At 38.7% G+C, this 64,969-nt stretch overlaps 1 protein-coding gene across 5 annotated transcripts; it reads right to left on the bottom strand.

The window, feature by feature from the left end:
- Window positions 1–8,698: 8,698 nt before the first annotated feature.
- ATF1 (activating transcription factor 1) lies at window positions 8,699–63,192 on the bottom strand. Of its 5 annotated transcripts, XR_014297388.1 has the most exons (9): window positions 62,967–63,192; window positions 55,868–55,966; window positions 30,031–30,150; window positions 27,663–27,763; window positions 18,063–18,193; window positions 15,078–15,260; window positions 14,833–14,992; window positions 12,092–12,211; window positions 10,069–10,187 (listed from the first exon to the last, which is right to left on the bottom strand). XR_014297388.1 is itself a non-coding variant. In XM_082664976.1 (8 exons), exons 2-8 carry the CDS (start codon window positions 55,958–55,960, stop codon window positions 10,043–10,045), a joined length of 933 nt encoding a protein of 310 aa, XP_082521102.1. In that variant the 5' UTR covers window positions 55,961–55,966; window positions 62,967–63,192; the 3' UTR covers window positions 8,699–10,042. The 5 variants fall into 5 exon arrangements, 4 of the variants coding, with proteins under 4 accessions (XP_082521102.1, XP_082521104.1, XP_082521103.1 ...); XM_082664976.1 differs by lacking the exon at window positions 12,092–12,211 and having other exon boundaries at window positions 8,699–10,187; XM_082664978.1 differs by lacking the exons at window positions 12,092–12,211; window positions 62,967–63,192 and adding an exon at window positions 62,613–62,749 and having other exon boundaries at window positions 8,699–10,187.
- Window positions 63,193–64,969: the final 1,777 nt, after the last annotated feature.

Raw genomic sequence — 64,969 nt, 5'->3', positions numbered from 1 at the left:
TTAGGTTTATATCTGAGATCCCTAGTTATTAATACTCATATAACTTTAGGTAAGTACCAATCTCACAGGATGACATTAATATCCAAGTTCCACAAGAGATATAACTCTGCCTTGTCACTCCTCCTAGTAATGCTTGGCATATAAAAGGCCTTCGATAAATATTTGCTGAATGAATGAATGTCATTACTTTTACAGTTTCTTATGCATAGTAGATACTCAATAAATAGTAGATATTAAGGAAACAGTAAGGCTGTGTATGTTATGTACATAGATAACCCTAGATTTTTCTTTTTCTGGCTGCACTGGGTCTTCATTGCTGAGTGCGGGCTTTCTCTAGTTGTGGTGAACAGGGGCTACTCTTCGTTGCGGTGCATGGACTTCTCATTGCAGTGGCTTCTCTTGTTGCGGAGCACAGGCTCTAAGCTTGTGGGCTTCAGTAGTTGCAGCACGCGGGCTCAGTAGTTGCGGCACGTGAGCCCTAGAGCGCGTGGGCTTCAGTAGTTGCAGAACGTGGGCTTAGTAGTTGTGGCTCGCAGGCTCTAGAGCGCAGGCTTAGTAGCTGTGGCACACAGGCTTAGTTGCTCTGTGGCATGTGGAATGTTCCTGGACCAGGGCTCGAACCCATGTCCCCTGTATTGGCAGGTAGATTCTTAAACACTGTGCCACAAGGGAAGTCCAACCCTAGATTTTATAATAAATTAAATTGACAAATATTTACCTAAGTTAAAAACATATATACTTATTGAAGGCAGCAAACTATTAAATATATCCAGTCAATTTTGAGGAAAAGGATTTCAACCATGAAAGGGCAAAGACTTGGCCTCTAATGCCTATCTATGTTTGCTATAAAGAAATTTACACTGATAAAAGGGGATTGAGTTATCAGAATCTCTCTTAAAAAAAAAAAAAGTTAAATGGCCTAAACCTCCTCCAACTGACTCCCTCAAAGACTTCTGCCAGGGACTTCCCTGGCGGTCCAATGGTTAAGACTCCACCCTTCCACTGCAAGGGATGAGGGTTTGATTAAAAAAAAAAAAAAAGACTTGCCAAACACTCCCTAGAGTGGCCTCCTGAATTCTACAACCTTGATATAAGTGTTCCTTTACTTTGTTTTATAGCAAAAAAACAAGCAGTATTTAGTAAAAATAAAAACCTACTTTGTATAACAGAGTAAATAATGTTATATGATTACTGCAATTAGATTGTGGTATACTTTGACATTATTTCATTTCACTATAACCTGTGACTTTTCCTTTAACTTAGCTATCAAGTCCCTGGTCAAATTCACTCACTTTATATCATTTCAGCATCTTTTCTGGGAATTTGAACTGCATTTACGACAACTTTATATTCCAAAGCATAATACATTTTTTAAAATATCTGTTGTTACTTTATTTAATTATTTAATTTTTTTTTTTTTTGGTGGTACTCGGGCCTCTCACTGTTGCGGTCCCTCCCACTGCGGAGCACAGGCTCTGGACGCGCAGGCCCAGCGGCCATGGCTCATGGACACAGCCGCTCCGCGGCACGTGGGATCTTCCCGGACCAGGGCACGAATCCGTGTCCCCTGCATCAGCAGGCGGACTCTCAACCACTGCGCCACCAGGGAAGCCCTATAATACATATTTTTTTATTGGAGTATAATTACTTTACAATGTTGGGTTAGTTTCTGCTGTACAACAAAGTGAATCAGCTATATGGATACAATATCCCCTCCCTCTTGAGCCTCCCTCTCACCTCCTGCATCCCACCGCTCTAGGTCATCACAGAGCACCGAGCTGAGCTCCCTGTGCTATATATAGCACCTTCCCACTAGCTATTTTACACACAGTAGTGTATATATGTCACTGCTGCTCTCTCAGTTTGTCCCACCCTCCCCTTCCCCACACTCCCATGTCTGCAAGTCCATTCTCTACATCTGTGTCTCTTTTCCAGCCCTGCAAATAGGTTCATCAGTACCATTTTTCTAGATTCCATATATATGCGTTAATATACAGTATTTGTTTTTCTCTTTCTGACTTACTTCACTCCGTATGACTGATTCTAGGTTCATCCACATCACTACAAATGACCCAATTTTGTTACTTTTTATGGCTTAGTAATATTCCATTGTATATATGTACCACATCTTCTTCATCCATTCATCTGTTGATGGACATTTATGTTGTTTGCATGTCCTGAGCTGCAGTGAACATTGGGGTACATGTATCTTTTTGAATAATGGTTTTCTCAGGGTATATGCCCAGTAGTGGGATTGCTGGGTCATATGGTAGTTCTGTTTTTAGTTTTTTAAGGAAGGAACCTCCATACTGTTCTCCATAGTGGCTGTATCAATTTACATTCCCACAAACGGTGCCAGAGGGTTCCCTTTTCTCCACACCCTCTCCAGCATTTATTGTTTTCTTTTTAAATTTTTATTTATTTATTTATGGCTGCATTGGGTCTTTGTTGCTGCCTACAGGCTTTCTCTAGTTGGCTCCAGCGGGGGCTACTCTTGGTTGTGGTGTGTGGGCTTCTCATTGAGGTGGCTTCTCTTGTTGCAGAGCATGGGCTCTAGGCACACAGGCTTCAGTAGTTGTGGCACGGGGGCTCAGTAGTGTGGCTCGTGGGCTCTAGAGTGCAGGCTCAGTAGTTGTGACACACGGGCTTAGTTGCTCCGCAGCATGTGGGATCTTCCTGGACCAGGGGCCGAACCCATGTCCCCTGCATTGGCAGGTGAATTCTTAACCACTGCGCCACCAGGGAAGTGCCCTCTCCAGCGTTTATTGTTTGTAGATTTTTTGATGATGGCCATTCTGACCGGTGTGAGGTGATACCTCATCGTGGTTCTGTTTTTTGTTTTTAATTGGGGTATAGTTGTTTTACAATGTTGTGTTAGTTTTTATTGTACAGCGAAGTGGAGTTCCCTATGCTATACAGCAGGTTCTCATTAGTTATCTATTTTATACATATCAGTGCATCAGTCCCCAACCTTTCTGGCACCAGGGACCGATTTCGTGGAAGACAATTTTTCCACAGGGCAGGGGGGATGGTTCAGGCAGTAATGTGCACAGTGGGGAGCGGCAGATGAAGGTTTGCTCGCTCACCGACTGCTCACCTCCTGCTGTGTGGCCCAGTTCCTAACAGGCTGCAGATCGGTACTGGTCCATGACCCAGGGGTTGGGGACCCCTGTATTAGTGTATAAATGTTAATCCCAATCTCCCAATTCACCACCCCCTTCCCCCCTTGGTGTCCATACATTTGTTCTCTACATCTGTGTCTCTATTTCTGCCTTGCAAACTGGTTCATCTGTACCATTTTTCTACATTCCAAATATATGCATTAATATACGATATTTGTTTTTCTCTCTCTGACTTACTTCACTCTGTATGACAGTCTCTAGGTCTGTCCATGTCTCTGCAAATGACCCAATTTCATTCCTTCTTATGGCCGAGTAATATTCCATTGTATGTATGTACCACTTTTTTTTAATCTATTCGTCTTTCGATGGACATTTAGGTTATTTCCATGTCCTGGCTATTGTAAATAGAGCTGCAATGAACATTGGGGTGCATGTGTCTTTTTGAATTTTGGTTTTCTCAGGGTATATGCCCTGAGGGATTGCTGGGTCATATGGTAATTGTTTTTAGATTTTTAAGCACCCTCTATACTGTTCTCCATAGTGGCTGTATCAATTTACATTCCCATCTACAGGGCCAGAGGATTCCCTTTTCTCCACACCCACTCCAGCATTTATTGTTTGTAGACTTACTGATGATGTGAGGTGATACCTAATTGTAGTTTTGTTTTGCATTTTTTTTAATAATCAGTGATGTTGAGCATCTTTTCATGTGCCTCTTGGCCATCTATGTGTCTTCTTTGGAGAAATGTCTATTTAGGTCTTCTGCCCATCTTTCGATTGGGTTGTTTGAGTTTTTGGTATTGAGCTGCATGAGCTGCTTGTATATTTTAGAGATTAATCCTTTGTCGTTTGATTCATTTGCAAATATTTTCGCCCTTTCTGAGAGTTGTCTTTTCATCTTGTTTATGGTTTCCTTTGCTGTGCAAAAGCTTTTAAGTTTAATTAGGTCCCATTTATTTATTTTTGTTTTTATTTTCATTACTCTAGGTGGTGGGTCAAAAAGGATCTTGCTGCAATTTATGTCAAATAGTGTTCTATGTTTTCTTCTTTTTAAAAAAAAATAATTTATTTATTTTTGGCTGTGTTGGGTCTTCACTGCTGCGCGCAGGCTTTCTCTAGTTGTAGTGAGCAGGGGCTACTCTTTGCGGTGTTTGGCCTTCTCATTGCAGTGGCTTCTCTTGTTGTGGAGCACGGGCTTTATGCGTGTGGGCTTCAGCAGTTGTGGCTTGTGGGCTCTAGAGCAGAGGCTCTGTAGTTTTGGCACATGGGCTTAGTTTCTCTGCAGCATGTGGGATCTTCCCGGACCAGGGCTCAAACCCGTGTCCCTTGCATTGGCAGGCGGATTCTTAACCACTGTGCCACCAAGGAAGTCCTCATGTTTTCTTCTAAGAGTTTTATCGTGTCTGGCCTTACATTTAGGTCTTTTAATCCATTTTGAGTTTATTTTTGTGTATGGTGTTAGGGAGCGTTCTAATTTCATTCTTTTACATGTAGCTGTCCAGTTTTCCCAGCACCACTTATTGAAGAGATTGTCTTTTCTCCATTGTATATTCTTGCCTCCTTTTTCATATATTAGGTCACCGTAGATGCTTGGGTTTATCTCTCAGCTTTTCTATCCAGTTCCATTGATCTATATTTCTGTTTTTGTGCCAGTACCATACTGTCTTGATCACTGTAGCTTTGCAGTATAGTCTGAAGTCAGAGAGCCTGATTCCTTCAGCTCCATTTTTCTTTCTCAAGATTGCTTTGGCTATTCAGGGTCTTCTGTGTTTCCATACAAATTGTAAAAATTTTTGTTCTAGTTCTGTGAAAAATGCCATTGGTAATTCGATAGGGATTGCATTGAATCTGTAGATTGCTTTGGGTAGTATAGTCATTTTCACAGTGTTGATTCTTCCACTCCAAGAACATGATATATCTCTCCATCTGTTTGTGTCATCTTTGATATTTTTCATCAGTGTCTTACAGTTTTCTGCATACAGGTCCTTTGCCTCATTAGTTAGGTTTATTCCTATGTATTTTATTCTTTTTGTTGCAATGGTAAATGGGATTGTTTCCTTAATTTCTCTTTCTGATTTTTTTTGTTGTTAGTGTATAGGAATTCAAGAGATTTCTGTGTATTAATTTTGTATCCTGTGACTTTACTAAATTCATTGATTAGCTGTAGTAGTTTTCTGGTGGCATCTTTAGGATTTTCTGTGTATAGTATCATGTCATCTGCAAACAGTGACAGTTTTACTTCTTCTTTTCCAATTTGGATTCCTTTTATTTCTTCTTCTTCTGATTTCTGTGGCTAGGAGTTCCAAAACTATGTTGAATAATAGCAGTGAGAGTGGACATCCTTGTCCTCTTCCTGATCTTAGATGACTTGCTTTCAGTTTTTTTACCATTGAGAATAAGGTTTGCTGTCGGTTTGTCATATATGGCCTTTATTATGTTGAGGTAGGTTCCCTCTATGCCTATTTTCTGGAGTTTTTATCATAAATGCGTGTTGAATTTTGTTGAAAGCTTTTTCTGCATCTTTTGAGATTATCATATGGTTTTTCTCCTTCAATTTGTTAATATGGTGTATCACATTAATTGATTTGCATATATTGAAGAATCCTTACATCCCTGGGATAAATCCCACTTGATCATGGTGTATGATCCTTTTACTGTGTTGTTGGATTCTGTTTGCTAGTATTTTGTTGAGGATTTTTGCATCTGTGTTCATCAGTGATATTGGTCTGTAATTTTCTTTTTTTGTAGTATCTTTGTCTGGTTTTGGTATCAAGGTGATGGTGACCTCGTAGAATGAGTTTGGGAGTTTTCCTGTCTGCAGTTTTTTGGAAGAGTTTGAGAAGCATCGGTGTTAGCTCTTCTCTAAATGTTTAACAGACTTCTCCTGTGAAGCCATCTGGCCCTGGGCTTTTGTTTGTTGGAAGATTTTTTTTTTTTTTTTGCGGTATGTGGGCATCTCACTGTTGTGGCCTCTCCCGTTGCAGAGCACAGGGTCCGGATGCGCAGGCTTAGTGGTCATGGCTCATGGGCCTAGCTGCTCCGCGGCATGTGGGATCTTCCTGGACCGGGGCACGAACCCGTGTCCCCTGCATCGGCAGGTGGACTCTCAACCACTGCGCCACCAGGGAAGCCCCCTGTTGGAAAATTTTTAATTTTTTTTTTGCGGTACGCGGGCCTCTCACTGTTGTGGCCTCTCCCGTTGCGGAGCACAGGCTCCAGACGCGCAGGCTCAGTGGCCATGGCTCACGGGTGCAGCTGCTCCGTGGCATGTGGGATCTTCCCGGACCGGAGCACGAACCCATGTCCCCTGCATCGGCAGGCGGACTCCCAACCACTGCGCCACCAGGGAAGCCCACGTTGGAAGATTTTTAATCACAGTTTCAGTTTCAGTGCTTGCGGTTGGTCTGTTCATATTTTCTCTTTCTTTCTGGTTCAGTCTTGGAAGGTTGTACTTTTCTAAGAATTTGTCCATTTCTTCCATGTTGTCCATTTTATTGGCATATAGTTGCTTCTAGCAGTCTCTTATGATCCTTTGTATTTCTGTGATGTCCATTGTAACTTCTCATTTTTTTTTTTGCGGTACACGGGCCTCTCACTGCTGTGGCCTCTCCTGTTGCGGAGCACAGGCTCCAGACGCACAGGCTCAGCGGCCATGGCTCATGGGCCCAGCTGCTCCGTGGCATGTGGGATCTTCCTGGACCGGGGCACGAACCCGTGTCCCCTGCATCGGCAGGTGGACTCTCAACCACTGCGCCACCAGGGAAGCCCTGTAACTTCTCCTTTTTCATTTCTAATTTTATTGATTTGAGTCTTCTCCCTTTTTTTCTTGATGATTCTGGCTAATGGTTTATCAACTTAGTTTATCTTCTCAAAGAATGAGCTTTTAGTTTTACTGATCTTTGCCGTTGTTTTCTACATTTCTTTTTCACTTATTTCTGCTCTCATCTTTTGGATTCCTTTCCTGCTATACTAACTGTGTGGGGTTTTTTTTGTTTTGTTTTGGGGGTGTTTTTTTTTTTTTGCTTTGTTTTTTGTTCTTTCTCTAATTGCTTTAGGTGTCAGGTTAGGTTGAGATTTTTCTTGTTTCTTGAGGTAGGATTGAATTGCTATAAACTTCCCTCTTAGAACTGCTTTTGCTGCATCCTGTAGGTTTTGGGTCGTGTGTTTTCGTTGTCATTTGTTTCTAGGTATTTTTCGATTTCCTCTTCGATTTCTTCAGTGATCTCTTGGTTACTTAGTAGCGTATTGCTTAGCCTCTATGTGTTTGTGTTTTTTCACTTTATTTTCCTGTAGTTGATATCTAATCTCATAGTGTTGTGGTTGGAAACAATGCTTGATATTTCAATTTTCTTAAATTTACCAAGGCTTGATTTGTGACCCAAGATGTGATCTATCCTAGAGAATGTTCCGTGTGCACTTGAGAAGAAAATGTATTCTGCTACTTTTGGATATAATGTCCTGAAGATACCAGTTAAGTCCATCTGGTCTAGTGTGTCATTGAAGGCTGTGTTTCCTTATTAATTTTCTGTCTGGATGATCTGCCCATTGGTGTAAGTGGGCTGTTAAAGTCCCCCACTGTTATTGTGTTACTGTTGATTTCCCCTTTTATGGCTGTTAGCATTTCCCTTATGTATTGATGTGCTCCTATGTTGGGTGCATAAATATCTACAATTGTTATGTCTTAATCATTATGTAGTGTCCAAGGCATAATACATTTTAATTGGAGAAAAACACAGGTTTAACTAGTAACTTCAATATAATAACTGCTGAATGACTAAATGTATATGGTAAGATTTCCAAAGCTCTAAAACATGCCCATTCTTTATGCTCTATTCCAGTGGTCCCCAACCTTTCTGGCCTCAGGGACTGGTTTCGTGGAAGACAATTTTTCCACAGACCCTGGGGGGGATGGTTTTGGGATGATTCAAGCACATTACATTTATTGTGCACTGTATTTCTATTATTAATACATTGTAATACATGAAATAATTATACAACTCACCATAATGCAGAATCAGTGGGAGCCCTGAGCTTGTTTTCATTTGCCACTCACTGATACCGTTTTGATATGAGTCTGCAAGCAATTGATCATGGTCTGTGTGCAGTCAAACCTCTCTGCTAATGATAATCTGTATTTGCAGCCACTCCCCAGCGCTAGTATCTCCGCTTCAGCTCCACCTTAGGCTACTGGAGCCAAACACAACACGTACCCAATATATTATCTTTTAAAACACTCTGGATATAATCCACTGACCCCATACCTCCTAATATTCTTTAGCCTAATGGCTAAATATTAGCCTAAAGGCTAATATTCTTTAGCCTTTAGCCACTTGTAGAACAAAATATTTAGCTATCTTCAGTTTGTTATAATTGGTTCTGACTGAATCAAAACATATAAACATATCCCCTTCTTAAAATAGGTAGTGTAGCCCAGATTTTTAAATTTATCCTCATTTTAAAACTAGAAATGCACTATAGTTAGTATAATTAACACAATGGCTATCAGGAAGCTTGTCATTCGTATATCAAGCAATATATTTTACATTCGGCAAACTTAATTTTTATCAAATGTCCTTTAATTTCATAGACAACAATATGATACATATTGTATAAGAAGCACACAATAGTTTTGCAGTACAATTTCAAAGTGTATACAAATTGGAATACAGAGGTTAAACACTGGTGTGCTGACAGCATTTTTGAACTCTGGATAAACTGCATACAAAACTTACAATTCAAATATTAGCCAACCTGGAAACTTTACTTCCTATAATATAAAAATGATACTTTGAGATGCAAAATATTTTTTACTAACAAACTATATAAACATTTAAAATAATCATTAAAAACTCAACTTTAGAATTTATAAAGATTAGCTATAAAAATATATTGGCAGTCACATTTCTTATAAATGTACCATTCACTACATTACAAAATAGTCTCTCACATAAAATTGCCTTAGTAACTGTACTATTTTAGAATCTGATAAACCTTACATTAAACCAATTATAAAATCCTCTTGGAAAACTTTGGTATGCATCTTCAGAAGGTTTTTAAAATACTCTAACATCTCAAGGGCCTGTAAACATTCCATTCTATTAAAGCACAACAGAATAAGTAATGTATATTTAACTGCATACAGAATATAGAATCAAAAAACAATTTATTAAATATTTGTAGAAAATCACCATTCCCAGAGTAACCAAAAAACAAACGATTTAAAAGTATCAAACTTTTAAACAATTCTCTTTCCATTCTGATAAAAAAAATGTTACAAAAATCACCACACTCCATTCATGTACCTTAGATGCCTTTTAGGACAAGGCCTCAAAAATAGTTAACCCAGTCTCAAAAATCCTCTCAAGTTCAATAAACAAACTTTTAAACACCCATTTAAGACCTGATGATAGAGCAAGTATACATAATCAGAACACATAGTTTATATATTTAGTTGTATATTAGCTTTTTTCTATTTGTAATTTAGAATTTATTGGCAGAAGTTGCACACACACACAATTGAAAAAGGTAAATTTTAGGAAATGGTAAGAAATGCAAACCTATAGGGTAAATTGATTTATTTTTAAAAATCTGATTTATCAAATTTCATCTTATCTGCCATTTTTGGAATATGACAACTATTGTTATTTAGAAAATTCGAATTTGTGAAAGTTTATTTCTTGTTTCTTGAGTATGTTTAATTTTTACAGAGTTTCCAGTTGTGCCAGTAACCTCCTTGAGGTCTTTTTCCACTTTATCCTCTGTCACCAGATCTCTTGCATAAGATATTTATCTTTAAGTTGCAAAAGCCTAAATAAAAAGCTTCATTTTTGACCTTTTAATTCATAAAACTCCACTAAAAAAGAAAAGAAATTCCGTCTAATTTTTAGGCAAGTCCACAAAAATATTTTCTTTCTTAAGCATCAAACACTTTTATTAGAATAAAGATCCTTCAAAGTTTTCAACTCTTCTATTAGAGTTTTATTTTGATTTTCCAGGACTGCAACTCGATTTTCCAGACATTTCACATATTCTTTCTTCTTTCTGCGACATTCTCGAGCAGCTTCTCTAAATGTAAGCATTAAAAAAACCAATGTTAGAAAAAAGTTCACATTCCTTAAATGGTAAATGCACTTCAGTAATCTTCCCTGGTCATTTTCCTCATTAAAAAAAATTAAGGTATAATCTATATACAGTGAAACACAATGATCTTCAGTGCAGAATTCAATCAGTTTTGGCAAATGCATATACCTGTATAACCCACCCACTCATCAAGACATACATTTTTATTGCCCCAGAAAGTTCCCTCATGCCCGTTCATCTCCCCAAGCAACTACTGGTTTGATTTTTATCACCACAGATGAAATTTTTCCTATTCTAGAACTTCAGATACCAGAGTCATACAGAATGTACTCTTGTGTCTCATCTCCTTTCACTCAGTATATTTTTGAGGTTTATCTGTGTTACTGTGCAGTGGTTTGCTCCTTTATATTGTTGGGCATATTCCACTGTATGAACATCATTACAATTTGCTGATCCATTCTCTTGGGCTGTTTTCTAGTTTTAGCTGCTATGCATGTTCTTGTGCCAGTCTCTTTGTAAACATATGTCCCATTTCTCTTGGATAAATACCAAGAAATGAAATTTATGGGTCCTCTTATTAACTTTTGGCACATAGACTCTCTAATTTTTATTTATTGAGTTTTAATTACAAACAGTGATTTCATTCTCAGTTTTGTACATGTCCTGTTAGAATATTTCTATGGATTTACATTCAAGTTTTACATACATATAGAAGTAAAAAGTATTACTTTGAGTATTTTTTATACTACGGACTGTAGATATTATCTGCAACTTGCTTTTTTTACACATACTATTTTAATGATGTTTCTATTGATATACTGGTACACAGTTCTTTGCACGTGGACATTTCATTGTTAATTTTCACTTCCCTAACTACTAGTGTGATTGAGCATATTCTCAAAAATTTAACGGTCTTTCAGATCTGCTCTTACATAATTTGCCTATTCATACCCTTTTCCATTCATACATTTTGCCCATTTTACAATTAGAAATTATTTGAAAGATGAACAACCTAAGAACTCTCAGTGCATTATACACAGTAACCCTTTATCTGTTTCTACATTATTTTCTAATCTACCACTTGATTTCTGATATTTTTATTTCTTAATGCAATAAATGCTCTTTTTTAAACTCTTTCTTGGCTTAAATTAAAATGTGATACACTATGTATTTCTCTCTAAATTTTATGTTAAAGATTTTATTGCTTAATTTTCACAGTTAAGTCTTTAATCCATCTGCAATTACTTCTGTATATGGTATAAAATAGGGGTCCAATTTAATTTTCCTCCAGATGTGGAGTTGTGTCAGTATCATTTCAAAAATATATTCAACATTTTTTCAGTTGGGTTGTACTTCTGATTAATTCAGAAGATCTTTATATTTTTTCAAACAAATCTGTTGTTTTTGGTTAGACATGTTGCAAATATCTTCTATAGGTTTGAAGCTTATATTTTCATTCACTTTGTCTTTTGATGAAAAGTTACTCATTTTAATGAGGATTCATCAATTTTTCATGTTAATTATTGTGTGTTTATGTGTGTTGTTTTAAGGAATCTTCCTTATACTTGAAACCATGAGGTTATACATTTTCACCTAAAAGTTTTTAAAATTTCACCTTTCACATATATGTTTTTAATCCATTTAGTATGATTTTTGTGTATGGTGTGAGGAAGAAATCCAATATATTTTTTCACATATAAATAACTATCTTAGCACCATTTATTGGAGTCCCTCCTTCCCCCAATAATCTGCCCTACCAGGGTTTCATGTATTCACAGATCTGTTTCTGAGCTCCCTACTCTATTTCACTGGTGATTTTGTTTATCTCAATGCCAATATAACATGATTTGAATTACCACAGCTTTAAACAAAACTTGATATCTCCTCACCTTATTCTTGTCTGGAATATTTTGGCTGCTCTTGGCCCTTTACTCTTCTACAAATTTTAGTATCAACTTGTCAAGTTCTTCAAACAACCTGTTTGGGTTTTGATTGGAACTGCATTGAATCTATGGATCAATTGGGGGGAAAAATAGTCATCTTTATAATACTGAGTTTCCATATCTATGGACATAGTATATTTCTCCATTTATTTAGATCTTCCTTAATGTCTTTCAAAAACATTTTACAATGTTTTCTGTAAATGTCCTGGACAGCTTTTGTTAGATTTATTCTCACATATTTTATTTATTGATAATATAAATGATATCTTTTAAATAATTATTTACCAAACTCTTTATTGATGATGTGAAGAAATACAGTTGATTTTTTTTTTTGCGGTATGCGGGCCTCTCACTGTTGTGGCCTCTCCTGCCGCGGAGCACAGGCTCCGGACGCGCAGGCTCAGCAGCCGTGGCTCACGGGCCCAGCCGCTCCACAGCATGTGGGATCTTCCCAGACTGGGGCATGAACCCGCGTCCCCTGCATCGGCAGGCAGACTCTCAACCACTGCACCACCAGGGAAGCCCTACAGTTGATTTTTGAAAACTGATTTTGTATCTAGTAAACTCATTACTTACAATAATTTTTCTCTAAACTGATTTTACATCTAGTAAACTCATTACTTACAATAATTTTTCTCTAAGTCCATTTGGTTTGTTTTTTTTTTAAATCAAGCAATCGTATAAAAGATAGTAATAGTTTCTATTTTTTTCATTTAAATCCTTGTAATTTCCCCTCCCTTTTCCTGTTTTACTAAACTGGCAAGGGCTTCTGGTACAAATGTTGATTTTCAATTTCAAATAGTTTGCAGACAGATCTTCCTGGATATTCTAAGCAGATGAATATATCTTTGCTAATAATAATAGTTTTATTTTTCCTCTCCAATTTTTATCATTTTTATAGTCTCTTGAGCTTTGATGATTTACAATGACATCCTTTTTTTTAAATACAAAAGACATACTTCTTTCCCTCTCTCCACTCGATTACTAAGACTTCACAAAACTCATTCTGTCGTCTGCTCTTTCTGCTGACTCTTGCTCCTGAAAGGCAGTGTGGGATTCCCTAAGACTTTGGACTCTAAAACTTGGACCCATGAATTTAAACCCTACCTCTATCAGTTACTAAGCAGTGTAACCTTGGTCAAGTAACTTAACTTCTCTAGGCCTCAGTTTCCTCATCTCAAAAAAATGGAAATAATTTTTTGTGACAGTTGCCTAAGGGGTTGGCACATATAATGGAAGCCTAATTCCTTGGGTAGTCTGATTTTTCAACTTATATTTGTTAGAACTCAATGTATGGGAATTCATTAGAGCCTGTGTTGAAGTTGCTTTCTCCAACTGGGGGCACTAATTTTTAAAATTACAATTCTCAGCTTATGGATGTAGTACTTCTTGGGTCTTGACCTCATGAAAAATAATCTGTGATCCAGTTCTCCAGCCTGCAAAGGCCCCAGGCTCTGTCCCGAGTCCCCTCTGCATACCAAAGCTATACCAATCACAAAGATCTGAATTTATCCCTAGGATATACAGGGGCTGCTTAAGTGCTTATTTAACATCATGGTCCTGGGCTTCTGGTTCGCACATCTAACCTCAATAGATTTCTCTTACTTTCTGCATGCTCATCCAGTCATTTAAAAGGATGGTTTTTATATTTCATCAAGCTTTTATTATGTAGCTGACGTTACATTGTCAGAAAGAGAAGTCACACTCTAGTAATTTTTAACAAGTCTTTTGGGTTTCCTAGGTACACAGTCATATCATCAGCAACAAGATACAATTCTTTTCTAATAATTTACATAACTTACTTCATTTACTTGTATTTGTTGGAACCTCCAAAACAACAGATGGTCCCTGCCTTGTTACCAAGTCATTTACAGTGATGCTTCCTCTTGTTTTTAGTAAAGAAACATTTTATCTTGAAGTAATTAAATGTATCCATCTGGTCCTTTTATGGTAATTTTTATTGCTCTAGAAAATTATCCTTTATTCTAATTTTCTAACTTACTGGAGAGGACCTGAAAATAGAACCTTATTATAATTTTAAAAATTTGTTGTATCTGTGGCTATTTACCCTTTTTTGTTTCTAATATAGTTTACTGGTGTCTTTTCTTTTCCCTTGAACACACTGCAGAAGGCTACCCATCATATTCTTTTTCTCAAAGAACTAGTGATTTTTAATGCCTGATGTATATGTAGTGCATATAGCAATGTTTAAAATACATTTAAAACAAACAAATGTTTCTGGGGGTTAAATGACTACTATATTTCATGATCAAAATTCATTTTTAAGAGCAATTCTGTATCCAGAAGTATATTAGGTATTATGCAGAATCCTACTAATTCTTGCCTATTCTTACTCTGGTCAACAGCAAGCAGCAAATTATTATTTTCACTTAACTTTGTCATCTGAATAAGAACAAAATATATTGTTTGAAAAGTTTTGCTTAACAGTGCTATTCAAAGGACACAATAAAAATAGAAGAACTCTAGGTTATATATTAAATAAAGAAACTATGCAAAGGGACTCACTGATCCACTGGAAATGTACTAGACATAATCTAAAACTCTTAAAATAATGTTGATATAATCCCCTCTCCTTGTTTCTAATATACAATCTCAGTTAATATCTGGTTATATTTTGAGGTTTATAAAAACATTACCCATTCTGATAGTATAATTTTACTACCTACCTATTTTTCATCAACCTTATTTCTCTTTTCAGTTGGGGGTCATCTGTCTTAGTTGTCTGAGATGTAAGGGTTACGGGAGATGTCATCACCACGGTTTGTGGTAGCGAAGTAGCTGAAGGTGTGGTACGGATCTGATATGTCTGCATATCTCCTGATGCAGCTGTGTGGTCAAAAGAATTAGTTAATTTGTAAGTGTCTTTGAAAGTACTTTGTGATGCTTTCCATAGATACTTAAGCAAACTTACTTTGTACAACCACCTGGTTGCTGGGCACAAGTATTTGCTGTCCATCAGAGGTCTGTGCATACTGGAGAATTGTTGTACCTTGTTGAGTACTGCCTGAATTTGTCATGGTTAATGTCTGAAGCCCCTGTACTCCATCTGTGCCTGGACTGGCCAGCTGTAAGGCTCCATTTGGGGCAATGGCAACTTAAACCAAAGAGAGAACATAGCTAATATAAGGCTGTACAACACACTAATGACAAAGGATTGGCAAAAAAAAAAAATTTGCTATTTATTAAAACAGGTTTAAATGCAATTCCACTTGATAACTGTTGACTACTTTGGGTGAGCTATATGTAAAACAAGTAAAACAGCATTTCTTCAGAAAATATTGTATTTCAGATGCACTAATCTTAAATTTAGTCTCAAACTGTACAATAACTGACTGGTCAAAACCCATTTGGGGCTCTATAGAGCATTCCATGCTGTTAATGTTGTCACAGCAATTTTGGGCCATTAGAAGAGGGTACCACCGATGACAAACTTTTAAAGGAAAAATAAGTAGTAGGAAATATTAACATAGTTTGTAATTTTTATTTAAAAGCATTAAAAAGATTGTATTTTAAAGTATTTTTGAATAGATAAGTGTGCCTATGGAAGAAAATTCAAAAAGGATAAAAGGTTACATAATGAAAAAGTAAATCCTCATACTCTTTCTTAGCTCCACTCTCTAGTGGTGACCACTGTTTCTGATTACCCTTATCCTTTCCCTACTACCACACAACAAATATTCCCATATACTTTAATTTATAAAATGACTTTAGAAGTAAAGACATTAAAATTTTTTAGGGGCTTCCCTGGTGGCGCAGTGGTTGAGAGTCTGCCTGCCAATGCAGGGGACACGGGTTTGTGCCCCGGTCTGGGAAGATCCCACATGCCGCGGTGCGGCTGGGCCCGTGAGCCATGGCCGCTGAGCCTGCGCATCCGGAGCCTGTGCTCCACAACGGGAGAGGCCACAGCAGTGAGAGGCCCGTGTACCGCAAAAAAAAAAAACAAAACATTTTTTAGATTCAGAGATTCGTTTTAAACTTATACTAGGAATTACTTTCAATCTCCTTCCCTGCAACACACATTACATACATATATAAATATATATATAAAAAGTCCCATTATCCCTATTTATTCCACTGTCCACTCCCCACCCCCCTCCTGAGGTAAACATTATTTTGGTGCACAACCTTCCTAATCTTTTCCTATGCTCACACAGATTGATATATAAATATCGAAATAGGTTTATTTACACACATTATAGATACACATCTTTTGATGTTAAATATATATGTTAATACAGAATATTTTCATTTTTGCAACATATCTTCCTGTACTTGCTTAACAAATGTATATTTACCTGGTTGAATTTACTTCTTTGAAGAACTCAACTGTACTGTTCAATACAGTAGCCATGAGCCATGCGTGGCTATTTAAGTTAACTAAAATTAAAATAAAAAATTCAGTTCCTCAGTCTCACCAGCCACATGTCACGTGCTCAGTATTCAGATAGTTTAGCAGCTACTGTACTAGACAATGCAAATACAGAACGTTTGCATCATCAAGTTCTACTGGATCATGCTGCCCTAAATATGACTTGTACTGTACTTACTTCAGTTGTAACATATGAAATATTAGCCCAAGTTTCTTTGTAGTTTTCATAATTCTAATTTTTAATGGGTTTAGAATAATAAACCATTTAATATATCATAACTTTTAACTTGCTAATATGCTGCCTTAAAAAAATTTTTTTGGAAATAGCAATACATGTATATGATTAAAAAAAAAATTCAGTTTTGTTTAAAATGAAAAGTGAACCTCCCAATTGCCTCTGATCTCTGCTCCTAAGTTTCCTTCCTTGCAACTGCTATTCCCAGTTTCTTATGTGTCCTCACAGAAATATTCTACATATATTCTTAAAATCATATATTCATAACACATTTTAATGAAAGCCTACATGCGCCAGGCCCTGTATGCCAAGGTCATAGTTGTGAACTTACATTCCTTGAGAACAGATCATAAATAAGCTAATCTATAATTATATACATTCTGTAATTAAGCTACTATATTTTATGGCATTTATACGTAATTATAAAAAGTGAGGATGTAAGGCATGTGAGGATCTGATGAAGAACGCGCAGGTAGTAGGGATGACACCTCCAAAGATCCTGAGGTAGAAACAAGCTTCATGTGTTAAGGAACAGCAAGAAAGTCTGTGTGGCCAGAATGGCATCAAGTGGTAGGAGATGAGATCAGAGTGGCAGGCAAAGCCAGATCCTGAATGTAATGCTTTGTGGGACCTATTCTAAAGTCACTGGAAGATTCTGAGCAAGAATGGTGTGATCTAATTGACATTTTAAATAAACTGCTTTGGCTGAGATACGGAAAAGTATTAGAGCAAGAATGGAAGCAAGATGACCAATCGGATACTGCAGTAATTCAGATGAGAGTGTAGACTGAGGTGGTGGAGAGGATGACTGGAGATGGTGACAGGTGGTCAGATGGGACGCCAATAAAACTTGAAGAACAGGGGTTAGGAGAGGAGGGAGAGATTATCTACAAACGGACACAGCACAAGTGAATTTCTTGGGGTGATGGAGTGTCTTGATTGTGGTGGTGCTTAAGACAGCTCCATGCATTTGTCAAAACTCACAGACTTATACCCTAAAGTAAGTATATCATTTACAAGCCATGTATCACTTACAGGCTGTATGACTTCAGGGATATTATCTGACTCTCTAAGCCTCGGTTCCCTCATAAATTGATAACTGCCCACCTCACAACAAAGTTGTAAGGAATAAATGAGATAATACTGAAAAAGAACTTTGCATTATTTCTGGCTCAAAATGTTATCCTTTAATAATCATCACTATAAAGTATGACAGTTTACACACCACTTCTTCAAACAGAAAGGTTAGTTTTTGTGTGTCTATCGGGTGGGAAATTTATTCCTATACGTACTGTACTGTCCGGTGCTAGTCTGATAGATGGGAGTTGGAACAGACATAGAAGTGACAGCAGAAACTCCAGGATTTTCTCCGTCTCCTTTTCTGCCCCGTGTATCTTCAGAAGATAGGTCTTTCAAAATTTTTCTGTGAAAAATAGAACTCTATTATTACTGTTGGTGATGAGGACAGCTTTACAAAGAAATTACTAAACCTTTTAAATCTCAGTAATCTGGTAGACACCTAAACTCTTATGTCAAGGAATCCTTTGTTTAGCACATACTGTGTTTTAGCACAAACTAGACTTTGTTTATTAGCAGGCTGGTTATATTTTAGTTTATGACGACATGAAAAGAGACACTGAGCAAATACCCATACAGAGTGCCTTTCAATATACAAGGCCCTTGTAGAGGTATAAAATGTCTCCTTCCCCTACAGGAGAGATGGCTCCATTGTGAGGTATTTCATTAATTAACAAAGTACTATTCATTTTCTAAATAGTGTCAGTGACCTTTATTAAAAAGATTAAATTTTGGACTTCCCTGGCGGGTCCAGTAGTTCCAGTAGAACAATCCGCGCTTCCACTACAGAGGGCACAGTTCGATCCCTGGTTGGGGAACTAAGATCCTGCATGCCACGTGGTGTGGCCAAAAAATTAAAATGAAAATAAAAAAAAATACTACTATAAAGACTGGTGGTTGTCAAGGGGGAGTGAGGTGGGAGAGGGATGGATTGGGAGTTTGGGGTTAGCAGATGCAAACTGGTATATATGGAATGGATAAACAACAAGGTCCTACTGTATAGCACAGGAAACTATATTCAATATCCTGTGATAGACCATAATGGAAAAGAATATGAAAAAGAAGGTATATATGTATGTATAACTGGGGGGAAAACCCCATTTTCCTAACTTTGATGGAAAGTACAAAAAAAAAACTACTATAAAAATGCAGTTATCAGTGATAAATAAAATTGCTTATTTTAACGAGAAGTACATTTGATTCCACAGGCATCCCTCAGACTTGGTTAAAAAAAAAAAGGGACTCATGGCAAGAATAAGGGGATGGAAAAAGATGCCTTGCTGAAAAGAAAGGTCTTCCAAAACACAGCTGGGGATGGAAGGAGCATAATTTTGTTTCTGGGGAAAAAAAGAAAAGGAAAAAAATGTTTACTCAAGAATTCTGTGTTTATTGTAGAAAAATCAGAAAACCTAAACTACCTGTGTGGAAACAATAATAAAAAAGAATCACAAAGGAAAAAAAAAACCCCTCAGCATTAAAAGGGATCTTTCATGTTATCTATGCTAACCCTCCAGCCAGTGGAGGAATTCTCTAGCATTGCTAACAGCCTCTATTTCCAGGAATAATTCATCTACAACTTCCAAAAAGCAAACTATTCAATTTTTGGATGGTTAGAGCTCATCCTTATTTAGACTCAAAGCTAATTCCACCCAATGAAGCTAGAGAAAGTTAAGCTTTACCCTAATTGGCTTGGCCAAAAAGTTCATTCGGGTTTTTCCATAACATCTCACAGGAAAACCCGAATGAACTTTTTGGCCGACCCAATATATCCATGTCCTTCTTTGCAATATTTGACAACTGCTACAGGTCTTCTTTATTGGAGGCCAAATAATTTTAGATCCTTCAGCTGTTCTCTTACCACACATTGAAGATCCTTCTCCAGCTTGGTCTCTTTACTCTGGACAGTCTTCCCACAAAGACCTGCAAGTGTAGACTGTACTAACAGAAGTCCCACACAGAGAGCAAGAGAGGTGGCAGTCCTATAGGACTCTGTGTTAGCCATCTGTAGAATTGTCACAGTGGTTCCTAAACCTGCTTATGTACCAGAATCAGCTGGAGAGGTTTACTGAATTCAGATTCCCAACTGGTAACCCTAATGATTGAGTGGACAGAGCTCCAGAATCCATTTAACAAGCTGCCTGCATGGTCTTAAGTAGCCAGCCTCGCATGAGACTGTGGAACGCTGTGGCCATTTCTTTTTCAATTTTAAGTTACGAAACATTTTGAGCATAAAGAGAAGTACAGAAAATAAAACACCAATGCACCATGTACCAAGAACCATTAGATGGTATTTTGCCATGTTTGCTTTAGATATCTCATTTTTAATAGGAATTAACTTACAGATACACCAAAATGTCACTACCAATTCCTTTCCCTGCTCTTCTCCCCCCTTAAAGAGTACCATTATCTAAATTGTTGTTTACCATTCCCATATATATTACTTTATTTTTACTATATTTTGAGATATTATTTGCCACTGTTTTGCATTCTTCCTCATCCTCCTGCCTCATTCTTGGAGAACCTTAGTCTTTTGGACTTCTCTTTATCTGTATTCTTTCTAATGAGCTCATCTGTCCCATAGGCTTGAATACCTTGTGTATACTGATGACCCCTCAAATGATATTTCCTCAACTTCTCTCCTTAACTCGAAACTCCTATATCCAATTGTGTATTGAATACTTCCACTCAATAGCACCTCAAACTTAATACATCCAAATCTAATGTCAGATATCCTTCCACCACTTGCAGTCTTACCCACGTCAGTAAATATCGACTGTTTTTCAAAAATTTTGGAGTCATTCTCTCTTTCTCACAACCTTTATCCAATTCATAAACAAATCCCATTGTCCGTATCTTGAAAATATATCCAGAATCTTACCCACCCTCATCACCTCCACTGCTACACCCCAGTCCATGCCACCGCCCTCTTGACTGAATAGTAGTAGCCTCTAACAGGTCCTCCTTTAGTCTACCCTTCTCTTGCTACATTCCATTCTCCACACCAATCATCAACAACCAGTCATCTTTTTAAAATGTCAGTCAGATCAAGTCACTCATCTGCAGTGGCTCCCTATCAGAATAAATGACACAGTCTACAAGGCCATAACTTGTCCCTGTGACCTCCCCAACCTCATCTCTGACCACTCTCCCCTTTATAGTCACCATTCCCCCCATCTTGCTACCGGATTATCAATTTTACTAATTCTTTTTCCCCCAAAGAACCACCTTTCAGTTATATTATCTCTATTAGTTTTCTCTTTTCAAGTTCATTGACTTCTGCTCTATTTTTCTCCCCTGGCCGTGCCATGCATCTTGCAGGATCTTAGTTCCCCCGCCAGGGATCAAACCCGGGCCCCTGGCAATGGAAGTGCAGAGTCGTAACCACTGGACCACCAGGGAATTCCCTGATTTCTGCGCTTAATCTCTATAATTTCATTTCTCCTGCTTGCTTTGACCTTATTTTGTTTTTCCCCTAGTTTCTTAAAGTGGAAACTTGTTGATTTGAGACTTTCCTTCTTTTATAAGTTTTTATTTAATAAGGTAAATTTTCCTCTAATTATTTCCCACTGGTTACAGCTCCAGATTTTGATATTTTCATTTTTCATTAAGTTCACAGTGCTTTCTAATTTCCCTTAAGATTTTCTGTTTGGTCCATGGATTATTTCTAAGTGTGTTAATTTCTGTATGTTTGGAGATTTTCCTGTTATCTTTCTTTTACTGGCTTCTAGTCTAATTCAAATATAAAAGAACTTTGCACAATTTCAATTCTTCTAAATTTGTTAAGGTTTGTTATGATCCAGGATGTGGTGTTTCTTGGTGAATGTTCTTTGTGCACGTGGGTAAAGTGTTCTAAAAATGTCAATTAGATACGACTGATTGATTGCATTGTTCAGTTGTTCTATAATCTTGCTGAATTTCTGGCTACAAGTTCTGTCGGATACTGAGGTAGGTGTACTCAAATTTTCAGCTATAACTGTGGATTTATTTTGCTTTCCAGTTCTGTAAGTTTTTGATACATGTATTATGAAGCTCTGTTGTTAGATGCGTACCTATTTAGGATTGTTATGTCTTCTTGGTGAACTGACTCCCTCTTTATCTCTGATAATCATCTTTGCTCTTAAGTCTTATTTTGTTTGCTTTCTTTTCCTTTTCTTTTCTTTTTTTTTTTTTCAGTACACGCGCTTCTCACTGTCGTGGCCTCTCCCGTTGTGGAGCACAGGCTCCAGACGCGCAGGCCCAGCGGCCATGGCTCACCGGCCTAGCCGCTCCGCGGCATGTGGGATCTTCCTGGACCGGGGCACGAACCTGTGTCTCCTGCATCTGCAGGCGGACTCTCAACCACTGCGCCACCAGGGAAGCCCTTAAGTCTTGTTTTGTATGATATTAATATAGCCAATTTTCTTTTGATTATGTTTTTATTTCTCTTGCTTATATATATAGCAATAGTAGTAATGGCTTATAAGGTATGTATGTTCAGTATTTTGAAGAACTGCCAGATTGTTTCCACAGCCACTGCCCCCCTTACCAACACCTGTTATGGGTTTTTTGTTTGTTTTTTAGGCATCCTACTAGGTTTGAAGTCATATCTCATTATTTTGATTTGCATTAACCTAATGACAAATGATGTTGATCAGTTTTTCACATACTTATTGACCATTTGTATATCTTCTTTGGAGAAATGTTTATTCAAATCTTTTCTTCATTGTTTAACTGGGTTATTTGTCTTAACAATATTTAGTCTTCCAACTGATGAACATGTGATGTCTTTTTGTTTAGATTTTTAAAAAATGTCTCTCAACAAGGTTTTGTAGTTTTCAATACACAAGTATTATACTTCTGTTTTATATAATTTGAATTTATAAATTTAATTTCAAGTATTAAAGTATTTTATACATTTTATGTTATTTTAAGTAGGACTGTTTTCTTAATTTTATTTTTGGATTGTTTATTGCTAGTGTGTAGAAAACCAGTTGATTTTGTATCCCACAACCCTGCTGAACTTATTTATTAGTTCTATTTTAGTGGATCCTTTGGGATTTTCTATATATGAGATCATTGTTATCTGCTAACTTTTATTTCTTCTTTTCCAATATGCCTTTCATTTCATTTTCTTACCTGATTTCCTGAGTAAAACGTTAAGTAAAAATAGTGAGAGCAGACATCCACAGCCTTGTCTTGTGCCTGACCTTAGGGGGGAAAACATTCAGTCTTCCACCATTAAATATGATGTTAGCTCTGGGCTTTTGTAGATGCACTTTATCAGGCTGAGGAAACTCCCATCAATTTGTTTGATGAGAATTTTTATCATTAAAGGGTACTGGATTTCATCAAATGCTTTTTTGTGTCTCTGTCCAGATGACTATAAGTTTTTTGTTTTTATTCTATAAATACGATGTATTACATTAATTGATTTTCAGATGTTAAACCAATTTTGCACTCTGGGATAAATCTTACTCAATTATGGTGTATAATACCATCTATATGTTGTTGTACTTGGTTTACTAATATTTTCTTGAGGATTTTTGTGTCTATTTATAATCTTTTAGTGAGTTTAAGTCATGCTGTCTTAATATAACTACTGATATTGGTTGATCTACCATTTTATTATTTGCTATCTTTTAAAAAAATTCTGCATTCTTTTGGGTTAAGATTTTTCAAAACTCTAATATATCTATTGTGTATTTGACTAAATCTCTTTGTAGTTTCTTTAGTAGTTGTTCTAGGTGTTACAGTATAGATGCCTAGTCTACTTATAGTCACTATTTTATCCCTTCAAGTGAACGTTAGAAACTTTACCACCATATTAAATCTCTTTATCCTCCCCCATTTATGTTGTAGTTGTCTTACATATTAAAACTGCCTACACTGGAAACCCCATCAGACAGTGTCATTTTTTTCAACCATCAAACATATTTTAAAGAATTTAATAGGAGAGTAGTCCATTATATTTGCCCAGATCTTGCTGTTGCCTTTATTCATTCCTAACCTTCCAAGTTTCTTTTGGTCTTAACTTTCTTAGCAGTTATTTTAGAGCAAGTCTGCTGTCAATGATTTCTCTTAGTTTTCCTTTATCTGAGAATACTTAGTTCACCTCCATTTCTGAGGTTATTTTCACTAGATAGAGAATTCTGGATTAACAGTTTTCTTTAGCACTTTAAAAATGCTATTTCATTTCTTCTAGCTTGCACAGTTTTTGATGAGAAATCTATAATCATTCACATCATGCCCTTATAAGTAGTGTCATTTTTCTCTGGCTGCTCACAATATTTATGCATTTTTCAGCAGTTTGATTATGATATATGTCTGGGCAGGGATTTCTTTGCATTTTATCTATTTTAAGATTTGCTAAGCTTTTTCAATTTGTAGGTTTCACCGAATTTGGGAACATTTCAGCTATTATTTCTACAAGTATTTTTTCTGCAACATTTTTCTGTTCTGTAACTCAAATGACACAGTTTAGATCTTTGGATATTGTCTCACAAGTCCCTGAGAACTAGTTAATTTTTCCAATCTCTATTCTTCAGATTGGATAATCTCCAATGAACTATCTTTGAAGCTGACTAACTCTTTATCTCTGTTCTCCTATTGAATCCGTCCAGTGAGGTTTTGTTTCTGTTAGTGTATTCAGCTCTTAAATTTCTATTTTGTTCTCTTTATATCTTCTGTATTTTGCTAAGAGTTCCTATCTTTCCATTCATTTCAAGAGAATTCACCCTTACTTGTTAGTTAGAACATTTCAGTAATAGCTCTTTTAAAGTTTTTGTCATATAATTCCAACATCTGGGTCATGTAGGAGATGGCATTTGCTTATAATCTTTTCCCTTACAAGTTAAGATTCTTCCAAGTTCTTTGTATGCCATGTAATGGTAGACATTTTCAATATTATATTAGACTCCTGTTTAAATCCTATGGAGAATTCTTGATATTCTTGTTTTAGCAGGCTATCAGCCTGGTTGTGTCCAAGCTGCAAGTTCTGACCAGCCTTCTGTGGGTCGTGGTTCCATCAATTTAGTTTTCAAAGACTATGCAGTGCTATTCAGATTTGGTCCACGTGTGTACCATGTTTGGAACTTGAGCTATGATCTGTCCTATGTATAGTTCAGTTCTCAAAGTCTGTATATGCTAGGAAAGTCCATTTTTATTCCTATTTGCTAAAAATTTGAGTGGGTGCTGAATTTTATCAAATACTTTTCTGCATTTATTGAGTTCATTGTATATTGTTTCTGCTGATTCTCACTTATAATGGTTTATTTCTTTGTATGCTTGATGATTTGTGACTGTAAATTCATATTTGGTTGATCCTATCTTTGGTAATTCGGAAAGCTTAACTTGGGGAAACTTTGTTTCAGGTGCTCTAGCCTGCTGTAGGGATCTCAGCTTAACACAAAAATCTCAGGTTCGTAGTCCCTTCCTGCAGTAGACCTAAAGTAATGGGTGTACCTTGGTCTTCATGCTTGCTTCTGCTTCCCATTCTAGTTTCAGCTCATGTATTTGTATGTATATGGTTTTATGTTTATTAGAGTAGGCTGATAAGACATTTCTGTTATTTCCTATAAATGCACAATTCATTAACAAGTATTTATCTAGGAGCTAAATAACTGTTTTGTGCCAAAAGAGCCCCACTATTTGGAAATTAAACTTTTTATCTGTATTCTTTTGCCAGTTACCTCTAACAGTCTAAGGTAAGTCTAAAGGTAGTCGATGTAAGACTATAGTAGACCATTCCTGTCTTATATATTTCTGCCTGATATATTTCTTTCCATTTGTTTTTAAACTACCCAAATTAATCAATCATTATTAGTATTATTCTAAAAAGTCAATGGTAACTTAAATGAATGTCTTGGTTCACCATTCTTTCTTATATTCACGTTCCTTTTGTTTGGTTTCATTTTCTTCTTCCTGACATGTACCCTTTAGTAATTTCTTAAATCAGTTTGAAATGATTTTAACTTCACCATTATTTATGAGTGATTGTTCAGGTGGGTATATAATTCCAAGGCCAACTGTTACTTTCTCTTGGCATTTAAAGATTTTAGTCCATTGTCTTCTAATATTACCATTCAAAAATCTGTTGTCAGCCTAATGGTCACTCCTTTCTAGGTAATTTGTCTTTTCTCTGTGGAAGCTTTTAAGATCTTATTTTTATCTTTGGTGCCCTCCAATTTTGCTTCATAAGATATATCTAGATGTAGGTTTAGATTAACTTACATGGTTGGAACCTTGCTTTCTAAGGCTGAGAAATTCATAATGGATTACTTTTTTTTTTGGCCACACCGCGTGGTATGTGGGATCTTAGTTCCCTGACCAGGGATTGAACCCATGCTCCCTGCAGTGGAAGGACGGAGTTTTAACCACTGGACAGCCAGGTAAGTCCCTGGATTATTTTTTTATAGTTTCAAATTGAACTCATTTTAGTAGGCTTATTTTTCACTCCCCCAAAAATTCACAGACAAAATTTTTTGTGTATTCAGTAGAGTCCCAATTCCTTAACATGGTAACAAGGTTCTAAGTAATGTGGCTCCTGTTTACCTTTTCTTGCTAAACCACCCCTTCTTCCTTGTACCTTAAAATTGCCAATTCCCAGAACAGGCCAACCTCTTTGATATCATACAATCTACCTTTCATTACACACTGTTCCCTCAGCCTAAGAAGCTCTCTTCCTGCCTTACAAAACCCCTCCCTGCTTCCAGAATTTATCAGATTGATGATGAACTAAATTACATCTTTTTTTTTTTTTTTGCGGTACGCGGGCCTCTCACTGTTGTGGCCTCTCCCGTTGCGGAGTACAGGCTCCGGCCGCGCAGGCTCAGCGGCCATGGCTCACGGGCCCAGCCACTCCGCGGCATGTGGGATCTTCCCAGACCGGGGCATGAACCCGTGGTCCCCTGCATCGGCAGGCGGACTCTCAACCACTGCGCCACCAGGGAAGCCCTAAATTACATCTTTTATGAAGTCTTTCCTACTTCTTCCGTCAGGCAGGAATGAATACACCCTATAAAAAGTTCTCTCGTAACATCGAAAACCTTACTGCATTTGTCTATGTGTTTCAAAAGAGCATTTCATCCTTTTCTGTCTCCCTTTCCTCCTACCATCTAGTCATCAGGTTTGGTCAGTTCTACCACAGAAGTGTCTCAGATCCAGCCATGCCAAAGATACCACACTACCTATATGAAATCACCCAGATTATTTCAAAAGCTTTCTGTCAGTTAGTTGTACTACTTCAGCTTTCTCTTCATTCAACAAGTAATTATTAAGCATCTACTCTCATCTGGTCATTCTGCTAGGCCCTGAGGTGACAAAAAATAATAAAGCACTGGCCATGCCCATAAATAAACTGGAATTCCAGTAGCATGAGGTAAGTACTATAATAGGGGTTAGTAAAAAGATGCCACAGAAGAAAGACCTAACCTGGTCTTGGGAGGCTGAAGAAAAAGTAAACAGAGAAGGTTTCCAGGAGGAAATGAGGCCTAAAGTATGTGCAGAATGTAGAAGAATGTGTTTTAGCAAAGGGACACACACACAAGGGAAAGACAAAGGCTCAGAGCTAGGAAGCTAAGAAAGGGAACACAAAGTAGTTTAATTCTTTCATATTACTATTAAAGTTAGTAAATATGGATATCTAATACTTTGCCAGAAGATGAGTCTAAATTCCTCTTCAGCACAGCAACTTGGGCCCTTCAAAATCTTGCCCTGTCTCTCTTAACACTTCCCTTCCTATACAAACACATGCTCCTTCTTGATATAATTTGCTTTGCCAGCACCATTCCAACTCATATGGTAATATAACACATGCAGGGTTTGACACGAGTAGTCACCTGTAAGATGGGCGCCGTGCTAGGATCCCGTGGGTTTTCTGTGAGGAGCCTATGCTGTCAGATGAGTCCTGAGACTCTTCACTTTCTGATAAAGATGATACCTGAAAAACAGAACTGGTTTTACTATGATGAACAAAGCAGGTAGAAAAAGAATTAAATTTAATTTTTACTTTCAGAAAAAATGATCTGTCTTCTGCCACCCAAATTCCTTTGTCATTAAATCTAAGGTCGAAAAGAAAGAAATAAAAGGAAAAGAGAAAGTTTATTTCAGGAGCCCAAACTAAAGGAACATACAACACAGCAGGCTTAGAACTAAGAAGAAAGTCTATCCCCCAAATAAAGCACTACTACTTCACTAGAGTTGTAAAGATCAGTCTCTACACTGATGCACATTATTCAAAGTTTTTTTTTAATCATTAATGCTGTCTGATTTGGACTTTGGACATGCTAACTTTGAAATGTTATCAGATATCCAACCAATATCTAATTATTAGATAATGAAATTGAGGAGACTGCTGAATATACAAGCCTGTGAGTCAGGGAAGGGGTCTGGGTGAGACATATATTGGAAGTCACAGTTCTTTAGATAGTCCTGAAAGCCACAAGACTCAGTGAGCTCAATAAGGGGATAATTATAGGACAAAACCCAGGGACACTCTAGCAGTAAGAGGTTGGAAAGAATGGGAGGAACCAGCAAATGAGACCAAGAACAAGCCACCATGAGGAATAACTAAATGAGCAAAGTGTCCTTGGAAAACTAGCGAAGACAGTGTATTGAGGAAAAAAGAATAATCAACCATGTCAAATTCTGCTAGCAGGTGAAGTAAAACAAGGACTGAGAACAAGCATTAGATTTGGCAAAGTGGAGGTCACTGGCAAGGGCAGGTACAAACACATGCAACTTAAATATCTGTAATAATTAGCTGTATCTCACTTCACAGTTGAATGAGTTAATACATGTAAAGCACTTAGTGCACGGCACAGCGCAAGCACACAGTAAATGTTAACTCTTATTAATAATAAACCTATTAAAACTAGTTACTACAATAACCATATGCAAGTTTTAAGTTATGATATCTTACAATTGAGGAAACGACTTATTTTCAATTTTTAAAATGTATTAAATTTCTCAGCATTTTTCTGAAGTTGCATTGTGACACCTGACTTCATCTTCATTAAAAAAAATAAACAAAACAGGCTTCTAGAACGGACATAAATTCTCTACCTTACTTACTGTCTACAGAAGGCCTTCCCCTGAACTATGTAGACTCAGATCTTAAATTTCCAGAGAAGCTTGTTTTACATTCTATAGTCTCCTTCAAAAACAAGGTCTAGTGTACTTCTACTTTTTTGTATCTTAAATCTTTGTCTTTAGATAGGAAAGAAAGATCACAATCTGTAATAATTAAGAAATAATCGCAGTAATGAATAATAAAGTAATAATTAAGGAAGATCTGTCACTTCTATATTTCCTCATGCACCACAGATACGCCATTTCTAATCTAAATATTAGCTGTTTTCCCTGTCTGACCCTAAATTTACTCCAAAGCCTCCCACTGAACTCAAGTAAGAAAATCACTTCTAAAACTAAGAGATTCCTTATAACTAAGATCAAGTATTTCTCTTTAATAACAGCACTAATAAGAGTAAAATCTTCATATAAAACCTCAAAAATCCATGCAGCAGTCACCTTTCCTATAGGAAAAAAACCAAAAACAAAGACAAAAACAAAAAACACATAAAGATGCAGCTCTAGAGCTGACAACACTGCCAGACACTGTATACATTCAAGAGGAAAAAATGAGTTATACAGCTTTTCTTCCAGGATAGCTGCTTCTAAAAATGAGAGATGACCAAAGGCATTCTGAGACTCACAGGAGCCAGAAGATAAAATGGGGAGAAAGAGTAAAAAGAAAAGGAACCCAGGATGGCCTTTTCCTCCCTACTGTTGTCAGGTGTAAATATGAAGGTAGATAGATATAAATAAGAACTTCACTATGAGAGAACTTCTTTTATTTGATCGCCATAAAGCATAAGGTAGGTACTTTCTTAGTTTGCTAAAATGCTCACATCATCACCCTTTCTTCAGAATTCTCTTTTTCATGAAGGATACCACTAGGATAAAAAGGTGCTTTCCCTTCAGAAAATTTTTCATTTCCTTAAATTCTAAGCAATAACTTCTTCCCAAAATTGCCTTATATTTTTACCGGGTAGTATATACATGAAGCTAGAAGTTCTAAAATCTAATTTCTAAGACAACTTTATTATCTTGTTTTACAATATTATAACTATAGCAACTTCAGTGTGTCCAGAGACTCAGGGTTCAAAAGTCCCCTCTCTCAACCACTAAGTCTTTGAATTTCTGTACCGTTTGCACGTGTGGTGGGTGAATTACAGAAGACTGAGCTGTCTGGATGACCCCCTGAACCTGTACTTGCTCTCCAGGAAGAGGTACAATTGTCACTGGCGCAGATCCTCTTAATGACATCTAAGAACAAATAAAAATTCAATTAACATAATATAATTATACCTGTGCACGTAAGAAAGCTGAGTTCTTAATACTGGAAAATACATTTCAGAGCTTATTATATTTAACCACATCTATTAATCACATATTAGGTATCTTCTGTGGGCAGGAGACTGCATTAGGGGGTTGAGAGTACAAACTAAACAAACAATAAGAGCTATAATATAAGCAGAGAAGTAGACAGCACTGTACTGTGGGAGCAAAGAAAGGGTGCTACTTCAGCTAGGCCTTGAAAGATATACAATTCCCTGAAGGTGTGCTTGGGGGATAGGGTTGGAAGGTATTTGGGGCAGAGGAACTGATTGTGTAAAAACATGGTGGCTCTTCAGAACATGTCATTCTGAAGATATCTGGTTAAAAAACAATTAAGAAATCAAGAATCAAAAAGTGAGCGAAATACCAACTTTGGGCAGTATCTTCAAAGAAAAATAAATTATAATTTCATGATTCAATTATTTACTTGAAATATTTTATTTCTGTGGAAAGTAGATGGGGTTTCATGGAAATACCACAATAAAATGCTAAACCAAGAAAAGCCCACCCGTCATCCTTCAAGACTCAGCTCAGGTTCTACCTATTCCAAGAAGCTTTCCCAGATATTTTCAGATCTCTCACCTTCCTCTACACTATCCTGGTTCATACCATCCATCTTGGGCTTAAATCACAAAATAAAATCCAAGGCTGCTTCTCAAGTCCTGAAAAACACCTTTATGACTCTTTTCTGTGTTTGCATCAGGCCCCCAGAACAATGCCTTATTCTGTTTCATTGAAGGTTCTTTACCCTTTCCCAAGACTGGATTAAATTCCAGTCTCATTATCTCCCAAATGCCCAGGTCAGGGAAATATGTATATAAAACTTTATCCAAATATCAGAAAGGAAATGTAAAAAAACAGTACCTTTTAAAATCACACCTCCCCAAAATAAAATTACTTAGGAATAAACCTGACCAAGGAGGTGAAAGACTTATACTCTGAGAACTATAAAACATTAATAAAGGAAACTGAAGATGATTCAAAGAAATGGAAAGATATCCCATGCTCTTGGAAATGAAGAATTAATTTGTTAAAATGGCCATACGACCGAAAGCAATCTAATGCGACCCCTATCAAATTACCCATGACATTTTTCACAGAACTAGAACAAATAATTCTAAAATTCATATGGAACCATAAAAGACCCAGAATTGCCAAAGCAATCCTGAAGAAAAAGAACAGAGCAGGAGGCATAACCCTCCAGGCTTCAGACAGTACTACAAAGCTACAGTAATCAAGAGTGTGGTATTGGCACAAAGTCAGCCATATGGATCAATGGAACAGAATAGAGAGCCCAGAAGTAAACCCACACACCTATGGTCAATTAATCTTTGATAAAAGGGACTTCCCTGGTGGTCCAGTGGTTAAGACTCCAGGCTCCCAATGCAGGAGGCCTGAGTTCGATCCCTGGTCAGGGAACTAGATACCACATACGGCAACTAAAGATCCTGCATGTGGCAACAAAGATCCCCTGCAACTAAGACCTGGCGCAGGACTTCCCTGGTGGCGCAGTGGTTAAGAATCCTCCTGCCAATGCAGAGGACATGGGTTTGAGCCCTGGTCCGGGAAGATCCCACATGCTGTGGAGCAACTAAGCCCGTGCGCCACAACTACTGAAGCCCATGCGCCTAGAGCCTGTGCTCTGCAACAAGAGAAGCCACCACAATGAGAAGCCCATGCACCTCAACAAAGAGCAGCCCCCGCTCTCTGCAACTAGAGGAAGCCTGCACGCAGCAATGACGACCCAACGCAGCCATAAATAAATAAATTAATTAAAAAAAAAACCTGGTGCAGCCAAATAAATAAATATTAAAAAGAAAAATCTTTGACAAAGGAGGCAAGAATATACAATGGGAAAGACAGTCTCTTCAGCAAGTAGTGCTAGGAAGGCTGGACAGCCACATATAAATCAATGAAGTTAGAACACACCCTCTCTCACCATACACAAAAATAAACTCAAAATGGCTTAAAGACTTAAACATAACACATGACACGGTAAAACTCCATGAGAACATAGGCAAAACATTCTCTGATATAAACTGTACCAATGTTTTCTTAGGTCAGTCTCCCAAGGCAATAAAAATAAAAACAAAAATAAACAAATGGGACCTAATCACACTTACAAGCTTTTGCACAGCAAAGGAAACCATAAGCAAAACGAAAAGACAACCTAAGGAATGGCAGAAAATATTTGCAAATGATGTGACTGACAAAGGTTTACTTTCCAAAATATACAAACAGCTCATACAACTGAACAACAAAAAAACAAACAACCTAACTGAAAATGGGCAGAAGACCTAAATACACATTTCTCCAAAGAAAAAACACAGATGGCCAATAGGCACATGAAAAGATGCTCAACATTGGTAAGAGAGACATGCAAATCAAAATTACAATGAAGGGGAATTCCCTGGCTGCCCAGTGGTTAGGACTCTGTGCTTCCACTGCAGGGGACATGGGTTTGATCCCTGGTTGGGGAACTAAGATCCCACATGCCACATGGTGTGGCCAAAAAAAACCTACAATGAGGTAGCAGCTCACACCAGTCAGAATGGCCATCATTTAAAAGTCTACAAATAACAAATGCTGGACAGGGTGTGGAGAAAAGGGAACCCTCCTACACTGTTGATGGGAATGTAAGTTGGTGCAGCCACTGTGGAAAACAATATGGAGGTTCCTCAAAACTAAAAAATAGAATTAGCATATGGTTCTGCAATCCCACTCCTGGGCATATATCCAGACAAAACTTTAATTCAAAAAGATACATGCACCCCTATGTTCATAGCAGCACTATTCACAATAGCCAAGACATGGAAAGAACCTAAGTGTCCATTGACAGATGAATGGTAAAGAGATGTGGTACATATAGACAATGGAATACTACTCAGCCATAAAAAAGAACAAAATAATGCCATTTGCAGCAACATGGATGCAAATGGATTATCATACTAAGTGAAGTAAATCAGAAAAAGACAAATACCATATGATGTTGCTTATATGTGGAAATATGACACAAATGAACCTATGAAACAAACAGAATTGCAAACAGAGAGAACAGACTGGTGGCTGCCAAGGGGAGGGGCTGTGGGAGGGATGGAATGGGAGGTTGTGGTTAGCAGATATAAGCTTTTCTATATAGAATGGATAAACAACAAGGTATACAGTACAGCACAGAGAACTATATTCAATATCCTATGCCAAACCATAATGGAAAAGAATATATAAAAAAATGTATATATATATATATATGTATAACTGAATCACTTGGCTGTACAGCAGTAATTAACAACACTGTAAATTAACTATACTTCAATTTAAAAAAACAAAACAAAACAAATAACAAAACAAACCAACCTTTATCCAGGTACTGAAAACTGCAGACTTTCAGCACAAACAACTCCATTCAACCTCCCTCACACACACTAAGAGACATGACCAAACTCTACCACAGCTTCTATCAGTTCAAGGCTGAGTCCCTAGGATGACCCAGCCTCCTTAAAATGCCTCCTAGAGAAAGCTCAATGCTGCCAAAATAATTAACTGTTTGTTCTAGCCAAAACCTGACTATAGGCCTTTGACCTCACTTTTCTTAGAGCACTTACTTTAGAAAACTTGCAGTTGTCAATCTCTGACCCTGGAGATAAACAAATCTTGTACAACCCAGAAATGTCTTTCTCAAGGACCTGGGAGTCATCCCTTCGCAATGTAGTCATCAAGAAGGATAGGGCCTTTGTCTACCAGTCTCTGTTGGAGGATGGGAGCCTAAATTTGATAAGCACCAATTAGCAAGTGGACACAAATGGCTGAATCACAGTGACCAACCTCTCCACCTAACATCTTCAGTACTTTTCCTTTAGCACACTCCAGCATTTCAAAAGGGACCCACCTTTTGTTTCAGCAGAGTTGAGCTCAATTTATGCTGGAGTCTCTCTTCCCTACTGCACTAGTCTGAATGAAATCTATCTTGCTGCCTTTAACAGGTGTCTGGCTCTGTTTCTCACTGACAGTATCCCAATATGGGGACACAGAAATTAATGAGTAAAAATAAACAGAATTCATGAATCTGAAGAGTCCAGCTCTAGAGTCATCATTACACTCAGAGGTCCCCTTACTTTTCAGACCCTAACTAAAGCCACTCACTCAAATAATGAGGAGAGCTTGTGAGGGGGTTAATTTACGTTTCTAAAGGGATAAAAGCAATCATTCCTCCAGAGTTTCTGGCAATCCTTGTGATTTTGTGCAGACTGAGGATCTGGCAGGCAGAAAAGGAAAAACAGCACCAGATTTTGTTTTAGCTAGCAGTCATCACTTCCCCTTATTATCACTGTTCTAACCTCACAAAATGCTCATCACTCAGGGTCCCAAAGCCTGGTGTCTTCCCACTGCCACTCTCAAATGTGATCATCTAAATCCTGAGATCTTTCTCAAAGAAGGAAAAGAGGGACCTGCTGTTCCCCACCCCCCAATTTTAATCTGCAGTTGAAACACAGATGATTGCCTTCACCTGTTACTTTTCAGTGCTGTCTGAGCCTTCTGCAATGATAGAAATGTTCTAAATCTGCACTATCCAATATAGTAGTCAGTATCAAGCATTTGAAATGTGGCTAGTATGACTGAAAGACTGATTTTTAATTTTGTTTAACTGTAAGTAATTCAAATTAAAATTGAAATATCCACTTGTGGCTGCCATACTGAACAGTGCAGTCTGAGATCTTAGAGCTGTAGCACGTGCTAGTACACTATAGCACCAACCTCAGAACCCCTCTTAGGAGATGTTAGAAGAAGTAGAAAAGGATTTTTTTTGGAGCTGCTCTGATTAAATTGGGAGCTGTAGGACTAAGGCCCCTTGATTGCCTCTCACTCCACAGCATAGCTGAGCTCACTCTTATTCAAGTGACTGGGCAAAAATTAGCATTCTCCTTAGCTCCCTAATTAGGGGATCCCTGGACCACAAACACTTGGGTGAGGGAGGGTGGGAAGTTAGTAGAGTGGCATGGGAAAAGAAACCTCTATTTAACAGAGTTTGAATCCAAAGTCTTCTAAATCCAGAAAGACATACAGATTTTGGAGTCAGACAGGCTTGGGCTGATTTTTAGCTTAAGGCAATCATTTGCTGCTCTGTGATGCTAAACAAATTACTTAACTTCCCAGGACCTCAGATTCCTCCTTTGTAAATAGAACTAATAATACCTTTTTCAGAGTTACAGTGAAAATTAAATAATAAGTTAAAAACAAAAGGTGTGTTAAAAAAATTGTGTACACACATACAATAAATAACAATTTAGAAAATTTAAACACTGAATGGTCATTTGATAATATTAAGGAATAATTTTTTTAGGTGTGTTAATAGTATTGTAGTTATGTTCTTTAAAGGAGTTCTTATATTTTAGAGATACATACTGAAATATTGAAGGCTTTAATGATACCTAGATTTGCTTCAGTATAATCCAGTTGGTGGTGGGTTAGGGGGGACAAGGAGCCGTGCTGAAACAGGGTGACGGGAACCATGATGGCTTAACCTAATCATCTCTTCTTCTGAATATGTTTGAAATTTTCTGTATTAAGTATTTTGAAAAGTAAAATACTGAACACAATAATGGGTGGTTCTGTGTCGCTCCAGAGCCCAGTGCTCTTTCCAAGACATCTTATCCCTCCTGGTACCACTGACTTTTAAAACCTCTCACACTCTGTATGTTCTCAATTTGCTTTCTACACAACAAGTTTATTTGTTTTGCCTTTTCATTTCAAGGAAAAAGGAAGAACAGACTGTTTTGACATTTGGAATAATGATTTTTTACTTACTTCAGTATCAACTATGGCAAACCCTTAAGCCCAGGGTATCCTGCACAGTTATTAATGGACTGGAGCCGTTATTTCAAAATACAAATGAAAAATAAAATGAACCAGAGCTGTACATCTTTTAGTTTATTATTTCATGTAAAGATAATTTAACTGTAATTTTGTGGTTTTAATTTTTTTGCCCCATAGTTAAGCCTACGCTGTACTTGCCCCAAAATGTCACTACTTCCTAGGTCTCAAAAGATTCAAATGATCCTTGGACAGAGAGGATTTATACATGGTAAACTGACCAAAGTAAAGAATTCATACTCAACAGCATGCTTTCAGGAAAGTGTATCTCCTATACTATTATTTACTTCTTATTTTTCTTTAAAGTATATATCTGCTTTTGTAAACTCAAAGTACTTAAAAAGAAAACCTTAGGGCTTCCCTGGTGGCACAGCAGTTGAGAGTCTGCCTGCCGATGCAGGGGACGTGGGTTCGTGCCCCGGTCTGGGAAGATCCCACATGCCGCGGAGCGGCTGGGCCCGTGAGCCATGGCCCCTGAGCCTGTGCATCCGGAGCCTGTGCTCCGCAACGGCAGAGGCCACAACAGTGAGAGGCCTGCGTACTGCATTAAAAAAAAAAAAAAAGAAAAAGAAAACCTTATTTCACTATGATAAATAGAAACTAGTATCACTTGCTGTAAGTATATGGTAACTATAAAAATAAATATAATGAAAACAATGCTGTTACTAAATATATTTTTAACTTAAAAACAGGGTAAAATTTTAGATGCTTCATATTTCTTGACACTTCTCTGTCCTCTGCTTCTCATATTCTAAAGACTCTACAGATTCTAAATCACCAAGCCAAAATCTGAAGTACAGTGAGAACAAATAAAAGAGTAAACAAAATCACCTATCAAGGTAGATTTGAACTGCTCTCAAAGGAGAGGCGGGAATAAGAGGCCAGATTTTTCTCTAGGTAAAGATAGGGGACCTCCTATTAAGCTGGGACTTTCAAAGGGCCACATCATCAGGGTAAGGTAACAGAAGGAAAGTTGCCTAGGTATGGAGGAGGGAAGGGCTGAAGAAGATGTAACTAGCTCTCCAGCAGACTCAGAGCCCAATTAACATCACCTAGGTGGTACAAAAAGACAAAAAGAGCCTCAAACCCTGAAGGCGGTTCCCCAGGCACCTGGCAATAGTAAATTCTTTCTGGAGAAAGGCACACTCATCCTTGGCCACAAAAAATTCCCACAGTTTGTCAAGATTAATGGACAGTAAAGAATAAAAAATAACAACAAGGCACCAGGAGCAAGATGCAAAAACAGCAGACAGCACAAGCAGACCCAAGTGATTTTTAGATATTGACATTATCAGACATTATAAAGCAATTATGCTTACTATGTTTAAAGAAACAGCAGATTATGTTTCAAGACAAGCTTGAAAATGTCTTCAGTAAATAGAAAACTACGGTCGATTTGAAAAAGAACCAGATTTTCTAAAAATAAAGATATAATACTTGAAATTTTAAATATCATTGTTCAGGGCTTCCCTGGTGGCGCAGTGGTTAAGAATCCGCCTGCCAATGCAGGGGACATGGGTTCGAGCCCTGGTCTGGGAAGATCCCACATGCCGCGGAGCAACTAAAACCGTGCGCCCCAACTACTGAGCCTGTGCTCTAGAGCCCGTGAGCCACAACTACCAAAGCCCACGTGCCTAGAGCCCATGCTCCGCAACAAGAGAAGCCACTGCAATGAGAAGCCTGTGCACTGCAACGAAGAGCAGCCCCCACTCGCCACAACTAGAGAAAGCCCGTGTGCAGCAACGAAGACCCAACACAGCCCTCCGCCCCCCAAAAAAGTCATTGTTCAGATATACCAAACAAAGCTAAAGGGAAACTTAGTGAGCTGGATGACAGGTAAGAAGAAATTATCTGAACTGCAATACAGAGAGACAAACAGATGGAAAATATAAGAGAGGTTAAGAAATACAGAGAATAGAGTGAGAAGAACAAAGAGTAGGATACAGGCAAAATCTGAAGATATAATGCCTGAAAGTGTTATAAAACTCATGACAGACACCAATCCATACATTCAAGAATCCTAGTAACTCCCATGTGGAATAAATAAAAAGAATTCTACACCTTGGGACTTCCCTGGTGGCGCAGTGGTTAAGAATCCACCTGCCAATGCAGTAGACACGGGTTCGATCCCTGGTCCAGGAAGATCCCACATGCTGCGGAGCAATTAAGCCCGTGCACCACAATTACAGAGCCTGTGCGCCACAACTACTGAGCCCGAGTGCCATAACTACTGAAGCCCACATGCCTAGAGCCCGGGCTCACAACAAGAGAAGCCACTGCAACAAAGAGCAGCCCCCACTCGCTGCAACTAGAGAAAGCTCGTGTGCAGCAATGAAGACCCAACACAACCAAAAAAAAAAAAAAGAAAAGTCTACACCTAAACACAACACAGTGGAACCTACAAAACAACGAAAGGTAAAAAGAAGACTATAAAAGCACCCAAAAGAAAAAAAACAGATTATATTTAAAATAGCAACAGTCCTGTTTTAAGCTTACTTCTCAAAAGCAACAATGGAAGACAGAAGCCAGCAGAATATTTTGAATGTGCTAAAATATAACTTAGAATTCTATGCCCAGTGAAAATACTTTTTAAAAATGAAAATGAAATAGGTATTTTCAACAAATAAAAATAGAGCAGCAGACCTACATCAAAGTAAATTCCAAAGCAGTGGTTCTCAACCAGGAATGATTTTTGCCCCCCAGGGACATCTGGCAACACCTGGGGACATTTCGGGTTGTCATAATGGGGTGGGGTGGTTGGTACTGACATCTAGTGGGCAGAGGCCAGGGGTGCTGCTAAATAGCCAACAATGCACAGTCCACCACAACAAAGAATTATGCAGCCCAAAATGCCTGCAGTGCTAAGGTTTTTCTAAAGCAAATACTTAAAGTAAAAGAAAAGTAATCTTAAATGGAAGCTGAGACATGTAAGAAGGAATGAAGAGCAAAGAAATGATAAGTACGTGGGAAAAAAGCAAATAATGATGAATACATAAAAGAATTATGATGTTTTATGGGATTAAAAGAGAAAAAGATAAAATTAAATCCTAACAACAGTGACAAGTGAGAGGATAAATGGGAAATAAATGTTTTAAAGTTACTGGAATGTCTGAGAGGAAACGTATTAACTTTGGACTTTACTAAGTAGGCATGCTATAATTAGTAGTAGCTGAGTTTATGTACAGTCCAAATTGATACAAGTGATGGCAGGATGGAATGAGAAGAAATAACTCAAAAGAAGACAAGAAAGGAGAGAAAAAGAAACATGGAACACGTGGATCAAAAAGTAAAAAATAAGATGGTAGGTCTAAATTTATATGTATGAGTAATTATGTCAACTGTATATGTATCAAAGCTCTGTTAAAAGTCTAGAAGACTACAATGGAATACTATTCAGCCATAAAAAAGAATAAAATCTTGCCATCTGTGACAACATGGATGATCTTGAGGGCATTATGCTAAGTGAAATAAGTCAGACACAGAAAGACAAACACCACATGATTTCATTTATATGTGGTATAAACAACAACAACCACCACCTCACAGAGAGACTGGTGTCTGCCAAAGGCAGGGGGTGAGCAAAAAGCACAAACTTCCACTTATAAAAACAATTACTGTACTGCCTATTTGAAACTTGCTCAGAGTACCTTTTAAAACTCCTCATCAGAAGGAGAAAAGTATTTCTAACTATGTGTGGTGAGGGATGTTAACTGGACTTACTGTGGTGATCATTTCCCAATGTACACAAATATTAAATCATTATATTGTACACATGAAATTAATACAATGTTATATGTTAATTATACCTGAAACAAACACAACAAAACAAAAACCACAATGAGATACTGCAACACATTCATCAGAATGGTTACAACTTAAAGAAACTCACAATACCAATTTTGGGTACTTAAATGTATCAACAGCGCTCTCATATACTTCTGGTGGTGTTGTAAATTGGTGTAAGTTTATAAAATTGTTGGCAGTATCTACTATAACTGAACATTTGCATATCCTATGACCAATTCATGGGCAGCACAGACATGTACAAGTGTGTGCACTAAGCACAATTCACAATATGTAAAAACTGAGGGGAAAAAAGTCTAGGAAACTAGATCTTTTTTTTTTTTAAATCTAGTTATATACTGTTAACAAGAGATACACCTAAAACATAACCTAAGGACACAGAAAGTTTGAAAATAAAAGCACAGGAAAAAAAGATGCCATTAACATACTAAATTAAAGCCAAATTAGTATCAAATTAGACTCTAAAGTAAAAAGCATTTCTAGAAATAAAGACACAAAAGGGACAATTCTCCAGGAATATACAATTTTAAAATCTAGGGACTTCCCTGGTGGCGCAGTGGTTAAGAATCCTCCTGCCAATGCAGGGGACACAGGTTCAAGCCCTGGTCTGGGAAGATCCCACATGCCGTGGAGCAACTAAGCCCGTGCGCTGCAACTACTGAAGCCCATGAGACTAGAGCCTGTGCTCCACAACAAGAGAAGCCACCGCAATAAGCATGCGCACCGCAACGAAGAGTGGCCCTTGCTTGCCACAACTAGAGAAAGCCCGTACGCAGCAACAAAGACCCAACACAGCCAAAAAACAAACAAACCCAGTAGAACTCTTTAAAAATAAATACATAAAATCTGCATTCATTTAATAACATAGCCTCATAGCACACTTTCAATCACACAGCATAAATTGAAGGACCACTAGGCAAAATCAGTCCACAATTATAATGGAAGATTAATGCAATGCTCTCAAATTAGTCATAGAACAAACAGACAAAAAGTGATAAAGACGCAGAATATTTAACAACATGACCAACAAAGCTGAACTAATAAATACACAGAACTCTGCATCTAAATGCAGAATATACCTTCTTTTCAAGAGCACACTAAACATTTTTTAAAAATTATCATAGATTCTATGATAGCAAAGTTGTATTGCAAATTAGTTTCTAATTTATTAACTTTATGACCAAAATCACATACATTCTATTATTTCATGGGAAGAGATATCAAGAAACCACAAAATTGCTTCTCAAGAAAAAAACAGGGAATTGCCTGGCAGTCCAGTGACTAGGACTCGGTGTTTTCACTGCCGGGGCCTGGATTCAATCCCTGGTTGGGGAACTAAGATCCTGCAAGCTGTATGGCGCAGCCAAAAAGAAAAAAAGTACTCAAAATTATATCATTACTTAGAAAAATGCACTTAGTATGAAAATTCTGAGATACAAACTCAGTTTTCTTTTTTTTTTTTGGCTGCACTACATGGCATGTGGGATCTTAGTTCCCCGACCAGGGATTGAACCCATGCCCCCTACAGTGGAAGCGCAGAGTCCTAACCACTGGACTGCCAGGGAATTCCCTGAAACTCAGTATTTTTTTTAACAAATTCATCAAAGATGGAGTCTTACTACCCTTAATGATAGAAACTTGCTGGTCATGCTTCCTCCAAATAGTTGTATGTGATATAATGTACCAAAGTTTCTTCTAAGGTTTAATCGTTCTTCTTAGTCCTTTTACCACAAAAACCTCCTTCATCAACAGAGAATGCTACTGTGTGTACTCATATTTGCTTTGAAAAAGCTCATGTATACTCAAGACCTCTTGGGTTTCCAACATTCAGACATTTTCAGTGACCTCACTAAGTCTATCAACACATTACAATACTATTTTGCTACTACGTACTATACTTCAGTTGTAGATTAGAACATTCACTCTATATTCTGCGGAACATTCATCTCTTACCACAGACTGTTAAGTGAGACCTCTCATGTTAAACCCCTCCATATATACTGATTAACTTAAAATTAAGAACCTTTTGGTCTATTAGTTCAGTCATTACTTTCCGTAATTTGGGGCTGTAATCTAATAGTTCCATAGGCCAAGTCCAGAGTATTATTAACACTACAGACACAGTTATTATAATAACTGTGATGTATCTAATGTCTACTATAGGTAAAATTTTTATTATAGCATGATATTTGTAAATTATATGTACTCTCACATCCCACTGAAGAAATTAGCTATTCCTTATAAATACATTTTCTCATACTTTCTCAAGCTAAGAGTCATTCCATTATAACAAAATATCTCATTTCACACTGTCTGCAAAATAAATGGATAGATGAAGAGAAAATCTAAGCTGTTCATAACTCTTAATCTGCTTTCAAAATGAAAGAATGCAAGTGAACCACTTTCTTACACCATATACAAAAATAAAAAAACAGATTAGGGCTTCCCTGGTGGCGCAGCGGTTGAGAGTCCGCCTGCCGATGCAGGGGACACAGGTTCGTGCCCCGGTCCGGGAAGATCCCACATGCCGCGGAGCGGCTGGGCCCGTGAGCCATGGCCGCTGAGCCTGCGCGTCCGGAGCCTGTGCTCCACAACGGGAGAGGCCGCAACAGTGAGAGGCCCGCGTACCGCAAAAAAAAAAAAAAAAAAAAAACAGATTAGACCTAAGTGCCAGATCTGAAACCATAAAACTCCTAGAGTAAACTCTTTGACACTGGTCTTAGTAATATTTTTTTGGATCTGTCTCCTCAGTCACGGGCAACAAAAGCAAAAATTAAATAAATGGTACTTCATCAAACTTAAATACTTTTGCACAGCGAAAGACAATATCATCAAGACAAAAAGGCCGGACTTCCCTGGTGCACAGTGGTTAAGAATCCACCTGCCAATGCAGGGGACACGGGTTCAAGCCCTGGTCTGGGAAGATCCCACATGCTGTGGAGCAACTAAACCAGTGCGCCACAACTACTGAACCTGAGCTCTAAAGCCTGTGAGCCACAACTACTGAGCCTGTGTGCACAACTACTGAAGCCCGTGTGCCTAGAGCCTGTGCTCCACAACGAGAGAAGCCACTGCAATGAGAAGCCCATGCACCACAACGAAGAGTAGCCCCCCACTATCCACAACTAGAGAAATCCTGCATGCAGCAATGAAGACCCAGTGCAGCCAAATATAAATTAACTAAAAAAAAAAGGCAACCTACTAAATGGGAGAAGATATTTGCAAATGATATATCCAATAAGGAGTTAATATCCAAAATATAGTAAGAACTCATACAACTCAATACCAAAAAAAACCCAAACAATCCAAATTTTAAAATAGGCAGAAGACCAGAATAGACATTTCCCCAAAAAGACATACAGGATCGCCAACAGACACATGAAAAGATGCTCAATATCACTAATCATTAGGGAGATGCAAACCAAAACCACAATGAGATATCACCTCACATCTATCAGAATGGCTATCATCAAAAAGACAACAAATAACAAGTGTTGGCAAGGATGTAAGGAAAGGAGAAACCCTCATGCACTGTTGTTGAGAATGTAAATTGGTACAAACACAATGGAAAGCAGTATGGAGGTTCCTCAAAAAATTAAAAATAGGACTACCATATGGCCCAGCAATTCCACTTCTGGGTATTTACCCAAAGAGAACAAAAACACTAGTTCAAAAAGAAATATGCACCCCTATGTTGATGGCAGCATTATTTACAACAGCCAAGATATGGAAGCAACCTAAGTGTCCTTTGATAGATGAATGGATAGAGAAGATGAGGTACGTACGTGTACACACACACACACACACACACACACACAGGAATATTAGCCACAAAAAAGAATGAAATCTTGCCATTTGCAACAACGTGGATGGATCTAGAGGGTATTATGCTAAGTGAAGTGAGACAGAAAAACAAATACTATATGATTTTACTTATATGTGGAATCTATAAAAACAAATAAAATGAACAAACAAAAGATACAGACTCATAGAGGAGAACAAACAGGTTTGCCACAGGGAGGGGAATGAAAGGTTGGGCAAAATAGGTGAAGGGGATCAAGAGGTACAAACTTCCAGTTATAAAATCATATGATCACACCAACTGATACAGAAAAAGCATCTGATAATCTAACATCATTTCATGGGAAAAATAAAAAAACAAAAAACCTCTCAGAAAACTAGGAATAGAAGGGAACTTCCTCAAACTCAAAAAGAGCATCTATAAAAGACTTACAGCTAATGTCAGGTTTAATGATGAAAAAATGAATGCTTTCCCTTTGAAACTGGGAACAATGAAAGGATGTCCATTTTCACCACTTTATTCAAGATAATTCTGGAAGTTCTAGCCAGTGCAATAAGGCAAGAAAAAGAAAGAAAATGCATACAGATTGGAAAAGAAATAAAACCAACTCTTATTTGCAGATGACACGACTATACATAAAAAATCCTAAGGAATATTAAAAACAAACAAAACCCCCAAATCATCCCTCCTAGAACTAATAAGTGAGTTCAGCAATGTTGCAAGGTACAAGATCAATAAACAAAAATCAACTGCATTTCTATGTCCTTACAACAAACAAGTGAAATCAAAATTAATACAATATCATCTACAATAGCTCCAAAGAAAATATGCAATATTATTTACAACTGCTCCAAAGAAAATGAAATACTTAGGTGTAAGTCTAACAAAACATGTATGGGATCTGTATGTTGAAAATGACAATATGCTATGGAAAGAAATCAAAGGAGATTGAATAACTGGAGAGATTTACTATATTTGAGGACTGGAAGAGTCAACAAGATGTCAGTTCTCCCCAAACTGATCTACAGGTTTGCAGACACAGACAAGCTTATTCCAAAATTTATATGGAAAGGAAGAAGACCTAAAATAGCCAAAACAATTTTGAAAAAGAAGAATAAAATGTGAGGAATCATCTTCCTGATGTTAGGGCTTACTATAACATGGTAAGACAGTGTGGCACTGACAGAGGAACAGACATATAGATCAATGGAACATAATAGAAAACTCAGAAACAGACAAATATGCCCAAATGATCCTGACAAAGGTGCAAAAGCAATTCAGTGGAGGAGAGATACTCTTTTCAACAAATGGTGCTGTAGCAATTGTACATACATAACAAAACCCCTCAAATCTATACAAAAAATACCTTAAAATGAATTGTGGACTTAAATGTAAAACATAAAACTTTTAGGAAGAAACAGGGAAAAAAAATCTTTGAAATTTAGTTCTAGGCAAAGAGCTCTTAGATAACATCAGCACAATCCATAAAAGGAAAAATTTATAAATTGGACCTAATCAAAATTTAAAACCTTTAGCTCTGTGAAAGACCCTATTAAGCAAATGAAAAAGAAAAATTATTCTTCTATTCCCCATACGATTCATACTGGAAACATCGAAATAAATTCACCTAGATTTCTAACTCTCTATAGAAGAATCTTTCTTTTCTAAAAAGTAAAATCAATATGACCAAGCACATCCAAAACATTAGATAATCGCCAGGTAAGAAAGGATTACCAAAAACACTGGTGCGCACGCACGGGCACACACATTCTTAGCTTATCCCTGGACAAACCCTTGGGCTAAATTCTCATGTCAAAAATATGAATGGAATGAAAATCAATCTGTTTTAAAAGTGTTCTGGAGCCAAGCCTGTTTGTTAATTTCTTAAATTATCCTCATTTATCATCATCCACTGCCTGGAGGCAACAAAGGACTGTGGTGATTATAAAGTCTGCAGTTGTAGTGGACACCATGATGCAACAGCCAGATCCCCTTTTCTCTGGTAAAAGACTTATTCCCCAGCTGCTGGAAGACAGCTGCTGACAGTGTTCAGTTGTCAGCCCTCTTTGGAATTGCCCTGGCTGATGAGAGTCACTCTGTCTGAGGTCACACGTACCCCTTCCCGGGTCAGTCAAGATCCAATGCCTGGTGCATGCAGGAATATAAAGGCCTGGCTGGTCCCTTACCCCAATTCTGAAGAGCTATCTCAGCTTCTAATCTCCCTATAGGGTCAGCTGAGGTCTTCATTGAGACTGAATCAAAGTCCAACTTTTCCCTCTGTTCAATCCTGCTTCCTCTATTCCTTTCTTTCCCTTCCACAGGTGGCAATCCCAAGAGGACCTCCTAATAAACCTCCTGCATGCTAATGTCCATCGCATTGTCTGCTTCTCAGGAAACCCAAGCTGTAAGAGAAGTCAAACTGCTGGAATTCAAATCATGTCTCTAGCCTTACTAGTTGTGTGACCTCTAAAATGGGGATTAGAAAAGCACAGTAGGTTGGTAAGAGGTTTGAAGGCATTAAAACATGTAAAATGCTTACAATACACTTGGCACACAGTGGATACTCAATAAATGTTACCTATTACTATCAACATTGTTTTCCCCATTCACACATAGTTAAAGTACACAAATTTCTCTACGGTATGAGAATTACTGAAAGTTAGGAGCTGGAAAAGACTTTACAGATCACCAAGTCCGATGCCTTTATTTCCAGATGCTGAACATCAAGTCTAAATAAGTTAAGTGGGGACTTCCCTGGTGGCGCAGTGGTTAAGAATCCGCCTGCCAAAAAAAAAAAAAAAAAGAATCCGCCTGCCAATGTAGGGGACACTGGTTCAATCCCTGGTCTGAGAAGATCCCACATGCCTCGGAGCAACTAAGCCCGTGCGCCACAACTACTGAGCCTGCGTCCTAGAGCCTACGAGCCGCAACTACTGAGCCCACGTGCCACAACTACTGAAGCCCACACACCTAGAGGCCATATTCTGCAACAAGAGAAGCCACTGTAATAAGAAGCCTGTGCACCGCAAGGAAGAGTAGCCCCCAATCGCCGCAACTAGAGAAAAGCCTGTGTGCAGCAACGAAGACCCAACGCAGCCAAAAATAAATAAATAAAATGAATTTTTTTAAAAAAGTGATTTAATAAATAAGTTAAGTGACTTAGTCAATGTTCCAGAGTCACTAAGTGACAAAACCAGGATTCAGACCAGGTCTTAAGCAAGGTTGCCTCTCAATCTATATATACTTTGCAATTAAATGAAATTCATCAAGTACTGAGTCCCTCCCCTTCACCTTCTTGCCATAATTGAACCTCTGCTCTCCTCTGGAGAACACTGCCTCTCTCCTGCACTCATACCATGAGCCTACAGACAGAGTTGGTATTTCCTTTGCTCTTCATTGCTACTTCCAGGCCACTGTCCCAAGTTCTACCTGAAAACTCCCAAGTTTGAGGCTCAGAGCAGTAGACTGTCCCTGTGGCAGTCATGTCCCCTCATTTCTTTAAGACTTTAGCCCCAGGATCACTCTGTTCTCTCCAATACTATTCCTGATGTAATTTGTGGTGATTTCAGTATGCAACATCCAGTATCCTTCCATGTCTGGGCCAGTTTTTGATTCCTCTCCTCCAAAGCCCTGTCTTCTACCCTTCTTGGCCACCCACTCCCATTGTCATACCCTACAGGGTTTCTGAACAGGCATTTGGGGTAGGACAATTCTTCCACGTGCAGGAATATCCTGCACAATGAAAAACATTTAGCATCTCTAAATTGCCCATTAAATGCCAGTGGCAACCACCATCCCTAACCCCCTACATATTTCTAGACATCTCAGTGGGGAAGCAGTACCACTCCAGTTGAGAACTACTTACCTAAACCTTATCATTACCAATAACCCCTCCTATAATCTCAAATTCAAGTATCCCTCTCTCTGAGTACCACCTACTTCCAACTCACTACCTCTACTATTTGGACTCTCAACAATTCTTGGACTCCACAGGAACTTATAATCCATCGAGTCTACTATCTTTTCCCTGCTCTTGACCCCATCAAGTCCCCACTTCTTCCTTATACAGCTTAAATTTCATGGTACAGCATTATAATCACTGTATCACATAACCTTCAATGTCCTTGTCTTTTTTTGCTTTGCTGTAGTCCCTGGACTAAACAGCAACCTGTTAACTCACATACTCTATGCCTGTAACCTGTATGCAAGTACCTGAATCTGACTGGAGAAAGACACACAACTGAACTTAATGGTCACACTTCAAGTTCATGATCAGTAACCTCAAGTGGACTGTTAATGCTCTCCAACAATCCTACTATATATCCCTAGTCCACTTACGTTCTCAAAACATTTTATCTGACTGAAAAACAAAGAAGTTATCAAAAGGAAACTTTCAGAGTACCTCATTCCCAATCTACCTACCTAACCTGTATTTGATTGCTTTCTTATTATGAATGAGGTACCTATGCTCATGTAAAATAAATTTTCCACTTGCAGACTAATGCTCATCCCCGCCCCTCCTGAAGGACATCATCCCAGATTGTCCTTTCTATATGTCCTGTGTCATCAAATATTATTGCATCACTCCCACTGGTATATAGACAGGCTGTTAATTCCTCCCATCATAAAAAGTAATAATAAAAATAAAACTTCCATGACTTATAAAACCCCCTCCAGCACTTCATTTTGTAGATCCCTTTGCAGCAAAACTCCTCTCTACTCATTTTCTCCCCTCTTTTCTTTTTCCCATGTTCTCTTAGATCTAATTAGATTTTTATCCCCACTTCGACTGAAAACAGTTCTTGTCAAGGTTGTCAATGAACTCCATGTTGCCAAATACAGTCAACTCTTGTTATTTGTGGTTATGTTCTATGAAGCTGCCATGTACACTGAATTAGCAAATGCTGAACCATTGTTCCTAGGGGAAATACAGGGTTAGGTTGCTGCAAGCCTCTGGGCACAATATTTTCATCAACCGGTTAACGTATAACCTGGTTTTAAGTGTGTTTCTGTTTAAAGACACCTTATTTAATACAGGCATACCTTGTTTTATCGCACTTCACTTTATTGTGCTTTGCAGATACTGCATTTTTTACAAATTGAAGGTCCGCGGCAACCTTGCTTAGAGCAAGTCTCACTGAAGGCACAAAAAGTTAGCACTTTTTAGGAATAAAGGTTTTTTTTTTCCCTTGGCCGCATGGCTTGTGGGATCTTAGTTCCCTGACCAGGTATTGAACCCAGGCCCTCGGCAGTGAAAGCTGGACCACCAGGAAATTCCAGCAATAAAGTATTTTCTAATTAAAGTATGTACATTGTTTAGACAGAATGCTGTGGCACATTTTTTTTATTGATTGATTGATTGCTGTGTTGGGTCTTCGTTTCCGTGCAAGGGCTTTCTCTAGTTGTGGCTAATGGGGGGGCCACTCTTCATCGTGGTGTGCAGGCCTCTCACTGTCGTGGCCTCTCTTGTTGCGGAGCACAAGCTCCAGACGTGCAGGCTCAGTAGTTGTGGCTCACGGGCCTAGCTGCTCTGTAGCATGTGGGATCTTCCCAGACCAGGGCGCGAACCCATGTCCCCTGCATTGGCAGGCAGATTCTCAACCACTGCGCCACCAGGGAAGCCCTATGGCACATTTTAATAGACTACAATATAGTATAAACATAACTTTTATATGTAGTGGAAAACAAAAAATTTGTGTGACTTGTTTTATTGCAATATTAGCTTTATTTTGGTAGTCTGGAATATAGTACTGTTAATTCATTAACATTGAACTTATGGTCAACAGCACTACAAGTCACACCTGAATGAAACTTATCTAACACATGTATTTTCTACATAAGGTACATCACAGCCTTCTTGCACTTAACACTTAAGCCCTATGCTTAGAGGCCATTTTAAACAGCAACATCACCAACAAAAAGCACAATAATGTGAAAAACACAGCACTAACTAGACCACAAAAAGGAGAGTTGTTTATAGTATGAGACGTAAAATTGTAAGACAGAGTATTGCATTGTTCGAGCTCAACTGAGAAAGTGACTTAAATTTTTCACTACTCCACACATGTCCACTAATGACCACAAGAGTGCATACTGATTTTGGGGTTACAAATGAATTTTATCAAGTAGGTGAATTTGCAAATACAGAATCCTTGAGGGACTTCCCTGGCAGTCCAGTGGTTAAGACTGCACATTTCCACTGCAGGGGGTGCAAGTCTGAACCCTGGTCAGGGAACTAGGATCCTGCATGCCACAAGGTGCAGCCAATAAAAAAAAAAAAAAATCCTTGAATAATGAAGATAGACTATATAACAGTTACTGTTACTCCTCATTTGACCTACCAGCAGCATTTTACATAGTTGATCATCACCTCGTTCCTAATTTCCACGATCCCCATTTCTCTTGATTTTCTTTTTACTGCTTTGGCCATCCCTCTTCAATCTCCCCAACCCCCAAATGTTGGAAAGTCCCAGAGTCAAATCCATTGACCTCATCTCTGACTACACTCACCCCCAGTAATGTCATGTAGTCCCATGACTTTAATTACACTTATGTTAAATATTTAGATATTGTCCCACAGCTCTCAGATGCTCTGTTCTGTTTTTCTCCCCACTTTTTTTTCTTTTTTCAGTTTGGATAATTTTTGTTGGCCTATCTTCAAGTTCACTGATTCTTTCCTCAGCTGTGTCAAATCTACTAATAAGCCCAAAAACATAATTCATCTATGTCACAATTTTTATTTCTAGCATTTCCATTTGACTCTTTCATACAGTTTCTATTCCTCTGCTGAAATTTACCTCCCGTTCATACATGTTGTCCACTTTTTCCACTATAGCCTTTAATATATTATTATTATTTTAAATTCACTATCTGATACTTCTAACAACTAGTCATCCTGAGTCTACTGATCATTTTTACTTCTGACAGAGGGTGATTATTTCCTTGCTTTTTTGTATGTGCTTCATAATTTTTGCCTGAATGATGGACATCATGTGTAGTAAGATAGTAGAGACTGAGGAAACAGTATTCATGCCTAAAAATGGCGTGGTAGTTCTTCAGTACTTCTTCTACTAGGCTTTTAGTGCAGGTGGTGGCTGGGGGAGGGATGAGTCAATCTATCCAAGAATTGAGCAGGGTTTGGGTTTTGTTATGATTACCTTAAGTACACAACCAGCTCTAAATTCCTCTAGTGTGACCTTCTGCTTAGGGTGGGGCCTGGTTTGCCAGAGGGTTTTTCTCAGTGATCCTGCTCCACCCTCAGCTTTAGGCTTTCTCTGTGCACCTGACCCAGAGTGTCTCTCCATACTCTTAATCCTCCCCAGGGATAAACTGCTATTGCTTTACTTGCTGGAGGAGCTAAGGGGAGACTGAGAAGTTGCTCTGTTATCCTGGCCTAGTCTCAGTCTCAGGGGGTAGGGCTTTCTCCAAGTAGTAGGAAAACTAATGGTCTGAACCCAGGAAAATTTTCTGCCCTTCCCTCAGGGTTTATCTATTTTCTTTTTCTTTTCACTTCTACCCACACTGGAAAATGGGGTTTATTCCCTTCCCCCAGTGGCTTAAAGCTCTTTTCCACAGGGAAGAAGGGTCCAGGCAGGCCTGTACCACCTAGAGAGGCTTTCTCTTGTCTCCCTTGCTTCCCCTAATCTTTCTCATGAGCAACTCTTGGGGATCCCTGGAGTGGGTGTTACCTACCCTGTGTCTGCAGCTCCTAAGGGTTCTATGTTCTCATACTAGCCTACACTTAGACTTTAGCAATTCAATAAAAATTTAGCTAAATTCTTCTCTTTTTTTGACCATTTTTAATTTCTTTAATGTTGTATCTACTTTATTTATTTTTATTCTTGGCTGCATTGGGTCTTCGTTGCTGCCCACGGACTTTCTCTAGTTGCGGTGAGCGGGGGCTACTCTTCATTATGGTGTGCAGGCTTCTCATTGCGGTAGCTTCTCTTGTTGTGGAACATGGGCTCTAGGCGCGTGGGCTCCAGTAGTTGTGGCTCTCGGGCTCTAGAGCGCAGGCTCAGTAGTTGTGGCACACAGGCTTAGTTGCTCCGCGGCATGTGGGATCTTCCCAGACCAGGGCTTGAACCCGTGTCCCCTGCATTGGCAGGTGGATTCTTAACCACTGTGCCACCGGCGAAGCCTCAATTTAGCTAAATTCTTATTTCCTCCTGTATGACAGCCCTGCCTTCTTCCTGTACTCTGCTACTGCTACAGGTGAGCCATGCCCACATGCCACTACTAATGTGTTGAAAGAAGTTATGATTTTTGTATATTATAGCTTACTCTTGTTTTACAGTGGGAGCAACATGCTTTCCAGCTTTCTACGTCCTAAAGAGAAGCCAGAAATCACCCAATGAGTTTAAATACCACCTATATATCTACAATGCCTAAATTTACATTTCCAGTCTGGACCTCTCCCCTGGACTCCAGACCATATATATCCAACTACCTATTGGACAAACCTACTTGTATGGTTTGGCAGACAAATTCTAAGGCGGCCCCTATGGTCCCCACCTTCTGGTGTTCATGCCTTTGTGTAATCCTCTCCCCTTGAGTGTGGGAGGGATCTGTGGCTTGCTTCTAACCAACAGAATAAGGCAAAGATGATGGGACGTCATCGCTGTGATTATGTCACATTTTATGGCTAAGGAATGGGATATCATTCCCTTGATTATATTATATAAGACTCTGTCTTGTCAGCAGACTCACTCTCACTCTCCTGCTGAACTTAAAGTAGGAGGCTGCCATGTTGTGAACTACTTATTGGAGAGGGCCAGGTGGCAGCGAATTGCAGGCGACCTCTTAAGAGCTGAGGGTGGCCTCCAGCTAAAAAAATTAAAGTTCTCAGTCCTACAGCTGCAATAAAATGAATTCTGCCAACAACCTGAGTGAGCTTAGAAGTGAATTCTTCTCCATTCTAGTCTCCAGGTAAGAAGCCAGCCCTAGCCAACATCTTGACTGCAGCTTGTGAAACTCTGAAGCACAGAACCCAACTAAGAGAAATTTTAGGATAATAAATGTGTGTTGTATTGTTTTAAGCCACTAAATTTGTGGTAATTTGTTTTGCAGCAAAGAAAACTAACAAATAGTATCATAAATTTAACATGCCCAAAAGCTAAATTCCTGATTGCCAACATCTCCCCAAAAAGAAAAAAAAAAATGTGCCAATGTTGTCCATCTCAGTAAACAGCAACTCCATTCTTACTGTTATTCAAGTCAAAAACTGTAGAGTCAATCTTGACTCCTTTTTCCCTCTACACCTACATCCAATCCAAAAGCAAACACTGGGGGACTTCCTTGGTGGTGCAGTGGATAAGACTCTGTGCTCCCAGTGCAGGGGACACAGGTTCGATCACTGGTCAGGGAACTAGATCATCCCACATGCATGCTGCAACTAAGAGTTCGCATGCCACAACTAAGGAACCCACCTGCCGCAACTAAGACCCGGTGAAACCAAATAAATAAATAAATTTTTTTTTTTTTTTAAAAAGCAAACACTGTTGGCCTCACAACCAAATTATATCCAGAATCTAACTTTTTTTTTTTTTTTTTGCGTTACGTGGGCCTCTCACTGTTGTGGCCTCTCCCGTTGCGGAGCACAGGCTCCGGACGCGCAGGCCCAGCAGCCATGGCTCGCGGGCCCAGCCGCTCCGCGGCACGTGGGATCCTCCCGGACCGGGGCACGAACCTGTGTCCCCTGCATCGGCAGGCGGACTCTCAACCACTGTGCCACCAGGGAAGCCCCAGAATCTAACTTTATCTCACCACCACCACTAATACCACCTTGGTCCAAGCCACTACTGTCTCATGCACAATCAATGTAACAGCTTCCTAACTGGTTTTCCTACTTCCACTCCACAAAGCAGCCAGAGGAATCCTATTAAAATATCAAAGTGCTTTCTCTGTAAAATATCAGTCAAATCAGGTTTTTACTCAAAAACCACTCCCAAGGTTCCTTATCTCACCCAGATTAAAAGCCAGAAATCTTACAGTGGCATACAAGGCCTACATTACCTGGCACTCTCCTCTGCCATCCCAAACCTCTCTGCCTCATCTTGTATCCCTCTCCCCTCATTTATCCCTCTCCTACCACACTGGCTGCCCTGCTGTTCCTTAACCATGCCAAGCACATATCAGTCTCAGAGTTTACAGCTGTTGGTCCATATGATTGAAGAGGTATTTCCACAGATACGACTTCTCAGACCACCTTACATAAAAAGGCAAGTCCCCATCCCCATCAACAACCCCCTATTCCTCCTACCCTGCTTTATCAGCCTCCACAGCACATACTACGAACTGATACATTTTATTCTCCCCAACACTAGAATGTATGTTCCATGAGAGCTGAAACTTTTGTTCACTGTTATATCCCCACCTTATACTGAATGACTGAATAAATACTACTGTTATTAGATACTTCTTCCTTACAGAAGTTAGCGTCTAATAAAGCAGCCAAGCCACAAGAATTTGGATAGCAAGTCAGTGACATTATTTTTTAAAATCACTATAAAATTATTTACCGCCTAGAAAGGTACTTATTCTATCTCTGTAAATATGCTTCTGAGGAAACCTGTAAAACATTCACATCTAACCAACATAACTGAAATGTGTATGTAAGCCAACTGAATTAAAACATTTCTGTGAAGGGCCCTGTTAACAGAAGGTAAATGAAAGACTCTATCATTGTTTTTCCAGTACCATCTAGGGAAGATATCATTATTCTTCACAGATATAGCCAAATAAGAGAAGGATACCTCAAGCTTGAAGGATTAATCCTTTAGTTGCTTGGTTCTCTAACTTTTTCATCTCAAGACCCTTTTATACTCTTAAAAATTACTAAGGACCCCAAAGAAATTTCATTTATGTCAGTTTTTAATCTAATACTTACATTTAAAATTTAAACAGAAATTTTAAAACTATTTAACAGTTCATTTAAAAACAGCAACTAGAGAAAGCCCGCGCACAGCAACAAAGACCCAACACAGCCAAAAATAAAATAAAATAAATGTATAAAAAATAAAAAAATAAAAACAACAATCATAAATCCATTACATGTTAACATAAATGATATATTTTCACTAATATGACTAAATATACCCCCCCAAATTCGTGACAGAAATGACAGTTTTACATTTCTGCAAATCTCCTTAATGTTTGAGTTAATAGAAAACAGCTGATTTCTCTTATCTGCTTCTACATTAAATATTTGCCATATGTGGTTTTGTTGAGGTATATGAAGAAAGTCTGGCCTCACTCAGGTATGTAGTCAGAAAAGGGGGGGCGTGTTTTAATTGTTTTTCCAGATAACTATGGATATTCTCCTTTGAAACCACATTAAAACTTGACAGGTTGCAGTTTCTTAAAGGTTGTCTGCAATGTACAATTTGAACTCTGTGTATTCTGTTAACATTAAAATCCATTGGTGTATCTCGCATTCTGAATGGATCTTATACCATGCGTGATTTTGTAACACAATTTTGTAACGAAAAAGTTGGTAGCTACTGGGAAGCTGTCAAGTTCATGATGGTGAATACAAGTTATCCAAAATTCTAATTTTACTTGAAAGTTCAAATCCTGTCACTGGCAATACATAGTTTCAGTTGTTTTCCCTGAAGTGGGTCAGGTGCATGGATCAGACAACTTGAAATTTTAAAAATATCATCAGTTCTGCAATATGCATGTCTGTCAATTTAAATTCTCTAATGAATATGCCTATTTTCCAGTTCAGCAAAAATATTTCTTTTATATCCACAATACATCTGTTGAATTGAAGATGGTCTGCCTCCTGAAACTATTAGTCTCTATTTCAAGTCAGCCCAAAGGGCCAAATAATTTTTCATTTGTCTTATGCAGCAACAAAATTAGTCTGAAAAAAAACCTAAAATAATCATGTACCGCATAAAATGAACTCTACCTCCCCAAGTTTTGAGAAGTATATACATGTTAAAACACTAAATATGTTATAACAGAAAATAAAACTGAATGATCTTGACAAGATATTTAAATCAGATAATTCCTTCCTTCCATACATTTCAACATTTTACAGGGGTTTTTTTCTCTTTTGCTTGGTTCTTTTTTTGAACGTTAGTAATTGGTGATCTGCAACAACAGCTTAATCTGCATAACAAATATTCCTAACTGGTTCAATATTTTGGCTCGTTCCTGCCTTACCTGTTGAGGAATATGAGAAATATGAGCTCCCTGAACTGTTGAACCAGACTGAGGTGCTGTCTCTGAAGCGTTATTCTTGTGAGAATCTTCCATAATCAACTGTAAGGGGAAAAAAAAAGTTAAAAGATGCTTTCTAACTTCATTTTCAAAAAATCTTAAGACATTTCTTTTCTTAACATGCATACTTTTTAAGAGGAACAAAACAGGCTTTTCTATACTAAGGGCTGAGCTCAATTTATCCAGACTCATGTTTCCACACCTTCGCTCTGGGTGTGTAGTGACCTATGATAAGAGCTTTTAAAATGGAAAATAAAAAGTGCTACAGAATATGGATAGTATACTCTATAGTTGCTTAAAAATTGGTAACTTGGTTACCTCCACGGAAGAGAATTGGTAGCTACGGTACAGAGAGAGAAAAGAGATTTTCCTTTAAATTTTTTGAATTTTGATCCACATGAACATGTTTAAATTTAATAAATGGTATACATAAGATAGTCTTCTGTGCAGGAACACAAGCATTCTTTTCTTTTTTCTTTCCTTTAAATTAAAATAAAAATTTTTTAATTTATTTTTGGCTTTCTTGGGTCTTCGTTGCTGCGTGCGGGCTTTCTCTAGTTGCAGCAAGCGGGTGCTACTCTTCGTTGCGGTGCGCGAGCTTCTCATTGTGGTGGCTTCTCTTGTTGCGGAGCACAGGCTCTAGAGCGCAGGCTCAGTAGTTGTGGCGCACGGGTTTAGTTGCTCCATGGCATGTGGGATCTTCCCGGACCAGGGCTCGAACCTGTGTCCCCTGCATTGGCAGGCGGATTCTTAACCACCAGGGAAGCCCAAGCATTCTTTTCTACAGTCTACGGAACAGTTTTTCTTTTCTTTTCTTTCTTTGGCCTGCAACATGTGGGATCTTAGTTCCCGACCAGGGATTGAACCTGTGCCCCCTGCAGTGGAAGTGCGGAGTCTTAACCACTGGACTGCCAGGGAAGTCCCCTAGGGAACAGTTTCTAATTGCATACATAGTTTAATATAGAGAACTTATTGAGCAAAGGTTGAACAGAATAAATAAATAAATGAAACCATAACTAAGGAGTTTCTGAAGATCTAGATGATCTAGATAATCAACTGCAGGACATGTAGGCTGGGTAAGAATGAGAATAAATGGGTTATGAGAGATGGAATATGTCAAATAGGAGAACTACGTAGAAAGAGGCTGGTAAAAGATTTGGGTAGAATTTAAGGTTTTTCTAATTATGTGAAAAGACATAAAAAGAGAGAGGGCCGGCCAGCAAACAAATGAAAAGATGCTCAATTTCACTAATTATTAGGGAAATGCAAATCAAAACTACATTAAGATATCACCTCACACCCATTAGAATGGCTAATATTTTTTTAAAAAAAAACAGAAAGTAAGTGTTAGCAACGATGTGGAGAAACTGAAACATTTGTGCACTGTTGGTTGGGAGTGTAGAATGGTGCGGTCACTATGGAGAACAATATGGTGGTAACCCAAAAAATTAAAGATAGAATTACTATACGATCCAGCAATCCCATTTTGGGGTGTATATCCAAAAGAATTGAAAGCAGGGTCTTACAGAGATATTCGTACACCTATGTGCATAGGAGAATTATTAACAATAGCCAAAAGGTGGAAGCAACTCAAATATTCATCAGTGGATGAATAAACAAAATGTGATATACATATACAATGGCATATTATTCAGCTTTAAAAAGAAAGGAAAGGAAATTGTGACACATGTGACAACATGAATGAACTTTGTGGACATACGTTAAGTAAAATAAACCAGTCACAAAAAGACAAATTCTGAATGCTTTCACTTATTTAAGGTACTTAGTAGTCAAACCGATAGAAACAGTAGAATGGTGCTTAATAGGGACTGGAGGGAGGGGAGATGGGTAGTTGTTTAATGGGTATGAAAAAGTTCTGTATATTGGCACCACAATAATGTAATGTACTTAACACTACTGAATTATATACTTCAAAATGGTTATGATAGTAAATTTTATTTTATGTGTATTTTACCACAATTCAAAGAATTTTTAGAGAGAGAGGGGGCAACTAGGTACTTAGCCCTTAGCATCATTAATTTAATAATTGTGAAGTTTAAGCCTGCATATTCTTTCTTCTCTTTTTTTTTCCCATTTTGGACAGCAGAAAATAAATTCATTCTTAACTCTGGATTGATGCTACTGTTTTTAGCCATTGAGAAAAGGTATAAAATCACCTCAAACATAAAGTGCTTCTAATGCTTTTCCCTCTAAATATGTCATGAGCCTTTTTTTCTAACATGGAAAATATAGAACAGAAAGAGAAAGGATGATAAAAACTTAATTATAATATTGTCTAATTTCTTTTCAGTCTTCTCTTTCCACAACTTTTAAAAAATCATAAACATACTGTACGTACAATTTTGTATCCTGTTTTCATTTATCACAAATATTTTCTAGGTTTCAAATAGAAACATATTTAAATGCTACATAATATTCCATCCAGTGAATGTACATAATTCACACTTTTTTACCAAACAAAACAATACTGAGATTAATATGTTTAGCATATAAAGCTTTTTCTGTAATTAAAATTATTTCCACAGGATATATTCTAAAAATGAGAATTACTTGGTTAAGGAGAATGAATATTTAAGGTTTTCTGAAAGAATTACAGTCCACCAGAAGCACATGAGAAAGCAATGGGAATTTTTTTTTTTTTTTTTTAAGAATTCAGGGGTTTTTTTAAAAGTCTTTATTGAATTTGTTACAGTATTGCTTCTTATGTTTTGGTTTTTTGGCCCCGAGGTATATGGGATCTTAGGTCCCTGACCAGGGATCGAACCTGCACCCATTGCATTGGAAGGTGAAGTCTTAACCGCTGGACCGCCAGGGAAGTCCAGTGAATTTTTTAGTCATGACTAACCTGATAGATGGAAAATGGTACATTGTTTTACATTTCTTTAATTCTCTATTAGTTATGTGAGCTCTCTGTTCATATTAGTTGTCCATCCATCTATCAGATCTTGTGTTTTCCTTATTACCCTATATTATTTCTTCATATAAATTTTATTTCTTTCATTTTGATACAAATGTTTCCAGTAACTATGATTTTAAAACTTTAAATTTTGACAAGTTCATCTAGTGTTCCCCTTGTTTGAACTGCTTTTAAGGGAACTGCTTGAACTGCTTTTAAGCTATATATAGTCCCTTCTTTAGGAAGAGTGCAGTGATTTTTAATCTACACTAAGAGAAGTGTAATTCCAAAGACTGAACATACAGACAGCATCAAAGATGGAATTTTATACTTTCTACATACTATCGCTACTGAAAATGCCTTTTTTTTTTTTTTTTTTTTTTTTTTTTTTTTTTTTTTTGCGGTACGCGGGCCTCTCACTGTTGTGGCCTCTCCCGTTGCGGAGCACAGGCTCAGCGGCCATGGATCACGGGCCCAGCCGCTCCGCGGCATGTGGGATCTTCCCGGACCGGGGTATGAACCCGTGTCCCCTGCGCCGGCAGGCGGACTCTCAACCACTGTGCCACCAGGGAAGCCCTGAAAATGCCTTTTTAAACACTCCATTTCAGAAGACATAAGAATATAGAGCAGAGAGAAAAAAAAAAAGATGTAGTGCTAAAGTACTGAAAGAAACTATAGAAGATTTTATAATACCTTGTTAAATTACTGAAAATGATACTTTTGTTTCACTGTGACTCACTGATTTTCCCCCATAAGAATATTATTAAGAAATTTTATATCTAATGGAAACTAACATCATCAACAAAACATCTGACATTTCATAGTAAAAGCCACTACAGTCAGCAAATAACACTTTGGACAATTACTACAACTATATTTCCTACAGGAAAGAAGACAGTCTATTTTCTGTTTTGTTTTTTTTTTTTGCGGTACTCGGGCCTCCCACTGTTGTGGCCTCTCCCGTTGCGGAGCACAGGCTCCGGACGCGCAGGCTCAGCAGCCATGGCTCACGGGCCCAGCCGCTCCGTGGCATGTGGGATCTTCCCGGACCGGGGCACGAACCCGCGTCCCCTGCATCGGCAGGCGGACTCTCAACCACTGCGCCACCAGGGAAGCCCTCTATGATTTTTTAAAAGAGGAATTAACCAATCAGTTTTTTTTCCAAAATGAAAGCAGCCTTTATACCTTCGGCTCATTATTAACAATACATACATAGTTTTTTAGTGACGTTATCAGAATGTGTAACCTTTATTTGCTTACTTTTTAAAGCTATTATTCCTAAAATTAAGGTTAAGATTAACAATCTGTTAAAAACTTGCTCAACACAGAATTTTATGCATACATTTTCTGTAAAAATAAAGTAAGCCCAAGGCAGCAGATGGAAGCTTAACATGAAACAATCCCAAGTTGGGCAGAATCACAAGTGGGCAGTGAAACACAGCTTCAAAAGTACCATCAATGGGGTAGTTCCCTGGCAGTCCAGTGGTTAGGACTCGGTGCTTTCACCGCCGTGGCCCCAGGGTTCAATCCCTGTTTGGGGAACTAAAATCTTGCAAGCCACGCAGCGTGGCAAAAAAAAAAAAAAAGAGAATCGAACTGGATTTCAAATGAATAAAATAAACAGACTGAAAGAAGAAAAAAAAAGTACCATCAATGGGAATGAATTTGGGGAGCTAAATCACAGCAGGCTGCGATCCTGCTGACATATGAAGAATGTTAAAGTAAAGGCATGGCACTTTAAGAAAGCTTGTTAAGAAAGGAACATATGCTAGGCACTAAACTAAGAGTTCTTTATATATCATCACCTGGATTCTTTATTATTATGTTTTTGGATTCCCTATTTTAGAGATGTGTAAACTGAGGATCAAAGGAATTGCCATTTCTGTGGATCTCACAGTAAGATGTGAATGCAAGATCTGAAGCCAGAACTGTTTTAAGCCAAAATCCATGTTCTTTCATTCCACACTGTCCCTCTTCCAAGAATACCTTCACATCCCCAACTCGTCCACCTGGCAAACTCCTCATTTTCAAAGTTTCATCCCAAACATTATGTTCCCAACTGCTCTAGGTCCTTCCTTCCTTAATGCTTGTTCCACTGTGCCTTGCAGATATTTCTAATGAGGTTACTTAACATTCTGAACTGTGTTTATAGGCATGTCTGTTTTTGCCAGTCTTAAGGTGCCTAAGAACAGGGCCTCTATCTTGTGAATGTATGCTCTGTGCCCAGCAGACTGTCACGTATGCAGTAAAATAGTAAACATCAACAAATATAGTTTTCTCATCTGATGAATGAAGAGGGTCTTAAGTTTCTCCACCTACAGATGATGTAGAAGCCTGTGGGCAAGAAGTCTCTTGCTCAACATTTCCACAACTTAACTCACAATCTCCCCTCAAAATTGCTATTAGTCATACTGAATTTGTTTCAGATCTTCAAATGTGCCTGCGCTGCTTTCTCTCACCTTCAGGCTTTCATGTATGCTATTCCGTCTGCCAGAAACACTATTCCTCTTCAAGCGGCCTATTCCTATAAGTTATAGTTCCAGGCAAATTTTCATGACTCCTTTAGACTGGTCTAGAAGCTTTGGCTGTATCCCCACAGCACATGCTTCCCCCACCTTTCATGGCACTTATTATCACAGTATAGTAATGGCCTGTTTTCTGTCTCTCTACCAGAATGCAAGCTCTAGGGAGTCAAAGACCACTTCCTGTTCCCAATATAATACCTTGCACTTAACTACTGCTGAATAAATCAATGTGTTTAGTTGGGTTTACCTACTTAAAACTGATAGAAATAATGGTTAACAAAATATCTTTAGACAATTACTCCAGCCTAGCTTTAGGAACAGGAAAATTCAGGCACAACACCCTACTTTAGAGCTGAAAATTCATTAGTATAAATAAATGGGATGACATGTGAAAAAAAAAAAAGCATTTTTTGAAGGTACTACCACCTACTGGTGATACGTAGTACTGCACAGATGTAGCACAGACGAAGCCGAACCTTAAAGGACAACTGCAAATAACAGACCTAACATACTCGTCTTAGCAACACAGTAGTGATTCTAATTGAGACACCGAGTAAACTGCATATTATAAAGTCTATAGGAAAAACAGCATTTTAATAAAACTGCATATTTCTGTTGGTAATGAAATTTTCAGGATAAAACGAATTTTGCGAACATAAGCAAACATAGTGTACAAACTCTTAACCACAAACGAGGCCAGTTTGACAGATGCTTGCCAAATCTATGCTGAATAAGCCTCAGAAACGTAAAGGCTCCCAATGACTATTTTAGCCCATTACGCCTCAAAAGCTGACAAAACAACTAGTGATTAACATCTACAATAACTGTAAAGAGATCAAGGGGGACGCTCCACGGCGTAGTTGACGCTATGAAATACCATGCTTACTTTCGTGATACAGGAGAAAATCAAAGAGAACGTTTGCTCAGTTTGATCGTCTGTCCGGGGGTAAACAGACGAGCTCTGTCACTCCACACTCCCCTTCCTCGCCTGCCGGCTGCACCTTTCCGTGATTATTTAGGGTGTGTGTGATTATTCTACGTCTCCCCACTCGACTGGAAGCTCCCAGCGGATAAGGGCTGGCTCTGCCCACACAGCGAGCGTCCTGGGCCCCGCACCCCGAGGGCGCCCGGCGCGCTCTGCGGGGTCCCGGGCGGACATAACCGGTCGCGGGCCGCGCTCGGCGGAAGACGCGCGGAGGCCAAGGCCACGCCGCCCTCCCCGCGGCTCCCGCCCCAACCCCGAGACCTTCGACGGAGGGCGCTCGCCTTGGGCCACAGAGCGGCGGCTTCAGAGGCGAAAGCCACCCTGCGGCAGGAGGTCTTCGGTTTATTTTTCATTGGGGGGGGCAGCAGGCGAGAGGGAGGAAGGAGGAGACCGTCGACTGAAGGGGCACCGGGCGCCAAGGCAGGAGAACCGGAACCGCGAGCAGCCCCTCCCCCTTCCGCCGCGCGCCCTCCGCGCCCCTCCCCCACCTTGGCCGCCCCGCGCGACCCCCACCAGGCGGGCAACCCGGCTTGGCGTCCCCGCCGGCGCTGCGCCCCCGCGCCCTCCCCTTGCCCGGGGACACGGGAGCCCGTCCCACCCCCGCCCCCTGCTTACCTGTGGCTGCCGCCTCGCCGCAGTCCGGGGTGGGAACTTCCACTCCCCCCTCCCAGGTGGATCCGAATTCACTACCCACTTCCCCACCCCCTCACTTGGCGGGGACGTGCCTCTTTCTCGGGGGTCAGGCGGGGCGGGGAGAATCAGTGTCACGTAACAGCTAACTGTCCTAGGCTACCGTTTCCTCGGCAGTCAGGGCCGCCACTGGCGGCATGATCTACACCAGGCCGGGGGCGGGGGAGGGAAGGGGGGCAAAACTGAGTAACTAAGCGTGGGGGGTGAGGTTAGGGCCGTCCCTCCTTGCGAGCCGCCGTCCTACGTCACCGCGTTGCGCACGTGACGCGCCGCCATCTTGTGCCGGGGCACTCCGGTGTGGCGAGTTAGTATCGCGGAGGTGTTATTCTGGCGAGAGCGGGGCGTAACAGTTACCTGCGGTTCGTTTTTACTTCAGGAGCTCTGTCCTCACTGCTCCCACACGTGTTTTCGGAGGCCGGCACCTGCTCGGGGTGTCAGGAGACCGCTCGGTGTGGGGCAGTTTTCTTCGGTTGGGGCGTCGCGCTCAGCCCCTACTTGCTGTGGCCTAGAGGTGTAGTCCTCCCCGGCCTTGACCCACGCCTGACCTGCCCGCCTCTTGTAGACAGAGTGACTTGAAGCTTGAAGGCTTGTCCTCAGCTTTTCTTACCACCCAGACTAATGTTAATCCCGGAAATCTGCGTTAAGAGTTGTATCTTTTAACACACGTGAAAGGATTAAAAAGCCACACCCACATGGTACTCGTAGGGTTAGTGTGTTAGTGGGACTTAAGTGTGTCACGCTGAAGCACAGATTTACCCCAGCTTTTAAACTAGAAAAAAGTTACGTACGATCGAGTGTCGTAAAATAAAATCACACCGTCATTTTAATACATTACAGAAACTTAAAAAAATATTTTTTAATGTGTGTCTACCTTTATGGAGAAGGGATTATGCATTATTCTGATTTTTTTTCTTTATTCATTTCATTGCAAAATCTTTGATGGCTTTCTAGTGATAATAAACAACAAATGATAAACCTTTCAGTTTGCTCTTGATAGAAAGTTCAAGAATTTTTCTGAAATTTTACTAGTTTGAGATCTCCAAGTAAAACTGATTGAGTGGATAGAGCCGTTCCTGGTTTGACCTTTAGGGCCAGATGATGTGATTTAAAGCTCAAGAGTTACTCTGCCCGACTGTCCTAAGAACTCACTAATGTTTATCAGTTGTCGTTCATTGACTACCTATTAAAACCTACAATAGGCAACTGCCCTTACTTTACATTTTTGATTAGGCAAATCACCCAGCCTCTCTTAAGTGTCTCTTCTTATCAAAGTTGGGAAAAGTGTAATACTCATCCCATATCCCAACATTATTTATAGAATCAAAATGTCATATATTACAGAAAAGCAAAGAGCCCTATAAAAGTAAGGTGTGGAGAAGAGATTCTCAGACGTCGGCCTTTCATGATTAACAAAGTCCAGCGACAGTCGTTCTAGAATCCAGAATATTAATGGCTGGGAGGCTGGTTCTAAGTTTATTGTTCTTTTCTTGTTCAGTTGTTTCTTCCTTAGAAGACAGAATGCTTAACAAATGTTGATCAGGACAAGAGGGATGGGGAGACTGAAAAACGTCAACCATCAAAAGAAACTAAATTACTGAAACCTTCAAAATGTTAATGGACTGCTCCTTCTTTAGTTCCTCTTCCACCCATAAAGTATCTTAAGTCTAAATCAAATATTATGCTGTGCAACACTGCCACTCACAAGTATTTCCACTGGCCTTGTTTCTCATAGAAGTGTCACAAGCTGTACCTACTACTCTTCTGCAACTTGAGGAATAACTGAAGATGAAGGAAAAAAAAAGTATTGGTTATGATGCACATAGTTCTATCCAAATAGTAAGAGTTTTAAAAACCAGATGGACAGTTCTTTGACTTCAGAAGGGAGGAAGTAGAGTGAAACAAAGAAATTTAACTTTCAATTACCTTTC

Source organism: Grampus griseus (assembly GCF_964374135.1).
Source record: "Grampus griseus genome assembly, chromosome: 11".
In the NCBI taxonomy this organism is placed as follows: Eukaryota; Metazoa; Chordata; class Mammalia; order Artiodactyla; family Delphinidae; genus Grampus; species Grampus griseus.
The sequence above is the reverse complement of the archived record's forward strand: the minus strand, read 5'-3'. Positions and strand labels throughout refer to the sequence as shown.

Bases quoted from the DNA above. Each gene is read 5' to 3' on its own strand.
- ATF1 (XM_082664976.1), bottom strand. From the start codon at position 55,960: ATGGAAGATTCTCACAAGAATAACGCTTCAGAGACAGCACCTCAGTCT. The intron at 27,764-30,030 runs GTACAGAAATTC...TCTGTTTTTCAG, and splicing joins ACCCACCACACGTGCAAACG to GTATCATCTTTATCAGAAAG. The intron at 10,188-14,832 runs GTAGGTAGTAAA...GCTTACATTTAG, and splicing joins ATAAGGTTGATGAAAAATAG to AGAAGCTGCTCGAGAATGTC.